This window comes from Apodemus sylvaticus, chromosome 13 (assembly GCF_947179515.1).
Source record: "Apodemus sylvaticus chromosome 13, mApoSyl1.1, whole genome shotgun sequence".
In the NCBI taxonomy this organism is placed as follows: Eukaryota; Metazoa; Chordata; class Mammalia; order Rodentia; family Muridae; genus Apodemus; species Apodemus sylvaticus.
In genome coordinates this window covers 45,379,707-45,451,795 of record NC_067484.1, presented here as the reverse complement: position 1 = coordinate 45,451,795, position 72,089 = coordinate 45,379,707, and the positions used below count along the sequence as shown (strand labels likewise).

Here is a 72,089-nt window from a genome sequence, read left to right as displayed (position 1 = left end):
AAAGCATGGATATCAAGAGAGATTTATAAGATTCAAATGGGAGTATATAATATCACTTGGATAAAAAGTAATCCTCCGTAGTGAATGAAATAATGAGCAACTGGAAAGTACAGCTTATTTTGATAATTTTGAACTTGTACTACTTTTTAAGAACAGAAATATCATAATTTTGAACAAATTACTATTATATAGCCCAGCAAATTATGGCATCAACAAACTGAAAGCAGCCATCATGAGTGTAAAATAGCTACAGAGTTGAGTCAAACCAAACTTACAATTGTCCTGATACCTTGGTGCATATGGAACAAGGACCCATACATCTCTAACTCCTGGTAGGCACTGATGACCGTATTTTGTTTCAATACATTTAGCTATGCCATCCTGAAAAACCACAATATAAAACTAGTGATGAATATACTCAACCCCTGTGAGATATGTTAAATAGTGATGGTTACATAGCTGTTTCTTTCAAAGGAAAACATTCTCTTATTTAAGAAGAAAAGAGGATCAGACATTCAGGAAGCTCATGAAATTTACAGGACTCAAGTGGCCTATATCCAGGATTATAAAAGCAGTAATCAATTGCTGGGGGAACGATATTAAATATGTGTTTGCTTATGTGCTTATTTGAATGTTTTATATATCTATCAGAATAGAAATAAATTTGAAATAGGACTTGTACAGTTCTTGCTATGAGAATGTGTGCAGCCATTTCAATCACTCTCCCGTGAGTGACCCCAATAAATTCGTTGTTTCACAAAGCTAGACTTGATGGAATTCTTTCTTTGTTCTGTTACCATCTGATATGTGTAGCTGTTTGGTCTCTTGTACAAGGAAAGTCACATATCATAACAATTGGAAACTTTTGTCCACAATGAAAAATTATTTCATGAATGGATATTTATATTTGGTATTACATTCATTCAACTTTTCTCAGCAGAGGCTGATAATGGGATGTGATACACCACTGCTATTAACCGCTACATTTAAAAATACTAGCTTTAAAAACCTTTCTCCTGTTAAGTACAATGTGGGAATTAAAAAATATACTGCCTGAAAGTTAGAAAATAATGTCACACTGGTTTCTATGGAAAGACCTGTAATTTCAGTTGCAAAAGCTATCAAGAGTCTTAACTACAGTCGGGCGGTGGTGGCAGCGCACTCCTGTAATCCTAGCACTCTGGGAGGCAGAGGCAGGCGGATTTCTGAGTTCGAGGACAGCCTGGTCTACAGAGTGAGTTCCAGGACAGCCAGGGCTGCACAGAGAAACCCTGTCTAGAAAACAAAACAAAACAAAACAAAAAAGAGTCTTAACTACAAGTCAGTATTAAAATACAAAATTTGAGCTCTGGCTTTCATCTTTTAACACAGAGTTATACGAGCAATTCATTACTCTGTTGGTTTCACGAGTCCATTTTTCTCATTTCTGTGAACAGAAATCTAAGCTGAAAGTACATAAAACCACTCAGTACAAAAATATTATTAGTTTATAATTAAAACTGGCATTTGTTAAAATACTTCTGTCAGTATATAGCATTCTCACATAAAATAATTTTTGAAATGATTTCACTGGGTCAGATAAATTTCTTCTCAGCTGCTCAACCTTGTATATCTTTCTATCTTTACTTCAGAAAGGATCCATTTCTTCTATTAATCATTTGGCCTCTACAGAATGTTGAAGAGTTTCTAGCCTAAGAACTCAGAGAAATCTGTCTGCCTCTGCCTCTGCCTTGGCCTCGTGGATGTTGGGAGTTAAAGGTGTGACACCACTACCTGACTTATTGCTTGGTTTTATAGTTCCTATGTATTCTCTAGATTACTCCTCTGGCAAGTTTTCTCTCATCCTTTAAGCTGCCTTTTCCCTCTATTACCTGTTTTCTTTGCTGTACTAAAGCCTTTCCCTTTCCTAATGCTCTATTTGTCTATCATTGACATGATTTCTCAGGCAACTCAAATCTTATTCAGAAAGGCTATACCTATGAGCATTTTGACACATTTTCTGTATTTCTTTTCTCTGATTAGTTTTAGATTGTCATTATCTTTGATCAATTTAGAGTTGATTTTGTGCCGGGTGAGAAATAGGGCTCTAGTTTCATTCTTCTATATCTGGACACTCAGTTTTACCAGAACCATTGTTGAAGAAATTGCCTTCTCTCCAGGTGCATATTTGTCAAAAGTCAGGAGGCTGAAGTTGTGTGGGTTTATATCTATAGATCTTCTATTCTATTCTATTCTGTTGATGTATATGTAAAAGGTATGGACTTTTGTATGCTAATCTTGTATACTGACATTTTGTTAAAATTTTTTTTCTTATTTCTGGTAGAGTCTTTGCAGTCTCTTATTTATAGGATCATATCATGTAAAAATAAAGATATGTCTTTTTCTCAATTTAAAATTTTAATCCACAGGTGTCTTAGTTTGGATTTCCATTGCTGTGAAGGGACACCATTACCAAGGCATCTCTTATAAAAAAAAAACAGCATTTAATTGGAACTGGCTTACAAAGTCAGGGGTTCAGTCCACTAGTATCAAGACAGGAAGTATAGCAGCATCTAGGCAGACATGGTGCTAAAGAAGGAGCTGAGAGTTCTGCATCTTAATCTGACTGGAGTCAGGAGAAACTGTCTTCCCTGAAGCTAGGGAGAAGGTCTCAAAGCCCACCCCACAGTGACACACTTTAACAAGGCCATAGCTCCTAGTGCCAGGCATGTTCAAACCATCACAGCATTAAATGAGTGGAACTGGAAACAATCATTCAGCATAATTCAAACCCAGAAAGATAAAATATCACATCTTTTCTCTCATCTGTGGATGTTAGCATTAAATCTTCACTTACATGTGTTTTGTTTTAAATACCCATAAAAGTCAGAAAATTAATGGCAGGCATTCAAGAAATGGAAGATAGAAGGAACAGGTACAATGGGGCCAAAGGAAAAATAGAACTGAAAGAGCTTAACTAGGATGATGGAGCAGGGCATAGAGTACAAGAGAATGTAGATAAAGGGATAAATATTACTAACAAACCTGGGGGGAAAACAGAAATCTACTTCTGGAGAAGCTTTCTCCTAAATAGGAAGGAAGCCAAGCTATCTGGATGGAGGCTATCCTATAAGAAGAGGTCTTTGGTCTGGGCAGCTACATATATATTTTAGCTCTCCCAGATGTTCTCTAGAAGAACAGGGTTCTCTAGAAGAACAGAGACAATTAAGTGAATATATGGGATGTATTGCAGTAGTTTATACACTGTGGTCAAACTAGTCAAATAATGGTTGTAGACCAATGGAAAGCCAATGAATCTAGTAGTCGTTCTGTCCATGAGGCTGGATGTCTTAGCTGGTCCTCAGTATACACTGTAATCCTATAATCCTGAAGGAATAGGCTCTAATGTAAGTAAAATAATAAACTTGCTAATGAGAACAAGGGCAAGCAGGCAAAGAGAAAATTCTGCTTTTTACATGTCCTTTATATAAGGTGCCAACAGAATTGTGACCCAGATTAAAGGTCAATCTTCCCAGCTAAAAGATCTAAATTAAAGGAGGGGCTTTCCATTTTAAATGATTTAGTTAAGAGAAATTTCTCCAATTAAAGTAGTCATTGGAGGCAGATAGAGGGAGGGAACTTGGTGGAAGAAGGAATGGAGAGATAAATGGGGTGGTAGGTAGATCAGGTGTGGGGAGATGCTGGAAGAGAAAGCCAGAAGAGTGACTGGCCCTAATTGAGACCCATCCCATGGGCAAGAACCAGTCCGACTATTAATGATACTCTGTTACGCTTGCCAACAGGAGCCTAGCATAGCTGTCCTCTGAGAGAATCCACCCAGCAGCTACTGAAATAAGAGCAGAGACCCACGGCCAAACATTGAACAGAGCTCTGGAGCCTTGTGGAAGACAGAGGGGAAGGATTGAGGGACCTAGAAGGGATAGGAACTCTACAGGAAGACCAACAAAGTTACCTCCTCTGGACTCTTGGGGGCTCCCAGAGACTGAACCACAAACCAAATACAATACAAGGGCTGGACTTAGCCCCTCCTCCAGCTCAAATATAGTAGATATACAGCTTGGTCTTCATGTGAGTCCTCCAACAACTGGAACCAAGGCTGTCTCTGACTCTATTGCCTGCCTGTGGATCCTGTTCCTCTAACTGTGCTGCTTAGTCTCGCTTCGGAGGAGAGGATGGACCCAGTCCTGCAGTGATTTGATGTACCAGGGTGGGTTGGTACCCAGGGGTGGCCTCCCCTTTTTGGAGGATAGGAGGAATGGAAGAGTAAAGGTAGGGAGAGTCACTTGCAAGAGAGTCTATGAGGACCAGGGATTGAGAAAGGGATGCAAGTGAATAAATAAAATAATTAATGGGGGGGGGGGGTTCCCTTGCAGGTGTATCCAGTCCCTTGCAGTTTAGATAAAATCAGATGTAGTCAAGTTGACAAGCAAGATAGCCATCATACCAGCTTTTCAAAAAAAATGTTTCCTTTAAATATCACATAAGAACAAATGATGAAGTAAACTCTCAATTCAGTCAACTATTCGAGAATCATCTTTCTAGGATATTGTAGACTGAAAATGTTCTATTTACAAGGTTAAAAATAAAACCAATAGAAAGCAGAAGTGGAGGAAGATTATGGTATCTGAGCAGTGTTTGGTGGCCCGGAAGAAAGTGTCATGGTGCTGGACCATCTCATTAATATTTCCTTAGACCAGATTTGGTCTTTTAAACAAAATAAGCAGAATTTGAAGATAGGGAATACTTTGATCTAAAAAAACCAATATTTCTTTTAAATAAAATGGAAATAGTAATAATGTGGAAACTACTACTTCTATAAGGAGAGAGGCTGTGTGACTGTTGTCTTTAGTCTGTAAAAGAGAAATCTGAAGTGTTTGGAAGTGGGGAGAGTCTGTTGGTTCTTTTATCTTGCAGAATTAAGACAGTATCTAGCTTTCATCTCCTATCCTCTTTTGACGGTTGACAATTCCAAGGTTCTAGATGGCAGAGTGCATTTCCTAAGCATTCAGAGTTAATAACTCTTAATATGTTTTTGCTAGATATAGAAGTATAATGACTCATAGTCTGAGGCTCTTAAATCTTGATGACAATTCTCTTGGCAGGATCTAACTGTTCATCAAATTTTAGCTTTCTCAATTTTGGAAAATTATCAGCACATAAATTTGGAATTCTTACTTTCAGATTTAGGTAGCATAAAAGTCAAAGGACCAAGTTATTTTATAATAACTAATTTCTGAGTTTTTGCTTAACTTGCCCTTATGATCACATTGATATGATTTTTATTCATCTTCTGACTCTTATAGTCATGAATATTAAAATCTGACTTTGTTATTCCTTATTTGTAATATTCTCAATTGCACAGATACTCAATCTCACTTTTCACCTATTATATAACTTTAGAAGCAAAACTCAAGAGGTATTCTGTTAATACCCTGAATATTCTGCAAGGTACTGACAATAAAATGGTAAAAATCAGCTGGGCGGTGGTGGCGTATGCCTGTAATCCCAGCACTCTGGGAGGCAGAGACAGGTGGATTTCTGAGTTCGAGGCCAGCCTGGTCTACAGAGTGAGTTCCAGGACAGCCAGGGCTATACAGAGAAACCCTGTCTCAAAAAAAATGGTAAAAATCAAACAGAAGTTCTGCTGACAATGAATTTAAGAATTTGGTGGAGATACAATTACTTAAAATGGTTATTAATGTGATAAAATTTTAAAACTTAAGAAAAATAACATTAGCTAATAAAGACTACAATAAAGACTTTTAACAAATATTTAAATTGTTGAGTATAGGTCATACATGGGGACTGATAAGACTGGAAAGCCATGATATGGTATTGCTAAAATACACTGAATGGTCAGGGGTCTTGAATGTCAAAATATTATGTCAGGTCTCATACAGTACAAAATAGAAATGGAGAGGTTAAACGGCATAAATTGGTTAAGCAACATTACCTCCTTTTGAGAGAATGGCTTCACAGCATTAAAAAAAAAAACAAAAAAAACTAGAATTACGAAGATCATCAGTTTTCTAGCAATTTCTTCCATGCAGGCAAGATATGATGAGTATCGATAATCACACACAGAGAGGTAATGGATTTGAAAGATATTTCACTTCTTTTTTAAAGCAATCAACGTAAGATATGTTGTCCTCTCACAGGTATTGGAAATGAACTGAATCAAGAGAGCTCAGTCACAAGCCATAACAGTTACCACTGAGCAGGTGCAGCTAAGTGTATAAGGGACAGCAGTCAACTGATTGTGACCATTTCTCTCAATTGACTTTCCTACAAAGTATGTTTATCAAAGACAAGAGCTGATATTTTCAAAGTGTATTACTAAAATTTAACAGAATAACTGAAGGAACTGTTTGGAATACGGACTGCAAAAGTGTCGTTTAGCTTTGCAAGCTATTGCACCTATAAACCTATATCAATTTTAAAAAATGAGAATGTTCTCAATGACTTGGTCAGAAGCTTATAACACATAGTAATAATAAAAACAGATTGCACTTAGTATTATTACTGATTTTTATATTTTCCACAGAAGCCTTTGCACTGCCTTGTTCCCACACCTGAAGTGTATTTATTTTAAGTGTATTGCATTTACACAATCTAGCCCTTGATTCTTTGTTAGACAATGCAGTTTGTTGAATCAGACATGATCATAGATGACTAGCTTTCAACCTCAGCACTATTGTGATTTGGGCCATCTAATTCTTTGTGGAATCAATAACAATCGTATGGTCAGGAACAGATGTGAAAAGTTTGCTATGAAAAATTACACTATTCGGCAGTGATTCTAAGTTAGACAGTAGCACTCCTGGGAGTCTGGTTCATCTCATGCTTTCAAATAACCTACTCTGGCAAATAAGTGGACAGCTCATCTTTTCCTAGACCACCGTATTAGACTTCAGTATCTAGGTCACTGCTGACCTTGATTAGGGAGTGTTAATATGGTATTAACATGGAAAGAAATTGATGTAATGAATTCAAAGAGATGAAGCAGAAATAGTACTTGACCTCACAAAATGAACAACATTCGGTTCTCGTCACGCATCCTCCTTCGTAGAGAAACAGCATTTAATTCCTCAAAAAGAGGTAAGCAACAAACTCACGAACAGCCAGCCATCATGAGTCTATCCACTTTTTTTCAGGATGTCTTTTTAGCTTATCTTATCTCTCTTAATAATAAAAGTATTGTAGTGACTCTGTATTAATTGTAGAACACAGTGAGCTGAACTATTGTGGTTTTGTGCCTATATACATTGATCGTACTCAGCACCCTACACATACCCGACTTTGTACCCACTGTGGTTGCTACCATTTCTCCTTCCCAGAAGTCTCTTTTTCTATTTCCTTTCTTTCCTGTACATGAGACAAATGTAATAGTTGTCTTTCTAAGTGTATCTTATCTCATAAAATTATCTCTGGATCCATCTGTTTTCCTAAAAGTAATATTCCTCAGCTTATGTTTATGGCTAAATAAAGCTCAGTCGTGTGTAAATGACCTCAGGTTCTTCAGCCATTCATTCACTGGCAGGTGTGTAGGTGGATTCCATTTTTGTCTGTTATGATTAATTCCATAATGAACATAAATGTGCACACATCACTATTGTATGCAAGCGTTGAGATTGGAGAGGGATATACAAGAAATGGTGGAGTGGGCTTATAGGTTAGCTGTATTATTTAAGGTCTGGTTCGGGGTGTATTTTTGTTTTATTTTTTTAACTTCCATACTGTCCGGACTAACAGATAACACCACCAAAATTGCTCAAGTTCTCCTTTCCCCAGACGGAATGTCTTCACCACATTTGTTGTTATTTACTTGATAGCAGACATTCTGATGTCAGTGTCTGTCCTGGTTTTGATGGACAGGAGATCCAGCATATCTGCAGCAAAATCCTGTTTTAAATGATACCAAAGTTAAAAGGTTTTCTCTGAACAGACTTTAACATCATTTAATTTAGTCTCTCCAAAATTTCTATCTTGATGATTAAATAAAATGCCACAAAAAAAAAAATCTACTCACAACTGGCTATTTGTTTACATATACATTTCACGGGTACTTTGAAACAAACTTCTACCAGTGTAATATGAGTCACAAATTGTTTTTCTCTCAGAAAACCTTGCTTTTGCTTTGAATTCAAACTTCCAATAAAGAGTACTTTCATTTTTAGTAGGAATGTAATAAATATATTTAAGACATTTTACTTTTTTAAATTCCTAGATCTGACAATGTTTGGGGCAACCTTTAAGAATTTATTTTAAAGATTCTTTATAAAATCTGTTCTACTGATGTGACCATGCATTATGACTTGCATTACTCAGCTAACTTCATCTGAATTTATTTAGCTTTCTTTAATAGAAATACTAAACCCTCGTTCAAATCTGAACTCAAATACAACTTACTCAGAAGCTCTGTATTCAAATTACTCTTGCTCCCCTACAGTGTTTTTTTGTGACTTCCTGGGGCAATGTAAAGAAATGTCTATTCAGTCCAGTAGAGCCTGCACAGACAGACCAGGGAAAGCGGTCCACCCAAGTCTAGCTTAGTTCCTTGGGCTGCTTACTGAAGCATGAGAAGGCATTGAGGGCAGCAGCTACCTCTCTAGAAAAGGCCCACTCCCCGCAGGACGGAATCACAGGCAGAGGCCCCACTGAAGACAGTCCATCCTTCAGTTGTTTACTTCCCACAGTGTCAGGAAGGAGAAGGGACTTGTGAGGCTATCATGCGCTTTCTGGGTCCAGTGAAACTCCCCTCTCCTTCCCTCCAAAAGAGAGAATATATATGGGACTGATTTCTATAAGGTCTCCTTTGGGTGACCATAACTGCTTTATTTCAACCCAGAAGAAACAGTTTCGCTATACTCCACTGTTACAAAATTATTCTACTCTTACACATGATAAAAGCTGCCTTCATGCCACAATTATTAAATATCGTTATCAGTAGGTTTTAATCTACTGAAAAGAGCAAATCTTTTCACAAATAAACGCTTAAAGTATTTAATAAATTAAATCAAAGCCCCTCTACTCAATTGAAATTGGATTGAAACTGGGCCTTAAAGGTTTTCTAAGCATTACTTTGAATTACTATAGGCTTTTGTTACAACAGTTTTGAGCTTATAGTAAGCTAATGTAAACTACATTATATGAAGGGATTTCCGATTATTAAATGCACTATGTCACTAATGGTTGATCAGTCAGTAATTAGATGGATGAGAAGGAACAGAATGACATTCACAGATTATTAAAATACTTTCTGTTTGGCTCATATGTCTGTTACAAACCTTCCACCAATGACTTCATGTCGGAGGCTTGAACTTCCCTGCTACCACGATGGCCTTTGGCATCTTTATCATTCATGAGACAGGAATCCTTCACATGTAATGTCAAGATCAGATGTCATGATGAAAATAACAGCCACTCAAACTCCTGAGAAGCAAACTTTCTTCAAGTGTGTGCTGTGTTTTAACTTGCTCGTCACAACCTGGAAATTATTATTTCCCATTTTTTTTCCGCAAGTAGACATCTCAGCATACATGATTTCTAAAGAGCGAAGATCTCAGTTGTTAAGAGGTGAAACTGAAGGTTGGTATTTTATAATCTCACTCCAGGGATAAATTACAAGTGGCTAAGTAAGTGCTGGCATCCTCGCTTCATATATTGTAAAAACTAAGTTTTGTAAAATATTAACTAGCTTTTTCAGAATCTATAGTTCCCACAATAGGACATTTTTAGATTAGCAGCAAGTATAAAGTCATAAACTTAATCAAATTATTCCATTACAATTCAAATGAAACTTAAACAAGAAAAATAAAATTCTGAAAGATGTTAAGTTTGAAACTTCAATATTTCCTATCCATTAGTGAATTCTTTACTTATTACTTGAGTGTTCAATAGGTCTAGCTGGTTTGTCGTAATTTTTGACCCATATAAAATAAAATTTAACACTTCTCTCTTTATGAAGTATAGACTCTAAAGACCCATCAAGATTCTTTTTAATTTGGGAAAGGGATTCACTCAGCCATCATTTACCTAGCTTTCTTCAGCTTTCCAACTTCAGGTTCAGTGGGCAATTTAGGAAACAATACTGCCACCCAGAGGATATGAGGTGAAATGCACAGTCAAAAGGAGGAGACAGATGTGTTACAATCTGTAACTTGGGAAATTATTAAGATAGTCCAACTACCAAAGGCTATAATTTGCATGTGTAAGAAAAATGGTACTGTTCAGGATATCTTCTGTTTTCAAGTCGTATAGAGTCAACCATCTTCTTGGCAATATAAGTCTGTCCGAATGGCTGCAGCAGGATACAGAAAGTAAATAGAAATCACCCTAAGTCGACAATGACAAGAACACTTAGAACATCTAGCAACCAGTTCTTGTCCCACCTGAAACAAAACAGAACAGGACAGGGACTGGAGTGAAGGCTCGGTGATTAAGAGCGCTGGCTGCTCCTGCCGAAGACATACGTTCAGTTCCCAGAACCCAAGTGATGCTCCACAGCTGTCTGTAACTCCAGTTATAGGAGGTAGATGCCCTCTTCCGGACTCTAGAACACAAATACATACATTTAGACAAAACAAACACTCAAACATATAAAATAAACAGATAAATTTCTAAAACATAAACTATCAATGTGTCTAATTCCCTAATTTTGTCAAATATCAATGATGTCATTTTATCTAGTTGTTGCCAATATAAACATAAATCATTCGTTTTTTATATATTTATCTTCTAATCATTATTATAAGTATTTTTTAGAGGGAAGGATTTTCTACATAAGCAAGCACCTTTCCTTTAAGACAGTCATTTATTTTTTCAGTCTTTATAGAATTTTAATCTTCTCCCACGGCAATGTTAAATAATAACAGTGCTAGTGTGCAAGCCTACCCTACTGTTGATTTTTTTATGTTTTTTTATTTGATATATTTTTTATTTACATTTCAAATGATTTCCCCTTTTCTAGCCCCTGATGACTAGTGAAGTTGAGCATTTTTTAATATATTTCTCCACCATCCGAAGTTCTTCAGATGAGAATTCTTTATTTAGCTCTGTACCCCATTTTTTAATAGGGTTATTTGGTTTCCTGGGGTCTAACTTCTTGAGTTCTTTGTATATATTGGATATTAGCCCTCTATCTGATGTAGGGTTGGTGAAGATCTTTTCCCAATTTGTTGGTTGCCAATTTGTCCTTTTGATGGTGTCCTTTGCTTTACAGAAACTTTGTAATTTTATGAGGTCCCATTTGTCAATTCTTGCTCTTAGAGCTTACGCTATTGGTGTTCTGTTCAGAAACTTTCTCCCTGCACCGATGTCCTCAAGGGTCTTCCCCAGTTTCTTTTTTATTAGCTTCAGAGTGTCTGGCTTTATGTGGAGGTCCTTGATCCATTTGGATTTGAGCTTAGTACAAGGAGACAAGGATGGATCAATTCGCATTCTTCTGCATGCTGATCTCCAGTTGAACCAGCACCATTTGTTGAAAAGGCTATCTTTTTTCCATTGGATGTTTTCAGCCTCTTTGTCGAGGATCAAGTGGCCATAGGTGTGTGGGTTCATTTCTGGATCTTCAATCCTGTTCCATTGATCCTCCTGACTGTCACTGTACCAATACCATGCAGTTTTTAACACTATTGCTCTGTAGTATTGCTTGAGGTCAGGGATAATGATTACCCCAGAATTTCTTTTGTTGCTGAGAATAGTTTTAGCTATCCTGGGTTTTTTGTTATTCCAGATGAATTTGATAATTGCTCTTTCTAACTCTGTGAATAATTGAGTTGGGATTTTGATGGGTATTGCATTGGATCTGTATATTGCTTTTGGCAAAATGGCCATTTTAACTATATTGATTCTACCGATCCATGAGCATGGGAGGTTTTCTCATTTTTTAAGGTCTTCTTCCATTTTCTTCTTCAGAGTCTTGAAGTTCTTGTCATACAGTTCTTTCACATGTTTGGAAAGAGTCACCCCAAGATACTTTATACTGTTTGTGGCTATTGTGAAGGGGGTCATTTCCCTAATTTCTTTCTCAGTCTGCTTATCCTTTGAGTATAGGAAGGCCACTGATTTGCTTGAGTTGATTTTATAACCTGCCACTTTGCTGAAGTTGTTTATCAGCTGTAGGAGTTCTCTAGTGGAGTTTTTTGGGTCACTTAGGTAGACTATCATGTCATCTGCAAATAATGATAGTTTGACTTCTTCCTTTCCAATTTGTATCCCTTTGACCTCCTTATGTTGTCGAATTGCCCAAGCTAGTACCTCAAGTACAATATTGAAAAGATAAGGAGAAAGGGGGCAGCCCTGTCTAGTCCCTGATTTTAGTGGGATTGCTTCAAGTTTCTCTCCATTTAGATTGATGCTGGCTACAGATTTTTACTATGTTTAGGTATGGGCCTTGAATTCCTGTTCTTTCCAAGACTTTAAGCATGAAAGGATGCTGAATTTTGTCAAATGCTTTTTCAGCATCCAATGAAATGACCATGTGGTTTTTTTCTTTGAGTTTGTTTATGTAGTGGATTGCATTGATGGATTTCCTTATATTGAACCAACCCTGCATTCCCAGGATAAAGCCTACTTGATCATGGTGGATGATCGTTTTGATGTGTTCTTGGATCATGTTGGCAAGAATTTTATTGAGTATTTTTGCATCGATGTCCATAAGGGAAATTGGTCTGAAGTTCTCTTTCTTTGTTGGATCTTTGTGTGGTTTTGTTATCAGCTTAATTGTGGCTTCGTAGAAGGAATTGGGTAGTGTTCCTTCTGTTTCTATTTTGTGGAATAGTTTGAAGAGTATTGGTGTTAACTCTTCTTTGAAGGTCTGATAGAATTCTGCACTGAAACCATCTGGTCCTGTGCTTTTTTTTTTTTTTTTTTTTTTTTTGGTTGGAAGACTTTCTATGACTCTTTCTATTTCTTTAGGTGTTATGGGACTGTTTAGATGATCTATTTGGTCCTGATTTAATTTTGGTATTTGGTATCTGTCAAGGAAATTGTCCATTTCCTCCAGATTCTCCAGTTGTGTTGAGTACAGTCTCTTGTAGTAGGATCTGATGATTTTTTGGATTTCCTCAGTTTCCATTGTTATATCTCCCTTTTCATTTCTAAGTTTGTTAATTTGGATACTTTCTCTGTGCCCTTTGGTCAGTCTGGCTAAGGGTTTATCTATCTTGTTGATTTTCTCAAAGAACCAGCTCCTGGTTTTGTTGATTCTTTGTATGGTTCTCTTTGTTTCTACTTGATTGATTTTGGCCCTGAGTTTGATGATTTCCTGCCTTCTACTCCTCCTGGGTGAAATAGCTTCTTTTTGTTCCAGGGCTTTCAGGTGTGTCATTAAGCTGGTAATGTATGCTCTCTCCATTTTCTTTTTGGAGGCACTCAGGGCTATTAGTTTTCCTCTTAGCACTGCTTTCATTGTGTCCCATAGATTTGGGTATGTTGTGTCTTCATTTTCATTGTGTTCTAAAAAGTCTTTAATTTCTTTCTTTATTTCTTCCTTGACCAAGGTATCATTGAGTAGAATATTGTTCCGTTTCCACGTGTATGTGGGTTTTCTGTTGTTTTTGTTACTATTGAAGACCACTTTTACTCCATAGTGATCTGATAGGAGGCATGGGATTAGTTCAATCTTCTTATATTTGTTGAGGTCTGTCTTGTGACCAATTATATGGTCGATTTTGGAGAAGGTACCATGAGGTGTTGAGAAAAAGGTATATTCTTTTGCTTTAGGATAGAATGTTCTATATATATATATATATCTGTTAAATATAATTGGTCCAAAGCTTCAATTAGTTTCATTGTGTCCCTGTTTACTTTCTGTTTTCCTGATCGGTCCATTGAGGAAAGTGTGGTGTTGAAGTCACCCACAATTATTGTGTTAGGTGCAATGTGTGCTTTGAGCTTTAATAAAGTTTCTTTTACGAAAGAGGGTGCCCTTGCATTTGGAGCATAGATGTTCAGGATTGAGAGTTCTTCTTGTATTTTTCCTTTGACCAGCAAGAAGTGTCCCTCAGGGTCTCTTTTGATGACTTTGGGTTGAAAGTCAATTTTATCTGATATTAAAATGGCTACTCCAGCTTGTTTCCTGAGACCATTTGCTTGTAAAATTGTCTTCCAGCCGTTTACTCTAAGGTAGTGTTTGTCTTTGACCCTTAGGTGTGTTTCCTGTAAGCAGCAAAATGTAGGGTCCTGTTTACGTATCCAGTCAGTTAGTCTATGTCTTTTATTGGGGCATTGAGTTCATTGATGTTAAGAGATATTAAGGAATAGTGATTGTTACTTCCTCTCGTTTTTGACATTATTTTTTGGGTTTGATGAAAGGTTACTATCTTGCTTTTTCCAGGGTGAAGTTTCCCTCCTTGTATTGGTGTTTTCCTCCTATTATCCTTTGTAGGGCTGGGTTTGTGGATAGATATTGGGTAAACTTGGTTTTGCCATGGAATATCTTAGTTTCTCCATCTACGGTGATTGAGAGTTTTGCTGGATATAGTAGTTTTGGCTGGCATTTGTGTTCTCTTAGAGTCTGCATGAGATCTGCCCATGATCTTCTAGTCTTCATAGTCTCAGGTGAAAAGTCTGCTGTGATTCTGATAGGTCTTCCTTTATATGTTACTTAGCCTTTTTCTCTTACTGCCTTTAATATTCTTTCTTTGTTTAGTACATTTGGTGTTTTGATTATTATGTGATGGGAAGTATTTCTGTTCTGGTCCAGTCTGTTTGGAGTTCTGTAGGCTTCTTGTATATTCATGGGCATCTCTCTCTTTAGGTGAGGGAAGTTTTCTTCCATAATTTTATTGAAGATATTTGCTGGCCCTTTAAGTTGTAAATCTTCACTCTCATCTATGCCTATAATCCTTAGGTTTGGTCTTCTCATTGTGTCCTGGATTTCCTGGATATTTTGGGTTACAAGCTTTTTGCATTTTGCATTTTCTTTAACTGTTGAGTCCATGGTTTCTATGGAATCTTCAGCATCTGAGATTCTTTCTTCTATTTCTTGTATTCTGTTGTTGATATTTGCATCTATGTCCCCTGATTTCTTCCCAAGGCTTTCTATCTCCAAAGTTGTCTCCCTTTGAGTTTTCTTAGTTGTTTCTACTTCTGATTTTAGATCCTGGATGGTTTTGTTTAGCTCCTTCACTTGCTTGTTTGTGCTTTCCTGTAATTCTTTAAGAGATTTTTGTGTTTCCTCTTTCATGACCTCAGCCTGTTGACCAAAGTTCTCCTGTATTTCTTTAAGTGTTTTTTTGCGTTTCCTCATTATTGGCTTTTGTATTCTCCTGGATTTCTTTCAAGGATTTTTGTGTTTCCCTTGCAAGGGCTTCTAACTTTTGATCCATTTTCTCCTGAATTTCTTTAAGTATGTCCTTCATGTGTTCCTGTACCAGCATCATGACCAGTGATTTTAAATCCAAATCTTGTTTTACTGGTGTGATGGGGTATCCAGGACATGCTGGTAAAGGAGAATTGGGTTCAGATGTTGCCATATTGTCTTGATTTCTGTTAGTGGCGTTCCTGCGTTTGCCTTTTGCCATCTAGTTCTCACTGGTGTTAGTTGGTCTTGTCAATGCTGGACTCACCAGTGCAAGCTGCCCCTTCCCAGGTGGCCTCTGGTGCACAGCTTACCTCCTGCACTGCCTGGAGACAGGGTGCTGTTGCCCAGGCTGTTCAGATCCAGAAGCAGACACCTAAAGGCTCCCGCTGGGGCCTGCTGGATTCACTGGAGCACACTGACTTCTCCCTGTTGGCCGCCCGGAAGCCCCTCTTGCCTCTTGCAGGACCTGGAGATGTGGTGTTGCTGCCCAGGCTGATCTGGATCCGGAAGCAGAGAGGTCTGAGGGCTCCCGCCAGAGGCCTCAGGACTGGAGCCTAAGCTCCATTCCACAGGAGCAAGCTGTGCTGTCCTATTGTTGATTTTAATGTGAATTAATTCAATAATAGAAATGAGAGAACATATTAAATTCCCATTGGAACAAAATTATAAAAATGTTTAAAAATCTATTTAAGAGATTAATACCCTTGGAAAAATTAAGCACACAAGGATATACTACACAAAGAATTTACACAGACCTCTACCCCTAATTTTCCTAATAAATGGATGTAGCAAGTACCCATATATACTTTCTATAAGCATTTGTCTGATAAAGTATGATCTGAATGACAAACCATAAGCCGGGTTTACATTCACACCGACATGATTGTAGAGACTAATACAATTGTCAAGGCATTATATTTGAGACTTGATTTTAATATTCCAGCAGAGGGCTCAAAGAATGGTATATCTCTATAACAATTGTGGAAGATGAACACCTGTGTGCGGGAGTATATATGCACATGTATGCGTGTAGACACCCAGAGTAAAAGTCAGATGGTTTCTTCCATCACGATCTTTCTTCGATTTTGAGACAGGATCTCTCCTTGAATCCAGAGCTTTCAGTCTCCACCTCCCATGCTCTAAGATTCCATGTGGGCTGGCAAGTTGTCTTATTTCTATTGTTCTGATAAAAAAAACACCATTACTAAGGAAACATAAATTCATTTAGGCCTTACAGTTACATAGGGTTGGAGTGTGTAACCTCCAAGCCACAAGATAGAAACCTCTGTAGCTGAAAGCTTACATCTTGATCCACAAGGATGAGACAGAGAATGCTACCTTGGAGTAGAGTGGAAATAGAAAATGAAGGACCATTTCCAAGTTATTTTCAGAAAGTCAATATCGCCTTAGTATTAAAAGACAAAGATCTAACAGCAAAAGAAAATTATTATGAACATGGATGAAAACCTCCGAGTAAAAGCCTTACAAGCTGGGGGAGGCTCGTTGCTGCTACTGTGATCTGATAGGGTAGTGATGTGTAATGAAGAGGACTTTGGAAATGTGGAACTGGAAGCCAGAGATTTAAACAGAAGAAAGTCCCAAGGGGGATAATGCATTCCTTAGCAGAAAAACAATGAAAGCATATCACATAAGTGATTATGAACTCAGTGGCTTGAAGAAGAAAGGGATTCACTCACTGTTGACCCAACAAAGCTTACCAGGACCCCTACTTACATCTTTCACTGCCATAATAACTTTATCTTGCATTTTCAGAAAAGTGTATGAACAGGTTTTTTTTTTAAAATCACCCCCTTACCCCATCACATTTCTCTGCCAGTTGCCAAAGTAGGTGCCAAGTATATCAGCAACTTGGTTGTCATCTTGAAAGGATTTCAGGTCAATGCCAAAGAACTTGCCAGCTTTTCTATCTTGTTTTTAACCCAAAGGTATGTCTACCCTGATGGTAAATCCATCTACCAAATCTCCACTACACATTGTGGAAAATCAGTGGGGGTTGCAAATTACTTAACTCAGCTCTGGAGGCTAGTTTTGACACTGGCAACAGAGCATCAGGAATCTGCAGTATTGGGTCTGCTGGTCAGCTTTCCTTAATATCTTCTCAAGACGTTTATTTCTGTTTCTGTTAGAATTGCCTTTTAACTAAAAGTTGATTATTAACATCTATAGAAGCACAATTCTGACAATAAAATATGCGCAAGAGGTTTTGGATGATAAAGTAATAGTGATAGTAAAACTGATAAAAGATGTTTTCTTGATTCGTGTGGGTCTGTGTTTCACCTCGCCGCTGGGGTATCAGGATGCTGAGGTCAGGACACCACTCAGGGAGACAAAACACAGAGGCACTAGGCTACAATTCTTTCCTTGCCTTTGGGACTCACATGACAGGCCACTGGGAGAGTCAAAACGTAGCCTAAGATTGACGCCCCAGCCTGTGTTTCTCTGGGTGAAAAATATAACAGGCTGTGGCCAAAGCTGAAGTTCTCAAGCTCCTGGGCACCCAGACCACAAAGAGTTAAGGAACTGGGTCTGAGGGCCTGAGAGGAGCCTGTTGGCCTGGGAAGGGATCTGGCTTAGCTCAGGGTGAATTCCAGGATTATGGAGAGGCCTTCTGTGTGAGACTTAGACATGACTGTGTGTGATGAAGGCTTCTCCCCACAGCAATCCTTAAGGAAGAGACAGTCCTTGCTTGTCTAAACTGTTTAGTCATTGTGGAAAAGATGCATATGAGTTACTCAGGGTGGACCAGACATTAAATGCCTTTTTCAGGAAGGGAAACTTATTGGATAAACCCTTGGGCCTGTCTAGATAACTCATTAGCATGGAGAACTCTGAGCTCTATGCTACTAACCAGTTGCTGTGGTCCTCTTAGTGGGGTGTCATGGTCACATGCTCCAGGACAGGAATCTGGTCAGGAGCAGATTCAAATGCCTACCATTCTCAATTATGAGAATATTGCCCAGGTTCCTTAATCTGTCTGACCTTACCAGTTCCTATTAGAATGTCTTTGTTAATCCTAAAATTCATGAGAGGAAAAAACAATTCCACTGCTTGGGGTCAAATTTAAAGCAAGTTTATTAAATATTAAATACGGACCAAGGGAAGTGAAGGGGGCTTAAAAAAGGGGAGTATAGGGGGTTAGGGGAGTGTGGCTCGGCGGCGTGGGGGAAGGTGTCCAGGCAGGCCCTTGCCTGGGCACCTCTGCCCCTGAGGGACCACACACACACACAGGCATAGTATAGAATAGAGTTTATTCAGAGTAAGGGATGGGAGTTAGTGGTAGAGAGAGGCAGAGAGAGAGAGAGGGAGAGAGAGAGGGGGGAGAGAGAGAGAGAGGGAGAGAGAGAGGAAGGGAGGGGAGGGGAGGGGAGGGGAGGGGAGGGGAGGGGAGGGGAGAGGAGAGGAGAGGAGAGGAGAGGAGAGGAGAGGAGAGGAGAGGAGAGGAGAGGAGAGGAGAGAGGTGAGGTGGCCGGCCATGACCTCGTGGAGAGGGAGCCGAGAGAGAGAGAGAGAGAGAGAGAGAGAGAGAGAGAGAGAGAGAGAGAGGGAGAGAGAGGAAGGGAGGGGAGGGGAGGGGAGGGGAGGGGGGGAGAGGAGAGGAGAGGAGAGGAGAGGAGAGGAGAGGAGAGGAGAGGAGAGGAGAGGAGAGGAGAGGAGAGGAGAGGAGAGGAGAGGAGAGGAGAGAGGTGAGGTGGCCGGCCATGACCTCGTGGAGAGGGAGCCCAAGGGGCAGAGAGGTGAGGGTATGGGGGAGAGCGGAGAGCAAAGAGGGAGAGGAGGAGCAAGTAGCCCCTCTTATAGTGGGCCAGATCTCTCGGGCAGGGCATACCTGGCTTTTGCCAGGTAGGTGTGGGTGGAGCTTAGACAGAACCCCAACAGGAAGGGCTTTGTTCAAGACCATTACTGGAATTTCTAAGTCTAAAATAACCCTGAGACATGTTTCGTTACAATTTATAAAGGCAAACCACTGCATTTTCCCATGAGATCTCATTTTCCAAGAACCACAACTCCCAGCATTCCAAGAAGTTACCTGGTCCTTGGGCAGGTGGAGCTTACAGGTTAATTTTGGCAATACATTCCCTCTGAGAACTGTGTTTCTAGTCTGATACTTGACTCTATGGTTTGTACTTGTTTTTTTTTTAATCTAATAACCAAAGGCATAATGGTACCCAGATAGGGATTACTTTTTAGGTAATACAATCAGTGTTGTAAAAGCCAACTGTAATTAACAGGAACAGGACAAGAGGCTCTATGATGGCTGACATAAGAATTACTATCTAGAAGGAGCCTGGATAGATAGATACTATCTAGAAGGAAATGGATACAGCACCAGTCATTTATTTCAGGTTCACATTTTGTAATGTTTCTTGAGTACAGGCAGATTATAATCCCAGTGGTTTGTGGAGAAATAATTTCTCTACATATTGTAGAACCATTTTAGCTAATAAATCTACCAGTTGACATATCTAGGCCCATATTTTTGGTCTGTGAGTTGGCTTACAGGTAGCTATTTTGTCCCCTACTCTGGGGAGTTTCCTTTTGAGTTAGGAACTTATGGAAGTTTCATAATAAATTTACCCTCCTCCACAGCAACTGCATCTAATTTTTTCTTTGTGTTAAACACTAATTTTAGCAACTCCTTGTGTGTGTGTGTGTCTGTGTGTGTGTGTGTGTGTGTGTGTGTGTGTCTGTGTCTGTGTGTGTGGTCTTTTCCAGAGCTTACCCAGGCAGACCTAGTCTGGCCACTGAATGAAATAGGCCTTCTAACTGGCACAATTCCTTCTATCTCAACATGTATACAATTAAACTACAGACAGTGAGCATGGATGGTATAGAAACCTGTCAATGGACCTCAGTCAGGTCAACTGAAAGTTGAATGTTTCTAGATGAAATGTGAAATTTTTAACTCCACTGAAATCTGAAAAATTTAGCAAGGGTGAAGTTTCTTTTTTTTCTTTTTCTTTTTTTTTAAGGGTGAAGTTTCTTAGGGAGTCTTGGTCATGAGGATGAATAAGCTGTTGGTTCATACCATGTTGATACCACATTCATTCCATGTTCATATCATGTTCATACCATGAGGTTCATACCATGAGGTTCATACCATGTTCATACCATGTTCATACCGTGTTAATGCCATGTTCATACCATGTTCATACCATGATGTTCATACCATGTGGTGGTGATCGTTCCTTTCATGGGTGTAAGCTACGTACCTTAAAGGATTTATCTCCATAAATCACTATATATCATTAGAAATTAGAGTTTACTAAAATACCATTGTTGTTCTAGCGTACAGTTTTTAAAGCATGCTGCCCTGGCTGGTTCCTCCATTTTAATTTTGACATGTTACTTTCAACTCAGATATTGATTTGGTTATGAAGTGAAAGCAGGTAGTTCTAAAAGTGACCTACTGAGTCATTTGTCCCTGAGTACTAATAGCCAAGAGTTTATACCACAAAAGTAGCAAAAGACACTGACTAGTGAAGCCATTTCGTAATTTGAAAAATTCTTCTCTCTGTGGGTGCTTTCCTTCTTCCCCGTATGGTGTGAATTTGAAAGCAAAAGCTATGACACTGAATTCATCAATATATTTCTGTGTAAATTGTTATGTTTCTGATATCTCAGCAATCATTGCATAACACAAGGTCATAAAGTGCTGGGATCATAAAAAGAAAGAAGAGGTTTAGAGAATGTGGTATTCGCTTGGGCGGTGGTGGCACACGCCTTTAATCCCAGCACTTGGGAGGCAGAGGCAGGCGGATTTCGGAGTTCAAGGCCAGCCTGGTCTACAGAGTGAGTTCTAGGACAGCCAGGACTGCACAGAGAAACCCTGTCTCTCGAAAAACCAGAGAGAGAGAGAGAGAGAGAGAGAGAGAGAGAGAGAGAGAGAGAGAGAGAGAGGTTTGGAGAACGTGGTATAGAGCTGTGTGGGGGAGGGGTGCCCCAGCAGGTCCATGCCAAGGCATCCCTTCCCCAGAGGGATCACACACACACACACACACACACACACACACACAAGTAGTACAGAATAGAGCTTATTTGGGGCAGCGAACTAAAGGGGAACTAAAGGAGTAGTGGAGGCAGAGAGGGGGAGAGGGGGGGAGAGAGCCAAGAGCCTCTGGTGAGGGGGGAGGGGAGGAGAGCCCAAGAGGGGCAAGAGAGAAGCTGAGAGAAGAAGAGATAAGAGAGAGAGGAGGGGTAACTGTGAGGAGGGGCATACCTGGCTGTTGCCAGGTAACTGTGGGGTGGAGCTTAGTGTATGTTATTTTCTGTAAGTTTATAAAGTTTTACCTTTTGGTGTATGCTGAGCATTTAGTTTTGGAATGGTGTAATATAAGCATTTCATACAAACATTCTCATTCTCTCCACCTAATTACCTTCACAATTTTGTAAAACAAACAAACAAAATGTCTCAAGCAGAAATCACAGACACTTTGGGGTGGCCATATAGTACTTCTGAAACCTTGCGGTTAAGAATCCTGAGGAGGGCGGGGCGGTGATGGCACACGCCTTTAATCCCAGCACTTGGGAGGCAGAGGCAGGTGGATTTCTGAGTTCAAGGCCAGCCTGGTCTACAGAGTGAGTTCCAGGACAGCCTGGGCTATACAGAAAAAACCCTGTCTCGATAAAACCAAAACCAAACAAACAAAAAAACAGAAACCCGAGGAGGTATCCCTGTAGTTCTGCATTTTTTGTTTTGTTTTGTTTTTATTACAAGTAGAGACACAATGCAGTAAACATTTTCCTGCCTTTTTTTTAGGGTGGGTTATCTTGCATATCTGTTTTGCACTGGACCCTATAATCTATGCAGTTCCTGAGCAGTTTATTTCACTGTCAGGTTTTGTTGTTGTTCTTTGTTTTTGTATTATGAAGATTGGATTTTAGGATTAGAACAAGTAAAGCATTTGGCTCAGGATTTCACTTACTGTAAGGGCCTCTACTAAAATTTGTAACTAACAGTTGGTCTAATTCAGACTTCTCGTTTACATTTCTTCGGCCTACAGTTCAGTTCTTCAACATAGTTCTTACAGGCAGTAGCAACTGCTCCTCTTTTTACTTCAAATATCCCGTTTACCAAAACTCAGTCTTTCCACATATTCACGGTCGGCCAGTAGGAAACAAAAAGCTTTGAGGCTCTTGTAATGATGTTCTTCTTGAAAGGGCAAAATTTTTCACAAGCACTAAATTTTAGAATCGAGAGAAATCAGCAACTGAAGTACTTGATCTGTTCAAAGTAAAAACGCTCGCCTATCTCCTCAGGGCCTTCCAACGCCAACGGAGCACAACGGAACAGTCGGGAAAAATTACTTTCTTCTGCTAACATAAACTAAAACAACGCCCACTGCGACGCGCACGAGCTTGGTTTCCAAGGAAACGCCCAATTCCGGCTGGTTGCCCACACGCCGGAAGTCGCCGGTGCCACTTCCGGCACTGCCGGAAAATCCCAACGTTTGGGCGGAAGAGGCCGCCGTCGGGGGGCGTGTTTGCGCAGCCGTGGTGTAGTCGCCGGACCTCACGTGCTGGAGATGGCGGCTGACTCTCTTCCTCCGTCCACAATGGCGCAGCCGGGGACTCTGAACCTCAATAACGAGGTGAGCGCACGGGCCGAGACCGTGGGGTGTGAGGCGCTCTCTCGGCGTCTGCCGCCGCCGGGCGGGCAGCCGTGGGGTGTGGGGCTCCGGAAAGGCGGAGTGCGGCCTCCGAGGTCTCGTCGCCGTGTGGAAACCGGATCCACGCGCAGTTGGGTCCCCGGACTCAGGCTCCGCACACTGGTGTCTGTGCCAGTCACTCTCGGTGTACAGCCACTTGTGTTGTTCTCTGTAAAATGAAGCTCAGGGTAGCATCTTCATAGGGTTGTAAGATTCAAATTTACTCAGATTTTTGTGTAGACGCTGGCCCTGTGTAAGCTCTTCATTTCTTAATTGTCAAAAATGAAGGGAAGAGAATTCAAACTGAGGCGTCACTTGTCCTAACAAGCTCCAGATTTTTAATGACCGCGTACGCACTCCCGACCTCATTTATTCTCCTGGTACTGCCGGTCTCATTTGTCCCCACTACAGTTTTTTGTACTCTCCATCTCCGATTTCTCTAGCCTGGTTTAGGGCTTTTACCTTCCCCACCTCCACTGTAGTGTGTTACTGTCACCAGGCCACCTTAAGCTTCAGATATATGCTTTTCCCAACTGTTACCTGGCATCCTAAAAAATAAGCTTTGGAAAGCAAGGATTGAAAAGAACATCTCACAACTACAGACATCGAAAGCATTGCTTACCCTGCATGCCGTTCATATGCAGGTCGCCGTTAAGGTGACAACAGCCGTGTATGATGTACTTTGTGCTTTTTTTTTTTTTTTCCTTTCCTTTTCCGGCAACCTATGATAGAAATTAAAGGAAAATGAAGGAAGATTCCCATCTCTGCAAAAGAAACAGTGCAGAAGTTTTTGAAGGAGTCCAAGTCAGATGTGAGATAGAGTCCTAAATCTTCTTTGAAGATATATGGGAATTGCAAGCAATAATTCCCTAAGGTGTTTAAAGGCCTTATAAGCAGAGAAAGGTTGGTAGCAGGATACTCTGAATAAAAAGGGCCTAGGAAAGTAATGAGAATTAACAAATATATCGCTACTACTTTCCAGATTGGGTCTTCATTCAGCAGGCAGTGGGGTATCAGTGAGGTCTTTAAAATTTATTGATTATTCACTCATTTAAACTTGTGTTTTGTGCAAGGTAACTGTTGGTGGGTGTCTGTCTTACTTAGGGTTTTACTTCTATTTAGAGACACTGTGGCCAAGGCAACAGGTTCTAAGAAATGTGGCATCTGGTAATTTTGTCTTTGCAAACACACAAACAGAAATGGCTACAACATCACTGTCCCTTGAATTATTATGGGACCACCATCCTGGGTACGTCCCTTCAAAGTTTATGAGGCACATGGCTGATCTACATCAGACAGGAGCATACCAAAAGAAGGAATAAGGTTGACTGCCTAGAAGAAACTCATCGAACGTACATTTTTTTTTCCCTAGAAACTTGTCAAAAGAACAACTTACCCATAAAGGAAGTGTATCTGGAGAGATTGCCATTCACTATTTCACATCTGTTCCTCTTTTGTCACTGCTGCTTTAGTGGTCCAGATCACGTCCCCATTTAAAGCTCTTCCGCCCTCCTCCCAGCTACCAAATTGGCACTTCTTGACCAGTTGGCACTTCATTTGGTGGTTTTAACTGCTTCGAAGCTCTTTCTTGAGCACAGATTTAACCAGGTCATTTCCTTGTTGTAACCCCACTGGCTTGCTTTTGGATAGAATTGAGCCTGTCCGTGTTCTGTTCTACCCTGCCGCGTCTGTGTGCACTGCAGCTGCTGGCTTCCCACTGGCCCCACCGTAGCTTCTTTGCACATGCTGTTCCTAGATCAGAAATTTCCTCTCGTTATTCCTACTTACAGCTTTCTTAAGCCCATTGCTAGCTTTTATTGTTTGTGTAAGTTCTGGAAGCACCACTTAATTCTTCTTGTCTGTATTTGTAATGGCATTTACTTGAGATTGTATGAGTGAAAGAGATTGTGTGTCCCTTCTACCTGACTGTAATGTTTTGTTTCTATTCTCATTGTATATTTTGTAAATATGTCCTTTTTAACATTTGTTTATTTTGTATAGGAGTGAGACTCTACCACAGTTCCCATGAGGAACTCGGAGGATAGGACCTGGGAGTCTGTTTCCTTCTATGGTGTGGGTCTTGGGGATGGAACTCAGTTTTCAGGCTTGGATCTTTAATATCTTAAAGTAAATAGCTCTTCTTAAATTGGTTCAGGGAATAGTTCTGATCTTCTATATTTGACTAAGGTTCCTCTGTGTAGTGGTGATAGTGACTGGAGTAAAGAGTAATTGCTTTAATATTAAACTTGCAAATATTTGTAAACCTCTGTGAATTTGTCTTTAAGATAATCACAGCTGTGATTGATTAGTAACCCTTGTTTTATAATTTTGATTTTTTTTTTTTTTAAGATATATGGCAGGCTGGGTATATAGTTCAATGATAGTGTGCTTACCAGGCATCCACAAGGCCCTGGATCTGCTCCCCAGTTGTCAAAATAAATACATTTTTTAGTATTGTATTAATATTTTAGTTTAAATGAGTTTTATAATGTATTAGACTTAAATAATGTCCTGTGAAAAGTGAAAACTATCTGTAGTAGTGCTCCTTAGGCAATAACTTCAGTGTGTCCTGGTTTGATAATATTCCTGCAATGGTAATTGTGAATAGGAACCAATTTATAAAACATATCTTAACTCTTCATTTGTAAAATAAATTTAAATTTTTTAGGTTTATTTATTTTGTTTGTATGAATGTTTTGTGTGCATGTATATATATACATATATATGTATATGTATTTGTACCACCTGTGTGCCTGGTGCCCAGAGGACAGAATAGGGTATTGGATCTCTTGAACTTAAGGTGGAAGGGGTTGTGAGCTAGCTAATGTAGGTGCTAGGAACCAAACCCAGGTCTTCTGCAAAAGTGAAAAGTGCTCTCTCAACTGCTGAGCCATCTTTCTCTTGAAATACATTTATTACTATAAAGTATATTAAATCTTACCTTTACTTAAAAAATAATAAGCCATTGCTTCTTTACTTTATCTTATCGTTGAGTGTTCTTTCCTTTATCTGTTTATAGGATTTTGGAGAGATTATTCTGTTGGCTTGCTATAACCACTTTCCTGACCTCTAACATAGGTCTTTGACTAGAAGTAGTGTGTGAGTCATATATGGAGATGAAAGTTCAGGCCTTCCAAAGTCATGTGAACTGGAGTTGAAATGAGAGGGAGAGGAAATGTCCTTCCATCTTGTTAGAGCTAGAGACGCAGGGATGCACAGTAGACAGTGTCTGTGGGCATTTAGTGAGTAAAGAATGTATAGAACTACCACTGGGTTCATCCTGTTCATCTCTGTCCTCTCAGGAGGTATGTATAAGATTGGGGTTGGAAGTATGGCAAGTCCGGTAGAACTTTCTATTTTTTTTTTAATAAAACAATGTAATTTTTGCAATTTGATAGAAAATTGTGAGTTCATTAGAACATTTCTTTTGAGCTAGTACTATAGTATGATCCAGCTATAGCTTTGGTTTTTATATTGATTACCTGAGATAACAGAAGCAGTTGGTAAGTTTTGAGTTGCCTGTTGTGAAACAGTGTGCTGTGTTGCCCACCTTGAAGGTCTCCTTACTCTGGTTAGCTGCATTCTACCACCATTCTACCACCATTGACTGATCCCTAAGCTCTCAGTCTTCAGGTGGGCTGTCAGGTGTCCCCGTGTAAGGAACACAAGGTTAATAACAGCCACGCACTAGACATTTTCATTATGGTGTGCCACTATTGATCTATTCTATTGCTTTTAAAATTTTGTGTCTACTTTATAAATAAAAATTAGAAATTTTCTTAGGCATATATAGGGGAGAGAACTCTTACTTCGAGGATTTTGGGCTACCCGTGGCTTCAGATATCAGCTTTGGCTATCAGAAAATGTACCCCTCAGAGGAGGTAACTTGTAGAACCTAAATTGCCTAAGGACAAATTTATTTTCTATTATGAGTGATAAGAATACCAAAAACCATGGTGGTATGTTTATATGAAGTTGTAAAATGGTTATATCGTGGTACTTGTGAAAGTTGCTGAAGTCGTAAATGTGCTCATCCCTAACCTGACAGCCAGCTGGCTTGCCTGTCACTGTTCTGATGAGCTTTGCTAGGTGGCAGCATAAGCTTGGCAGTGGCCAAGTTACACTCACTCATCAACTTTGATTTAGGTTGTTTTAGAAATTCTTGTTGAGATTCAAGAGTGTAACTCTAATAATAAGTTACATCCTAGAATTTTCTTGTAAAGGCATATTAATACCTATAACTATGGAATACTTGAAACACATGACAAGTGATAGAACATATAGTGTATGACCTTGTAGCCTACTTTTATTTGAATTCTCAGTATTTTGCAGTATCATACTTTTTTCTAGCTTAGAGATAATTATTAACTCTTTTGGTATACACTTTTCTTACCTAGATGTCTCATTTTGTAACATTTCTAGACCTCATGTGTAGTATTGGTATATATTTTTAAACTTAATATGTGAGATACTGTACTGTACTGCACAAATGCGTATGTCCTTCTGTGTGCCCTTTATACGTGTGTTTTATGAAGCATGTTCTAGTGGGTGGGGTGTAGAAAGCATTGTTGTGATCCTTTGTTGTTATAAGAATACCTTATAGATGGACTCTCAGAAGGAAGATTTTTATTAAAGATCTACAGATTTCTTCCATACGGACTACAGAAGTTGTCTTTTCTACCAACACTGTATGAACATGCCTGTTTTCCATTCTCCTCATCAGTGTTTTATGATTTTTGTATATGAAGAAGTGAATCAGTGGAAGTTGGAATGTATTCTGAAAATGCAGATATACTCAGCTTTTCTTAATAGGACAATAATAAAATTCCTCAATTTTGTTAAAGGTTAGTCTAGTGTGAGTACATGGCAAGGTAATCATTACTTGGGTGATAACTGATTGACAAACTCATAGTATCAAAAGATTTTCATTGTTAACACAAAATATAGCTCTTTTTCTCACAAGCAAATTGTCAGTAACCATTTTTACTTAAAGCTAGTAAACTAGCTTTAAGAGATAGTGTAGATGAGGAAAATGGCCTGTTACAGAATATTGTGGCAGCTAGCTAGAGAGGGCACTCACATTGTAAAACCCTGTTGCTTGTGTGCAGGTCACCACTAGCCATGGAACATTAGACTGCAGAAAGGGCTTGAGTCCATAGCTAGATAACCCTTTGAACAGAGTGTGTGCTTCCTTTCATGGGCAGCTTTTGCCTGTTTAGGGTTCCTTTTTTCATTTCTCATCTTTGAGTTGACTTTCTGTTCCATTTTCAGGGGAAGTGTTAGGCTTTGACTTTGTTATATTTTGTTATTTATCCAAGAAGGGATTGAAGTTACCTAGATTCCAGGTGGTACCTCATTGTCATCCCAAGTACACTCTGCAGTGTGATCTTTGAATCTCCTAATGGTTATCTTAAGTTCACACTGGCTGCTTGGGATCATCAGTCTGAGTAATGATGAGCTGGAGATTTACTTCCTTTTCTCTTTCCAGACTCTATATATGTCTTTTATTTTATTTCTACTATTACCTCTTTACCTGTTTTACCTATCTTCTCTCTCCCACCCAAACAACACTGTAGTATAGTTTGTTCATTCATGTTCTTTGTTTTGCTGTGTCTCTGTCTCTTTCCTTTTGAAGGGAGGATGCAGTGAACTTTATTGATGAGAGATGCTTAGTGTTGAGGAGCTAAGTTGGAAGATGGATACCCCAGCAGCCAAGGCCCTCTCTTCCTTTTGTGTCCTTGCCTGGGTGGCTGGGCCAGGGTTTCTTATTTCTTGGAAGCCGTGTAAACCTGTGAGGTCACCCACCCTGTTACTGTAGCTCTATTCATTGTCATACCGGGAAATGACCTTTATATTAGTCATTGAAAGCAATTCCAGCCTCAAAGGTGGAAGAGTAGGCATCAGTGTTGGCGTAGCCCAGGATGCTCTTTAGTGGGCACTCTGATATCTGCTTCACTGCCTTGCTGATGGCAGCTTTCTTTCTCTTGGCAGCATGTTAGGTGGGCACATGGGAGGCATGCCAGTGGGCTTTCCATTCTGCTCTGGGCATGTCCATGACTTTGGCAGCACCAGTGGATGCAGGGATGATGTTGTATACAGCCCCACGGCCATCATGCTACATCTTCCCAGGGAGGGGCATCTATAGTCTTCTGGATGACAGTGATGATATGGACTCTGTTCATGAGTCCTTCTACAATGCCAAGGTTGGTGTGGATACCCTTAGCCAGGGAGGCTAAACAGTTGCTGGTACAGAGGCTTTTTCTGACAATTTGTATGAATTGTTATACTCTTGGTTCACACCCATTGCAAGCATTGGAGCATCAGCAGAATGGGCAGAGATGATAACTCTTAAGCGGTCTCTGGCTTCTCCATGGTGGTGAAAACATTAGTAGACTCTGCAACATACTCTGCACCAGCATCACCCCATTTGATGTCAGTGAGATCTCACTCTAGGAGGATGATGAGCTTTCCATTGATGACAAGCTTCCCGTCCTCAACTTTGACTCTGCTGTTGAACTTGCCATGGGTAGAGTCATACTGGAACAAGTAGACCGTGTAGTTGGTCAATGAAGGAATCATTGATGACAACAATCTCCACTTTGCCAAACTTGAAGGAAGCCCTGGTAGCCAGGTGTCCAATACAGCCCAATCCATCCATTCTCTCCAACCTTAATTGATTTGTCTCAGGGGAGGCTGGTACTGCATGAGACGAATCCGCCGCACCCACCACTCCCAGCCTCAACCCGGGCATCTTTTTGTATAGTCCATTCTAGTCCCAAGAATCCACAGTCTCCAGCCTTAGCCTGTAAGTGCTGGGACCATAGGTGTACCCCGAGCCCAGAGAATCTGCCCAAGTATGGTACACTCAGTGTGTTGGCCTTCTGCCACTCACTGAAATATGTGCCAGCTTCTGGCTTTTTGCCAAATAGCTCTGTAATTCCTGGTTGACAATGGATTGATACATTTTAATGGCCTCACAAAAAGGCCACTAGTAATGTTTTTCAAAAATCCAGCTAAGTACTTAGAGTAAACCATTAGGAGGAAAATTAAAATTTCATTTTTTATATATAGTGAATGTCTTTACTATACATGAATTTCTCTGTTGCCTATACACAGGCATTGAGAAAGTTAAAAAGAAAACATGTTTGGTATTGGTGTGAGCATGAGCATAGGAAGCACTCTCCTGCTTTGAGAATTCCTTATCAAGTAATGTCGAGCATACCTCTTCTTGAATTGGAATTTTAAAGTTGGAGACTAGCTTTCCTGTGACTGGGAACCAGCTCTGTCTGCTGATTTATTAAGAGTTAAGATTTATTAATACTTAATAGTGAGTGGCATATTATCAATTTGCAAGCTTGCAAGGTGAAGCCTTGAGGAATATTAATGTTTGAATATATAAATTGTCACTTGGCAGTACTTTGTTTGCAGTTTGTTTTGTTTTACAACAATCTCATTATGTAGCCCGGGCTTGCTACCAGCTCAGCGTGCTGGACGAGCTATCCTCAGATGTGCCTGTCTCCATTCCCTCACCCAAGCCTTGGGTCACAGATGGGAGCCACAGTACCTGCCTTCCGCTCAGCAGCTCAGGCAATTCAAGACTTGGTGTTTAGGGACAGTATTTTTTTTTCCCCTCAATTCCAAAGATGTTGCTACATTCTAATGGGAAAGAAAGTAGTTGCTTTCTTTTAATTCATCTGACACAGTGCATCTGAAGCATGAAAGAACAGACAGTGGTCTGTGTTTGTAGTTGTTCAGCAAGTATCTGTTGAACTGATCTATCTGCCATGTACAGTTTTACATGTTTAGAACCAATTTGAGTAAAATAAGATTGTTGACTTCCAAGGAATTTGTCTGGAGAGAACACAAATTAATTATTATTTTAACCAAACATAATTAGATTCAAAGTAAGACACTTTTACTTTTGTGGTAAATTGTAGAGGTACCCTTTAATTGTAACATTCAGAAATGATGCTGAGCCATCAGGAAGAACAGATGTTAACAAGCCCATGGGAAGGCCTTTTCCTGTCTCAGGGAAAGACTCCAGTAAAAGCTATATGATGGTGAATACGAGCATGCTAAGGCAAAGAGGACAAGACAGCCCTGTGGCATCCCAGCAGTGCCTGGAACTGTTGAGGTGTGACTTCAGAAATAGTAAATATGAGTCCCAGATCTCCAAAGACAAAGGAATTTCTCATAGAAAAAAATCATAATTTAGTGTGTTCTGATCCCAACAGAATATAACAGTAAAACACTAATTCCTGGGAAAGGTCTGGCTTCAAAATCAGAACCCTGACTTGGTTCTTCTTCCATCCCCAGCCTATGTGTGTTCAGACTTGTCATATCCCCACAGTTACAGAAGAAGCTTGAATTGACCAGCTGGAGCGTGATTGAGTAGAAGTTTGGTTGAACTATAGGCCTAAGTGTGTGATTACATTCAGAATGTCTTTATTGCCATTAAGAATCTGATTATATTGTCTTCTTTTTCTCTAAGGTTGTAAAGATGAGAAAAGAAGTGAAGCGAATTCGAGTTCTGGTCATCCGAAAACTTGTCAGAAGTGTTGGCAGACTGAAGTCCAAAAAGTTAGTCGTGGGAAGTCAAAATGCTGTAACTAACAAAATGTTAAGATGTGCTTAATACTTGTAAAATGAGAGAGCTAAGTCTGCGCTCAGCACTTGCGTTTCTGTAGTGGTGATCGGGCTGGGAGGGATGGGTTTCTGTAGTGGTGATCAGGCTGGGAGGGATGGGTTTCTGTAGTGGTGATCAGGCTGGGAGGGATGGGTTTCTGTAGTGGTGATTGGGCTGGGAGGGATGGGTTTCTGTAGTGGTGATCGGGCTGGGAGGGATGGGTTTCTGTAGTGGTGATCGGGCTGGGAGGGATGGGTTTCTGTAGTGGTGATCGGGCTGGGAGGGATGGGTTTCTGTAGTGGTGATCGGGCTGGGAGGGATGGGTTTCTGTAGTGGTGATCGGGCTGGGAGGGATGGGTTTCTGTAGTGGTGATCGGGCTGGGAGGGATGGGTTTCTGTAGTGGTGATCAGGCTGGGAGGGATGGGTTTCTGTAGTGGTGATCGGGCTGGGAGGGATGGGTTTCTGTAGTGGTGATCGGGCTGGGAGGGATGGGTTTCTGTGTAGCAGTGATCAGGCTGGGAGGGATGGGTTTCTGTAGTGGTGATCGGGCTGGGAGGGATGGGTTTCTGTAGTGGTGATCGGGCTGGGAGGGATGGGTTTCTGTAGTGGTGATCAGGCTGGGAGGGATGGGTTTCTGTAGTGGTGATCGGGCTGGGAGGGATGGGTTTCTGTAGTGGTGATCGGGCTGGGAGGGATGGGTTTCTGTAGTGGTCATCAGGCTGGGAGGGATGGGTTTCTGTGTAGCAGTGATCAGGCTGGGAGGGATGGGTTTCTGTAGTGGTGATCAGGCTGGGAGGGATGGGTTTCTGTAGTGGTGATCGGGCTGGGAGGGATGGGTTTCTGTAGTGGTGATCAGGCTGGGAGGGATGGGTTTCTGTAGTGGTCATCGGGCTGGGAGGGATGGGTTTCTGTAGTGGTGATCGGGCTGGGAGGGATGGGTTTCTGTAGTGGTGATCGGGCTGGGAGGGATGGGTTTCTGTAGTGGTGATCAGGCTGGGAGGGATGGGTTTCTGTAGTGGTCATCAGGCTGGGAGGGATGGGTTTCTGTAGTGGTCATCAGGCTGGGAGGGATGGGTTTCTGTAGTGGTCATCAGGCTGGGAGGGATGGGTTTCTGTAGTGGTCATCAGGCTGGGAGGGATGGGTTTCTGTAGTGGTCATCAGGCTGGGAGGGATGGGTTTCTGTAGTGGTGATCAGGCTGGGAGGGATGGGCCATGCCAGAATGCCCTGCACTGCTTTGAACCATTGCAGCTTAAGAGACAGACTGTTTTCTTCCATTTTTAAAAAGTCCTCCCCTTTCCTCTTTCTAAAATGAAATTGCCTTCAGTGTTCTTTATGTGTTTTATTTAACTAGAAGTTATTTCAAGGTGTTAATAAGTCTAGGATGGCTACCTTGAATCAATTATGGTTTTATTTCATCGGCCTTTGGCTTAGTATTTTGAAATTTTCAGTATCTGTAGAAGGATTTGTCAGTTCTTTACATATTATGTGATATTTTTGAGTAAAAGTATATTTCTCATCCACTATCAGTAGCATTAATGGAAACCCATTTACAATTCCTAGCATATAAACACGAGGATTTAGAAAGTCTTCAAATGTGCAGTTTCTGGTTTTCTGTCCCTTCAAAAATGTTCTAGAAGATAACCATCCTTTCTGACTAAGCAGATATTGAATATCTTTAATTTTTTCTTTAATTCCAGAAAACAATTTTTCAATTAATAAAAGCATCTCCACACTTTAACAGTATCTTAGGAGGCTTATATTACAATAAATAGAGTTTTTTGACCTTGCCATTAAAGAACTAGAGAAAAGCTAGCAGTGAAACGACTCCAGGACCCTGTGTGTCTTGTCCAGCTTCCAGTGCGGTGGCGTCAGTGTGTGTGGCTGTGGCCTGAGACAGCAGTGCAGCGCACAGCACTTTTCACAGGGGCTTTTCTCAGAAACTCAGAATGCTGCTCATCGTGACACGGCTCTGACACTAACGCTCCTCTCGTAATCTCTTGTAGGGGCACTGAAGATGCACTGTTGAAAAACCAAAGGCGAGCCCAGAGGTTGCTTGAAGAAATCCATGCCATGAAGGTAAAGACATGTGCATTGTGTGTGCACACATCACGTTGTGTGTCTCCTGGCAGCTCCTGTCAGGGATGCCCCGCCCAGGTCTCCTGAGTTGCTGCGGGCTGGCTCACCTTTGTAGTGAGCTTGGTGAGGAGAGGCACCTTTGCAAGACTGTACTCTGTGTGAGCTTGCGTGTCTCCCTGGTTTGAAGTGCTAGACTAATTTGAGTCAAAACTGCCAAACTAAACTCATTTGTATTTTACAGTGCCTCATGCCTAAGGCCTTTATTTCACTGTTTCTTGGGCATGCATCCTAAAGAAAAGCCAACAGTTAAGTGCCCGTGTTATTTGGGAATGTGGGTGGTGATGCTGGTGGCTGACATCATGCTTCTCTTGTTGCCAACTCAATACATTTTTATGGAGTGGTGTCAGCGTTTTACTGGGTTCTGTAGAACTTAAAATAAGTGTACTGTTGGACCAGCATGGTCCCACCATAGTGTTGTCTTTCCAGCCAGACTTTTCACTGGTGTCATTTTTAGGTCCTCCCTGTGCCCTTTCTTGGTGGAAACTTTCATTTACCAAATGACATACCATTAAATGTCTGGAAGCCTTTTTATTGCAGAACTTAAAAACAACATTTGGTACCAGCAGTTATCTTAATTGCAGGGTAATTTTGTATATGTTTGACTTTTATAATTTGGTATAACATCTAAGTTCAAGTTAGATAAAAGAGCAAGAAAATTCTTTAACAATATTTTAATTGAGTTAAATTATCAGTACTTTTCACTATTCCTTTTTAAGAGAAGGAAATGTATTGAACAGGATACGGTTATTCCAGTTAACCTAGAGAGAGGTACAGGAAATGGTCGTTTAGTATGAAGTATATGTATTCGTTACTCCTATAGGAGTGTCAGATATATAAAATCCATTTGATAGGTCTTTTTGTGTGATTTCTTCTAAATATTAATATTTGTCATTTTAGTTATGCACTGGCTTTGAAATACTAGGTAATTGTTGGGTTTTTTGTAAGAAGAGTTCAGTACCTACAAGGGACATATGTGTATTCTGTAAGGAATGTGATGACAAATACATTTTTATAATACATCCAGTCTTGTTTGTTAGTTGGTGAGCTGTCTTATCTGATCTATATGTGAAGCTTGTTCTCTGTTCTTTAGTTTTATCAGCAGCATATAAGTCCCAGTGCTAAAAAAGTTTACAAGGTGACTGTGTCTGTCTTCCCTGTAATTAAGACTACTTATTGGTACCCCAGAAAGCCACAGTTTACTGGCTGTGTAGTGAATTCATAGACTTTAAAAATGTATTTGAATTCTTGGTAGGGATTAAGGTATTCTGTTTTTATCTTGTTGCTTCCTTTAGTTTTTTTCCTCTTTTGACAGAATTCAAACATAGAATTACATTGAAATACAAAAACTCAAAATAAGAATACTAAGTCACCTCTACATTTACTTAGCTAAAGTGTTGAATTTTATTTCTAGCTCATGGTACTTTTACATAATCAGCCTTTTCTGAAATAAATATATGTACCACTTTTCCAATTGAAAGGTCTTTGATAGTTTTGTAAGGAAGTGTTTCTCAAACATTTGGGAGTATCAAAGAAATAGACATAATACAGTAGACAGGCACAGTTAACGTTTGTAGAGCCTCTACTTTCTATTTTGCCAGCAGGCTTTTTCCTTTGGCTCATACACCACTAGATTTTGATAGTTGTACTCAGGCCATTCTGTCTTATAGTCTCTTAGTATGATAACAGGGTATTTGATTGCAAGATGCCATCCTCATGAAGAAAATCGTGTATTTTTAGAAATGGGAGTAAGTTTCTTTTGGGTCATGGCTGAGTGGGGCAGGGACAAGACCAGATCTTTAAGATTCTGTAGAATGATAGGTTCTAATTTTATACACTCTAAGTATGAGCCCCATCTTTGATGCTGTTGCTAATAATATTCATACTTCTAAAGTGTTAATGTTCTAAAGTTAATACTGACTTCTGAAACAGGTTCTTTCTCTTTGAAAGGTAGCTTATGAACCTAAAGACCCTTAAGTTATTATCTTGAGACAAAAAAAGAAAAAAAGAAAAAAAAACCATAAAAGTTAAAGCTTGTTCTGTGAATGCTGGGGATTGACTCCACATCCAGCTCTTCGCACTTAATATGGCACCATTACCTACACAATCCTCATCTCCCAGTGCCTGACACCTTACTCTTCACAGTTCTAGTTCTAAGAAACTTTTCATAGCACTACCATTCTGATTCCAAAGCTGTCTAGCCTCTCAGTACAGCCATGGTGTGTCTGCTGTCTGTTTTCATGGCATTCCTACTAATAACTGAGGGGCATGTCTTAAGATAATGAGTCAGCTTTCTCAGTTATTTTTCCTGGCATATAGTGATGGTTTTGTCACATGGCTGGCTAAGTGAGTTTTAATACAGCATATTTTTTTTTACTTATGTTGCTGTATTTATAGTATTGGGATTATTCTGAATCCGTAGACATACATAAAATGTTGCTCGAATGTTACTGAAGGAATTATGAATCAAGTTTTGTTTTATTAATGTTAAGTCTCAGAAACAAAAAGTTAAAAAAAGAACTAGTTCTTCATTGTTTAAAGTCACCTTAGTCAGTGCCCTAAGGCCACTATATATTTATATAAGATCTATGTGTGTGTGTGTGTGTGTGTGTGTGTGTGTGTGTGTGTGTGTGTGTGTTTGCTTTTTATAGTGTTATATATTGATGTGTCTTTGCATCTGTGAGCACATGCAGTTGTGTGGAGATCAGAGGACGTTGTGTAGTCGTTGAATCTCATCTTTCTTCATAACATAGGTCTCGGGAATCAAACTGAAGTCTCCGGGCTTGGTGCTGTCTTTCATGTATTAAAAGGCAGAACTCCTCTTGCTTCTTAAAATGGTACAAGGGTCCGTAGGTCTTGTGACCTTTGAAATGGTCCCCAGGAAGCATTGGTGGAATGTTCATAGGTCGGCATGTCCTGCCTTCCTCACACGCAGGAACACCATTTGAAAACTAGAATCTTTACACTGAAATCCCACATTGCTTTCTGGAGTGTAATTTCGTCAGTTAAACATCAGAGCTTCGAATAGGCCATCTTCCTGACCCCTTAATATTGTTTCATTGTAGGTCCTGTAATATAGACATATGTCAGCATATGATGGCCTTACCTTACTCTTCTAAATACAAGCAGATCTTTCAAATGTAAGTGACGTCTGTCCTCTGAAACTTCCTACTTGTGGGGAAGCAGGTCAGGCAGCAGGACGTTTGGGTAAATACGGAATGAAGAGCTGTTACTGCATAGGTTAAAGTGCATACCGGGGTTGAGCAAAGAACTGATCTGGAATTGATGCCCCCAGATAAGCCTCCTGCAAAGGCACCTGAGTAGGACAGAAGACATTGGAGTGGAGAGTGCTTGTGCAGGCTGGGGACACATGGGGTTTTTATTTGGTTTTTCAGGTTTTGTAATTTTGGAAACGTGAACTTTTTACCCTGTCAGGATGTTTCCTAATAACTATTAAAGTATCCAAAGCACTTTCAACCATTGATGTAAAAAACTTGGATGAGCAGTACTACCATAACTTCAGTAAGATGTAACGGGTACTTGAAAAAAATGAAAATATTACCAATATATTTTGTAGGAAATAACAATGGGATACAAAGATCTTTTTATAAAATGGGTATGAATGGGTTTAAAATGGAAACAAATCAGCCTGGGTTTAAAATGGAAACAAATTTTTTAATTGTTTCTATATACTTTAAGCTGATTTTTTTTTTAATTTATTTACTTTTATTTTTCTGTATATGGGTGTTTGGCCTACATGTTGTATGGTACTCACAGAGGCTACAAGAGGACATCAGATCCACAGGAACTTGAGCTGTCAATTGTCATGTATGTGCTGGGAACAAAACTTAAGTCCTACAAGAGCAAGAAGTACTTCTGACCAAGGAGCCCTCTCTCCATCCCCTAAACTGACCTGTTAAAGTCATAGGTTATGACAGAAGACCTTTGTCACGCTTGTTTGTGCTTGCTGTCCCAAGTCTCATGACGTCCCTCTTTCCTCCTCTTCTCTCCTTCCATTGGTCTCTTCTGCTTCTGCTCTCAAATCATGAGGATATATCTGATTTTATGTGTCCATTATTTGTAGGAGTCACAGCTGAGAAAAAACATGCAATATTGAGATAAATTAATTTCAAATAAACCTGAACATATCTTACATTGTTGAATTATAGTGAAAATTACGTACTTTTGTTTTTTCTGTATGTTAAGAAGCATTAACAATTTGCTCATGAAATTAATACTTTGTGGCAGCCAGAGAAGCTCAGTGTATATTTTCCTAGAATGTGAAACTTTATATGGTCTGAGGAGATAGCTTAATGGTTAAAGACACTGACTGTTCTTTTCAAGGACCCAAGTTCTACTCCCAGCACCCACACGGCAGCTGTAACATACAGCCATCTGTAACTCCAGTTCTAGGGGCATGGCACACTCCCTGGCCTTAGTCAGCACAGCATGCTCGTGATTTCAAGTTTCCTAATTCTGGAAACAAGAACTTTTACCCTGTCAGCATGTTTCCTGATGACCATGCAAGTACCTGGAGCACTTTCAACCATTAATAATAATAATAAAAAAAGAAATGCGTGCAGACAAAACACTCATGTATATAGAAATAAATCTTTAAAAGAATAAAAAGCTATTCCAAGGGGAGGTAATTTTAATTCTTGGTAATTTCTAGTAAAGCCATAGATGACATCTTCACATTCTCCCCATTTTCCTTTCTATAGGTGGCCAAATCTAGAATCTGTTGTTTATATGTGGGGATGAATTCCAGAGAGAAAATTTTTTATTCTTAAATCCTTATAAAAGGATTTCAAATGCTGTTGAAAAGCATTATGATAAAAGTTGTAGGTTTGGGGAGAATTTGTTCTGCTGGTCAGTCTGTTTTTTTAATAGTATTAAAATCTAGTTTTTAATCAAATTATTAAAATCTAACTTTAATACTCATGGCTGGTAAGTCATAAAATTGATAACTTTAAATTAAAATGAAAGAAGTTGGTGTCTCTAGAAAAGTTCTTAAAATTCCGTATTATATATGCAGGTTTTGTACATTTTAGTTTAAAATTTAGTGTGTAGAATAGTTTGTTAAATTTGCTTTCAGGGTGTATTGTTCTATTGGAAACAAGCCTAGGCAACTAATTGATTAGGTTAGTGTCTAGTATGACTTAAGGAAGACTCCACAGAGTAGAAACTCATGAAATACTTAGAAGTCAGTATTCTGCAATGCACCACAGAGCACAGAGATCTGCAAGTCTGCACCAGGTGTGGGCTTTTCAGCACTCTACAGTTCTGTGGCACTGCACTCTGTGATCAGTTTTATTACCTCTTGTCTCCATCTCCTTTAGAAGGGATGTTGTCCTATCGCAATAGTTTCCATTTCAGTTCACTGATTGTACCATAGCACAGGTGGTTAATTAATAAACTGTCACTGATGGATTATGGAGTGAGTAAAGTGTACAGGTCTAGTGACTACAGTTGTAAGGGGTATTCCATTTTACAACCTTTTTTTTTTAAATATAGGCACAGCAAAGGTCTTTGAGCAATTAGGTTTTCTAAAATGGTGAAACTGAAAGCAGAGTAGAGGACTGACTAGCTAGAAAGAGTAGATTGGAGAAATAGTGAGTACAGGAGACAGTGGCTTATAGATCTGACTTACACATGGAAAACAGATATTTATTAAGCCTTTGTTTTTACATTGTGTTCATGGTGGCTTCGGGTATCTACTGTCTTAGTTGGGGTTTCAGTTGCTGTGATAAAACACCATGACCAAAGCAACTTGGGAAAAGGGGGGCTTGTTTCACTTGAAGTCTGTCACCAGAGGAAGTCAGGGCAGGAACCTGGGAATAGGCACTGATAAAGAGGCCGTGAGGACCCCTGCTTACTGGCCTGTTCCTTACGGATTACTCAGCCTCCCTCACGGCACCCAAGCACCACACCAGCCCAAGTGTGGGACAGCCCACAGTAAGATGAACCTTCCCAGATCAAGTAAGAACATGCAAATCGAGCATGACCAGAGACTAATCTGGTGGGGGCATTTTCTCAATTAAGGTTCCTTCCAAAATAATACTAGCTTCTGTCAAGTTAACCTAAAAGTCCCATAGATTCCATCTCTAAAAGTTTAGTCTTTTTAACTGTGGAACCCTGTAAAAATCAACAATAAGTTAAGTATTCTCTTGTTTCAAAAGGGAGGAACCCAAGGCACAGATTTTGCTCTGAAGAAAGCAAAATCAAATTCCCAACAGTGTAAATAATTTGGTGTCTAATGTCAGGGAGTCACAATCTTTTGGCTCCTTCAAAGGGCTTAGGTCATTTCTCCAACTCTGCCCTCTCTGCATACCCATCTTGCTCCCAGGCTCAGGCCAGCTCTACTCCACAGCTTCTGCTGTTGCTGGTACTGTTCTTGGTGATTGTCCCATGGTACTGGTGTTTCTAAACTGCTAGGGTCTTCTGACCTATTGACCACGCCTTTCTTGGTCTCTGTTCAGGGGCTCTGATCCTGACTAATGGTTTGTTTTAATCATGGTGATGCTCTGTGCATGTGAGTGTAGTTTCCTGAAGAGGCCAGAGGTATCAGGCACGCCTAAGGCTGGAGGTCCAGGCAGTTGTGAGCCACAACTGGAGTGACAGACGGTTGTGAGCTGCCATGAGAATGTGGGAATAGAAATGAGGTCCTCAGGGATATTATGTTGTATTGTCTGTCCATTTTAAATGGTATCCTTTGGGCTTCTGTCTACATATCTGATGCATAAAATAATAATCTCCACATCTTCCTCTGTTCGTCTACTTCTTTTCTAGTTGTAATCAAAATAATGAGGTTTATCTACTATGCTTTTCTTCTGTATCACAGAAGTTATTCCTAACCTGAAAATTCATACTTGACCTCAAATATTGTTACTAAAGTTACTTTTCCCAGGCTGGTTTGTCCTTTAGAGTACCCTTCTACCGAGGCTCGTGTGCAGTGTTCCTTTATGTTCAAAGCTGTATTTATTCATTTATTAAATATTTATTTATTTTTGAAGACTTGATATTTGAAGGCTTTCTGACTGCTTATGAATCTTTGAATTATAGATTATAGTCCTTGAAATTGTACTGAACCTGATGTTGTGAGCTGCTATAAGTGGAATCAACACTTAAAGACATTTGTTGTTAGTTTTTCTAGTATCATGGTAATATCTGTGGCAAGTATTATTTCTTTTCTAGACTTGACTTTTTATTAAGTTTTCTAAAGCAAGACACAAAAAGAATTTAACTCACGATGCTCATAGATTAACTAGAATTGGTTTTCCCCCCACAGGAATTGAAACCTGATGTCGTAACTAAATCTGCTCTTAGTGATGATATCAACTTTGAAAAAACTTGCAAAAAGGTATGTGGGTGCTAGAGATGAGGGCAAGGTGGCTGGGCTGTGGAGCACTGTCCCGAGCCTCTCTGTTCTGAGAGTGTCTCCTGGCACCCCCTCTCGCTCCTAACTCCATTACCACATTTCAGTAGCTAAATACATAATGCGGTGGCAGGTATTAGAGGAGACTCCTTAGTCTAAAATTCATTCAAATATATTAAAATTCATTTCAAATATATGATGTATGGATCAATTTCTTTTTGTTATTCCATTTTTTAATGATTATATATTTTAATGTTTGTTCTTAATATGTTGACCAGAGACATAAAGACATTCTGTCTTCTACTTTCAAAGATTTAAATGGTCTAAGAAAAGGAAGTAAGACTCAATTATTATATCAATGCTAAGTTATGATGACGGTTACATTTGAAGTCTCATTTAACAGAGACTTAGAATAATATAATGTTCTCTCCTTATATTTTGAATGCCTTTTATCCCTGATATATGCTCAGAACCCAACACAGTACCCAGTTTGTTACTAACATTTTACAAATATTTGATAATATAAATAGAAGCAAAAGGAGAATTTATTTTGGCTCAAAAATTCAGGAGTTATTGTACACTGAGATGGCTTGCTGGGGTGTAGAGTTAACTAATAGTATTAGTAATACCGTGGACAGTCAACTAGGCAGATGTACAACAGTATGATGGCATCTGAGGAGAGTGCACACAGCATGGCAGTGTCTCCTAAGAGAAATCAGAGCCCATGCAGAAATGGGAAAGTCTCTTAGATTTTCTGACAATGCTGGTTTCACAACACAAGTCTAGAACCAGTTGCCCACGTGATTCCCAAGCCAGAGTCTGAGGCGGGTGTGGGGAGCTGGAGACTGGTTACTGATACCTCCATTGTGAAATTTCCCCAGAAAGAGATGCTGTCACCTGGGAGTCTGTGAGCCAGGGACTCAGACACTGCCTCAGTAGCATTTAAGTGTCTAGAAGGGAAAGGCTGCTGGAGAAAGGACTGGATAGCTTCTCAGGCCTATGGAAAAATTCTTTTCTTGTCTCTGCTGTACCCACCAACATGTTCCAAACTTGTCTTGACTTGTGGTCTTCTTTGTTCTGTAAAACTGTAAAACTTTTTCAAACTGCTTCCGTACTGGAATATGGGATTTGGGGAACCTAAATCTGTTTTCTTGGGATCAGTCAAAGAAGCTCCAAAACACACACTCTTATTCTTAAGACGAGAGCTATACATCAACAATTGTGATGTGCTGATTGTTTCTTTAAATAGAACGAGGAGTTGGACTTAAGCCCAATTTATTATTACAAGTGTTAATATTCATGTTCTTGCTCTACCAGTGGATTTACAGTTTGTTTAGGTCACGTCTCAAAGAAGTAGCACTACACATAAGTAATCTTTCTTTTTTAGACACTTAATTCATCCAGAATGTATTTGAAGAACTGTTTTCAAAATTGAATAACAAATGCCTTTGTGTTGACAATAAATACCCAATACCAAAGTAAAAAATTTCCATTAAAAGATGAGGGTGTTTTCTATTTTTTTGTTTAATTTATTTGAAATGGAAGAAACTGGAGGTGTGTGAAAAACCACAGTTTCCTGAGAATTTTCCATGGCAAACGTCAGTTTTAAATGAGGAATGCTGTGGTTTCCGTCATCCAGTCTAACCTCTGAGGGCTTTGATGCAGGTGTCAACACTCTTGAGAGACTGCAAAGCCCAAGTAGCTGCATGGAGTTGCGCCACTGTCTGTGCCTTCTATGTGTCTCTGGAGCTGTCTCTCAGATGATGTTTATCACTTTCTGCCTTGGAGAGTCATTTGTGGAGATACTGTAGCACAGCACTTAGTCAGTGAGTACAGAGGGAGTACAGACAGGAGGGTGCATGTGCAGGGATCCTTGATCCTTTGAGATCCTGCACTAAACACATGATGTGCACCAGGCAGAGCAGCCAAGACATGACAAGCCAAGCCTTGGTTTCGGTTTGCATTTTCACCAATGTTTCATCTTTTTGCAGAAACACTTAATGTGGATGTTAAACAATTTAGTGCAGAAATAATTCTCAGTTAAATCACAAATAATGTGGACGTGAAACAGTTTAGTGCAGAAATAATTCTCAGTTAAGTCACAAATGATTTGTGAATTAGAGGAAAATTTATGGAGAAGTATTAGATTAAATTTACAAATCTGAATTTGAGTTCCAGTTTGTTCCTTAATAGCTAACCTAGTGATCTTGAAATCAAATCTAGATTGTTGCTTTGTATATAGAAAAAAACTTTTGGCCTATATTCTTTTCTTATTAACATTAGAATTTTAAAATTAAAGTGAGGCATTGTCTTAAGAAGAAACAGCTTAATGATTTAGAAGTTTGGTATGTTAAATTTGCTTTCTTAGGAATAAGATAAAAGCAATACATAAAATGTTAAATTTTACCTTCTTAGGGATAGTCTGTAGTGGGAAATGGTTAAAATATAGTACCGCCCTGCCAGGCCTCTGCTCCAAGTTCCGGCGGGTCTCTCCTGCCCAGCACCCATTCCTTCCAAGTATCCGTCAGAGCATGACTCTTAAACTTGAGTGGTTAGCCAAATATATTTATGTATAAGAAACTTCCAATTACATAATGCCAATTTACAATGATAAAGTTATATCCCAATATTTCTAACCTCTCAGCACACCAGAAACACATCTGACTCCATCTGGATCTGCACTTCTCCTCTGCTCCCTCGTGCAGCTCCCAGGCTCCCTCTCTCTCCACCCCTCCTCTTAGCTCCTCCTCCTCCTCTCTCCCCTCCAAGCACTGGCCTCTCCCTGCCTCAGTGTGAATGGATAGGAAATATCTTGGAACATCTGTCATGGCACTGTTTTTATTTAAGGAGTCAAGTGGTAGGTGAAAGAAGGCAAACTGGTAGCAGAACCTTTACCTGAGCACCTAAAGGGGAACCATGCAGAAACGTGGAAATGGCTGTAGGGGAAATGGGCTTGAGAGGAACTTTTAGACATGCCAAGGGAGATCTGTCTAAGCCTTGGGTGGAGCTAGAAGCTGGAAATATCTTCCTATCAGATTATCAAATATTTGTAAAATGTTAGTAACAAACTGGGTACTGTGTTGGGTTCTGAGCATATATCAGGGATAAAAGGCATTCAAAATATAAGGAGAGAACATTATATTATTCTAAGTCTCTGTTAAATGAGACTTCAAATGTAACTGTCATCATAACTTAGCATTGATATAATAATTGAGTCTTACTTCCTTTTCTTAGACCATTTAAATCTTTCAAAGTAGAAGATACTCTTTCAAATTTTTAACCAATGATATGTAGCACAATTCTAAGTTTTTATAGACTGTTAAATGGTAACATTTTAATTATTCAAGACTGGCTATGTTTTTTCAGTGTGATCTTTGTCATTAGAGTAGATTACATAGGTAACTTATCTAGAGAGAATATTTGCAAATTCTGTATTCTAATTAACACATACAAAAGATTAGTAAATTGCAACGTAATCATTTCCAGATTAATTTTGATGCTATATATTTACTGCTTTCAATTTGCAGCCAGATTCTACTGCAACTGAGAGAGCAATTGCCAGATTAGCAGCTCACCCTCTTCTAAAGAAAAAAGTCGATGTGCTAAAAGGTAGGAATCAAATGACAGTACACTTGATGCATTTAGTCGTGACTCTAGATAGATGATTTCATTTATTATAAATATTCATCTTTAATATGTAGAACTGTAGACATGTGCCTATAAGCTTGAATGTTTTATGTCATAACAAGATATTAAATTTGTATTTCTTCAAATTTTTAATATATGTAAAATATGTACATAATCATGTTTAGCAGTTGATGTTTTAAATACTGATGCAGTTCATACTGTCACATAATTTTTATGTATCTTTTATAAAATATATTTATGAAATTAAGTACTTTGTCAAAGATTAATTACCACTTATTTTGATGTCTGGAAACTTACTTGGCACATTAACACACAAATTAGTGTTGCCATTTTATTGTTTTCAGTAATATTTTTACTGTTTTTCATGATTAAAGAGACATGAAGAAAGTAATTTTCATTTTGCAGTCTCTCAGTATGCCTTACAAACATGGTGTTTTAAGTGTTGAAAAGATTTGTGACTTTTTTTGAAAGATTATTTTATAATTATATTTATGTACAGAAAACTTAGTGTACATTTAACCCAATACCAAAGTTCTCAGGCCTTTTCTCAAAGGATTGACCACCTTTTTGGCCTCCTGTTTCTTGATGACGGTTGGGTCCAGGCCCACCTTCTTCCCCTTGGCCTTCTTTCCTTTGGCATCTTGCTAGCTGGTGGAGAGAGAAAGAAACTTCTTTGTATACGTACTGTTGATTCCAGTTGTCCTCGTAAATGTTTCCACACAGCTGAAGCGGTATTGTGTAGGGACAGTGACATTTTGTATGTACCTGTGCTGAAACAAGCCTTGCACTATCTTGTTTGCAGCTGCTGTCCAGGCCTTCAAAGATGCAAGGCAGAATGCTCCGAGGGCTGCAGCATCTAAGAAAACTTCAGTAGAAGGCCAACATAAGGACATTCCCAGGTCTAAGGAGGATGCAAGTGAGTCAGAGCATCCTGGGAGAACCGTCGTCCCTGAGCAGAAGGGAAAGGACACCAGCATAGCAGCAAAGAAGGCGGGAAGTGCTTCAAAAGAACAACTGGCCAAGGCAGAGCAGGGACCCAAAGCAGTGGCCACTGCAAGGTCTCCAGGGAAGCCTTCAGGAAAGGGTGCTGGGCTTAGCTCTGGACACCAGGGGGCCCCAAGCTCAGGGGACAACACCCAGGGGAACGCCTCAACCAGAGCCACAGGGAAGGACAGTGTATGTGAACCCACTGGTAACAGTGGCAGTGAGGAAGAGGAGAGCGAGGAGGAAAAGGAGTATTTTGATGACAGCACTGAAGAACGGTTCTACAAACAATCTTCTGCATCTGAGGACAGCGACAGTGGTGATGACTTCTTCATTGGGAAAGTCAGACGGACACGAAAGAAGGAATGTGGTGTCCATTCCTCAGCTAAGGACCAGAAGCCCCTCCCAAAAGTGTCATGCAAAACAAATACACTTGAAACCCATTGGGATTTAAGAAACGATAAACACAAGCTGATTCCAGAAGCCAGGAAGTTAGAATCCGTGTTTTTCCACTCTTTATCTGGACCTAAAAGCTCTAGAAGGTAAGGGCATATTTGTGTTCTGAAATGGTTCAGTTTATTGGTTGGCTGTGTAAAGTGGATGCATAGCCTCACACTATGGGAGAACCTCCCTGGAGACCTGCTTTGTCTCAGCCATGTGGGGGTTTGGCCCAGTGCTCTCGTAACCTTTGTGCTTTGAGTAGTGTTTATATGGACAGTGGTGGCATACTGCCTAGCTTCACATGGAAGGCTTCGTGACAGCCAATAATTTTCCTAAAGCTGGAGCATAGAGTATTGGGAGTAATTAAAATGTTTACCTATCTGACCCAGTTATACCCAATAAGTGTCTAGGTTTTTCTTGTTTAAGACTAATTTTCATTATATGTAAATCATTCTCCCCTTGAGAAAATGTTTGAAGTTCTTTATATAGACAGTCTGCAAGGACAAGATAGCCAAAATGGATTACTTTTAATTGACCAGAGGTCTCTGTTGGGAGGAGGGGTGGAGTTGATTAGCTGAGCCCTAGATTATTTAATTGTATACTAGAGTGAGCAGGTGGATACATTCTGTGGTGAGTTCTAGCACCCATTCCATCGTCAGAATTTGTTTTGTCACGTAGGTGCTAATGTTGTTCTGTTTTCTTTTAGGGATCCCAGAGAACAGGCCCCAAAGAATAAACGCCCAGGTGTGTAAAGATTGCTCAGCCCACAAGAAAACATTGCTTTGTCAGTGAGAGGATGAAAATTGTCATTTCCTGAAGAGTGCACCCACACAAATAGAAACGGGGTGTCATAGCATTATCAAGATCTGTTTTTGTTGGTTCCCTTTGGCTTGTTTTGTCTCCCCATGTTGGTGTGACCCTTCATGCAATAATTAGCAAATTAACTCCTTGTGTAAGTTAATTTGAAGCTGTCTTCTGTCGGGATTCAGCTTTCATTTTGAGATACTGTGTCTAAGTAAAATGAGATTTTCTTTAATAAGTGGTGTGAAGAAATGAAATCTGTCCTGTTCTGGTACAGTTACTTGTCATTTTGCTTTGTCTTCCCAGATTTTGCAGAAAATGATCCTCCAGTCAAGAATCAGTTTACAAAGAGTGCACACAGAGGCTTCGAGAGCCTGAAGCAGCCGACACGCCCACCTCTGCATCCTTCCTGGGAGGCGAGCAGGAGGCGGAAGGAACAGCAGTCCAAAATCGCTGTGTTTCAGGGGAAAAAAATTACATTTGAGGATTGATTTGATGCTTGCTGTCTCTTTCCAAGCTTTCTGTCACAATTTTTGGTTTTAATTTTAACTAGCCTGTTATTTAAACTTGTGTTTAAATAAGTCTCTTTGAAAGTTATAAAACATACTGCTTGTTTTTCTTTTTTTATGAGTTCGGGAATATTTACATAATCTTTTTACAGATCTCTAAATTTGATTCATAAGACTGCTTGCCCCAAATTATTTCTTACATAAGATAATTTAGATATTACAGAATTTTAGATTTTCTCATTCATGATTACAAAATATATTTCGCCAGTTAAGCTTTCCCTTTCGCCTTGAAAGGCAAATGGGGCTCAGGAGATGGCTCACTTCCTAAGGCCTATGACTCTGAGATTCCCATGGTAAAAGTGCAGAAGCAACTCACAAAAGCTGTTCTCTGATTGCACATGCATATGCTCACACAATAAATGTCATATAAAAAGTGTTAGGACATAGTTAAAATAATAGTGGGAAAATAAAGAAATCATTACTAAAAAAGTTATTTTTATAAACAAAACAGAAATGGCAATTTTCATAGTAGATATAGAAATAATATATAAATGAATATTAATTTGTCACAGTTGCAGTTAGTTGTGATTTATCTTTGCAGTGTTTAAGCAACTTGCTTATGTGTAGCAACACAACCAAAAGTTAAGTTCTAAGTACCCCTGCAATAAGTATTTCCATCAGTGAAGAATGGATACATAGAGCCCTAGTTTTTCTGTCCATGAGCCAAGTCCAGGATTCAGTGTTCATGGTACAGAAGAGTTATGCACGGTGTCCTCACTTAGCCATGTATGCGGGACAGCACTAGGAACTGAACCTAGGGCCTCGTGTGTCCTAGTTCTTGTATGTGTTTCACCACTGAGGATCTTACTGTGTGGCTCAGGTGGGGCTGGGTTTTTAGTCTCCCAGTACTGGGGGTGCAGGTATTTTATCTTGTATTGAAATGTAGAAAAGGGAGGGATTGAGGTGGCTGACTAGAGCTTCATACAGTACAGTAACTCTGAAATAAAAGAGGCTGTTAAAAGATCTTCTACTATTTACCTTTTTACTACTGTGAAAGACAGATCATTAGTTAATTAAACTAGATCATTAGTTAATTAGAACAAGGTAAAGCCTTCCACTCAGCCTGCAAGCAACTAGTTAGCAAGACTTTCTGTTTTACAAGCTTTGAAATGTCAGTAACTAGAACAGTGGGTTCTGTTTATAGTGGAGATGTAGAGTTTTCTTGAATCTTCATTCCAACCGACCCCTCCAAAAAAGTAAGAAAAATGTGTGTGTGTACCTCAGCAAGTTGGGGTGCTTTCTACAGATTTGCAAGTATGCCTAAGAAAGTTCCTTGGACCAGGAGTCAAGGGCCACCTAAAGGTTAGAGGCAGACTTAGATTTACTGCTGCAGTTTATTCCACAGAGACTTTACAGCGGCAGGAAACTTAGAGTCAGACTTGTACCTGTGTGGCTGCTGTGACTCCAGATGGAACAGCTAGCTGCTAGTGTAGAGTAGGGAAGCTTGGTTTCTGGTGACTTTGCCCTTAATGTCAGGAGAGGTTCAGGTTATTTCATGAAAGGTACCACAGCAGTAGTCTAGAATACTGCTGAATTCTCTAGCAATAAAATTTCTGTTTTTGTTTTTGTTTTTGTTTTTTTTTCAGACTAAAATGCAAAGGTTGAACAGCCCTGGGTTTGTGACTTTGGGCTATCTTACTGTAACATTGTCCTAGCAAGTCTTCCTGTTATATGAGATCACAAACTGCCTGGGCCTGTGAGTGCCTGCATTGTCCTGCCTGCTTCCTGGTGATTTTTGTCTCAGCCTTGATATATTTTTCCTCCACATCACATAGATTGACTTTGCAGCAGATCCTTAAGAGAACTCTGCAAGTCTTTATAAATCCTTCCTCTTTGATACTCAATATCACACGTTCTATTGACATTATCTTACCTCAGACTTTAGTGGAAGACATACCTGTATTCTGGGTTATCTGCCTGAATGCTCTCAGCTACTCTAGATGCATGGTAGCCTTGAAAGCTTACAGCCTATTGTCACAATGAAGACCAGCCTAGCAATTACTGGAAATAAGTTTGCACCATCTGCAGGAAGCATTAATTGGACTGTGTGGTTATTCTCTGAAGTCACACAGTTGGCAAAGCTGTCTTTATCTGGTGTGAGTAAGAGCTTGCTTAGCTTGATAACGTTTTCCCCTAAGCTGCCTTTTCAGAAGCACAGGCTGGTGGACAGTAAGGCTGCCATAAGCAGCAGAAAGCTGTTGAGGTGAAAAGTCCATTAACCCGAAAGCTTAGAGGGAAGGCTGAAGACGTTAATGTCTGCTCATTGAGACTTTAGAAATTTCTGACATTTTCTAGAAATCAGATAATACCCAAGCACAGGCTGTGGGTACCTGCTCAGAACCTAGCAGAAGTAACCTGAACACTGACTTACACACCAGGATGTGATCTCCTCACAGGGGGAGACCACATCCTGGTGTGTACGTGATGAAAGCATGTCTAAGGGAATCTATCAAATTAGGGCAGTGTTAAACTATATCAAACAGACTGCAGATGGCATCAAATTGATGCCATTGACAATCAATACACATCAAAAGAACTGAACTTCACAAAAGTCATTCAGAAACTATCACCAGCCTTAGGCAGGCATAGGGTACTGATTTTACAAATACTTTATTATTTAATGTATCTAATTTTCAACAAATAAATTATACACAAAGTGTGGCTCAGTGTACAAGGAGGCAGGGGCCAGCAGTAAATAGAAACTGAGAAAGAGCAAATGAACTTATTTCAAGAAAAACTCTGAGTAAGCTAAATTAAATATATTCCAACCTATATACAGGTACTGTTTAATAAAAGAGACAAAAAGGTATACTGTCTGACCAAAAGGGGGAAAGGGGAATTAGAAATTATAAAGGTATGGTGCATATGCTTGTATTATAGTATAAAACTTAAGTAGAATTGAAAATGAGGTTAACCTAAGTGAAGAAACAAAATTATAAAGAACCAAAATCTGAAGTTAGGAAGTGTAATTACCAACTTAAAAAGTTGAGAAGGGATTTTAATTTCAATTGAGATGCTGCTGCTTGAAGAACAGAAAATAACGAGAAGCTTTGCTCACAGGTCAAGAGCACTTGCTGTGTGATCCAAGGACCAGAGTTCAGGTAACAGCACTAAGACAGGATGGGCATCCTGCGAGGCCTGTAACTAGCTCCAAGGGATTTGACACCGTCCTCTGCTCTGCGTGCACACACAGCCACTTGCACACATTCGTATATACTATATACACATTAAAAACATTTAAAAACAATGTACTTGGAGACCTATGGACCACCATCTAATGTACCAATTTAGGAATAATGGGATTTTTATGTAAGCAGTTTACTCCCAGCTAACCGTATTTCCCATACTGGGAAAACGTTCTCAATAAAATTTAAGCATGAATGTTCATAGTGCAAGTAATAGCTGCACACTTGGAATACCCAAACAAAATGTGATCTATACTAGAAAAGAGGTATTGCTGCTACACACGGGTAAAGCGAGAATATACTAAATGAATCCCCTCGGTTCAGTTATTTGTCGCATTCTGAGCTTTGGTGTAGTAGCTTATAGCCATCAAACAGCTCTTGGCCATTTGGAAATTATGGCAGCCAGTCTGCCCAACATTCGATACCAGTTTTGCTATGCAATTTCACTCAACCTCTTTGATTTTCAACTTGTTCCAGTTAACCACAATTGCATTTTCCATTTTGGCCTGCATAACCAAAACACCAGCCTATAAGACAAAGTGCAAGAACGTGAAAGGAGTTTGTCATGATATGTCAGGCTTTTCATCTAAATGAAGTTCTGTGTGTAATTTGGGTAAACATTACCAAGTCAATCTTACCACGCATATCAAAACAATTTCCTGTCAACCAATATGATGCTTTAATTGTAGCGTAAGTCTCCATGAACAAAGACTTCAACTGAACTTCAACCCGGAGCCTGCTTCAGCTCCTGCGTCTGTTCTCATGCGTGCCCAGTGCAGGCTCGTCTCCACTCGTCCAGAAGAGGGTGTGAGCCCTGTATTCTGATGGACCTTAGACTATATGCTCTAAATTAGTCCACATTCAGCTGTAGTAATCCATCCAAACGTTTAGCTGAATCCCCCCAGAGCACCAGGTCTCACCCTTCCTACTGCTGCGACCCTTTAGTGCAGGTCCTCATGTTGTGATGCCTCCCAATCATAAAATGATTTTTGTTGCTACGTCATAACTAATGTTGCTACAGTTAGGAATCATAATGTAAATATTTTTGGAGGTAGAGGTTTGGCACATGGGTCATGACCTACAGGTTGAGAACCACTGCGGTAGAGCAACCGCATCACCTGTGCTATTACAAGGAAGCCAGATCGTGCACTTCCAGAAAATGGCTGGAATTCTCTACGGTTTTTGTTCGTTCGCTTGTTCTCACTACCTACCTCATCTCTCTGATGGAGTCCAGAAAAGTGCAGTTTTCAATTTATCCAGTTCATACCTTTCCGGGATCGTCTCGTTTCCTGTGTTCTATGCCCTACCTATTTCCATTGTGGCAATAACATTTATGCTATAGATAAACTTTTTATATGATCAAGTTCATAACACATTACAAGCTTACGCTCTGCTTTATGCCTTCCTTAAGAAAGCCTACACAGGTTGGGGAGAGAATCTGTCAAAAGCTTTGAGCCATCTTGTCCTGCCATCTTGTCCAGCATACCACGACCTGCTATTAGCTTTTCGCCATGTTCATTTCTCACACTTTTTCTGCTGACCAATCACAAGGCATGGATAATACCTCCCTAGCACAAAATGTTCCCGTTCCTTAGTAACAATCCACTGCATGTACAAGAGTCTACAATGGCTCATTGTGTTTCCTCGGCAGGATTTTGGACAATATAGGCTTATAGGAAAGGTCAACCATTAGGCTTGGGTTACTCAAACTGCACATTCCGAAGATTTGCCTATCTTCTGGACTGGACCTTTTGGGAAACAAGCTCCGAACTGACATTCCTGACTGGAAAGAATTGTTTGTATATGTATGAGTGGGCCATAGGATACTTTTTTGGTTGGATACTGTGTTTAGCAAATTTATAAATATCCATGTGCCCTGGAGGATATGTACCAAACATCAATCACGACTCTCTCTCTCTCTCTCTCTCTCTCTCTCTCTCCTTGTGTGTGTGTGTGTGTGTGTGTGTGTGTGTAAAACTGATCCGATAAAAACCCAATACACCAAGGTTCCAGTGAGCATGCCTGTTTGGAAACATGTCTTGTGGACTGTAATATATCATTGCAAGGAGAATGAGCACACCCTGAGAAAATCCTATTTAGGACCTGTCTCTCTGGTTCCTAGCAGAATAACTTATACTACAAGTTGATAATGTGATCAATGAGGCATTGCTAGAATATGGTTTGTGTTTAACCCTTCTTTGTTCTAGGATATGTAGACAGGAGTTGCTGAGGTCAGGTTGGCAGTTTGCACCTATGTGACAGATTCTCCATAAGGAAGGAAGGAAGGAAGGAAGGAGGGAGGGAGGGAGAGAGGGAGGGAGGGAGGGAGGGAGGGAGGGAGGGAGGGAGGGAGGGAGGGAGGAAGGAGGGAGGGAGGGAAGAAGGGAGGGAAGGACAGAAGGAGGGAAAGAGGGAGGGAGGGAGAAAAAAGAGGAAAAAAGGAAGGAAGGAAGCAAGCTAGCTAGCTCTGGTCACTGAAATTCAAAAGGACTTCTCACACTTCTGGCATTATCATCTGTTGTGATGTCATATGTAGAATATGTATCCATGACTCCACTGAATATACCTACAAGCTGCACCTGTTGTCTCTTGAAAGTCAAGCCATGCCTCTTCTCCCTGTGCTAATTTTAATCTGTCCTATTTTAATAATAATAATAATAATAATTAGTACAATGGTGATGATGATGATGTAAATAAATCACAAACCATTCAACAAGTATAACAAATTTTTGTGAGTCCTTTGAGTTTAGTGAAACACTGGTTTAGGGTAGTCTTCAGGGTCACAATCTCCTGGGGAGCTGGCATGGCGTATCCGTGCTGTGTGTCTTGTTTTTACTGTGAGTAATAAAATTACTTGGTTCTGGTCCAGCATCTCATTCCTCCACTCAGCCATGAAAATTCTCATGCCCTGTAAAGTTTATGATATCCCCAAATAACCCTGCTATTCCTCCAGTATTTTAATAGCTTCATGTTGAAATGTGTATTCTTAATCCATCTGGCGTGTATCCCTCTGCATTCTGGAAGATTAGCAAGCTACTTAAACCAATTATTATAGTATTCAAATAATCTATATTTCTTAGTTTTTTCTCTTACTCTGTGTGTTTGTGTGTGTGTGTGTGTGTGTGTGTGTGAAAGAGAGAGAGAGAGAAGAGAGAGAGAGAGAGCATGTGTTTTTATTTGTTTCTTTGTTGGTGTTTTGTTTTGTTTTTTAAGACCTTATCTCCCTTTCAAACTGTTCTCAAAATCACACTTGCCTCCGCTTCCCTATGGCTAACTAACCTCTCTTGAATTACGTTTAAAAGAACGTAAGAATTACATAAGTCATAAACTGAATGAGGAAGAAAATTAATCACTTCAGTCCCAGAAAAAGCTGGGAGACTTTTCTCTCTGTAAGTCCCAGAGACTTGAGTATTCACTAAAGTGAGTGTTAAGTTAAAGAGAAGCTGGGTTGAAAGACAGTCAATGTAGCATATTCTACTGCAGAATTTGGTGTTGGAAGAGGACATTCATGTGAGGAAAATAAGGAGACTGCAAAATACCGAGCACAGTCAGTCAGATGAGGTTTGCTCTGCTGTCTGAAGAACAGGAGCGTTTTTGTGTTGTATGGCAATTATTAAAGAGGTCATTCACAATTACTTGCACATTGGCCTACTGACCCCTTGCCTCAGAGTGAAGGTAGAAACTTAGAATGTTTAGTGAATGTTGTTTTTTTGTTTTCATCAAAGAAATGGAGTTTGAAGGAGGCAGATGAGCTGTGTTAACAATTTGCTTGTTTGCAGATATAACAGGAGCAAAAAGGAAAGAAAAAAATGTTTTAAGTTCCAAACACTAAGTTAAATTGAGACTTAGGGCCCCATCACAGATAATAGGAAAGGTACAGGATTATCTCCTAAACATGTTGGCCTTGAAATAGACAAAGGGTGAAACCAATCAGCAGACTTGAAAGCTGCAATTAAAAAAAAAACCCTGGGAGGATACTATTTGCAAAAATAATCAACCCACGTATCTTTGTACCAAATGATTTGTAATGGCAAAAACATTGCAAGAGTTAACTTTAGCAGCTAATGAGTTGCCTGTTAGGAAAAGTATGCCCAGGCCACTGTAGTTATTTAAAGAAGAAGTATGTGACAAAAGACTGTGTAGTCCCCAAAGAAGGGTAGAATCCCCACCATAGCCCTTCAAGGGTGACCTGTGATGGTGATGAGCTAAGAAGACCTTCCAAGAGGAGGAAGGCAGTAGTGGAACGTCGTCCACGAGGTCCACAATGAGCAACAAAGAACTACTTTTTTCCTAAAGCAAATTGAAGTCAACGAAATGCCCTCGCTTCAGAGCAGAGGTCTTCAAAATGCCTACCTCCTAGGTGAGCCTTCTCTGTTTCCTTTATTGTCTTTATTAGATGACAGTTATTGTCAAAAAAAAAAAAAAACAGAAAGAAAGACAACAACAATAAACCAAATCCCTCTGTGGTCACTCGTGTATGTTGGGCTAGTGGCTATACCCACTGTGTGTTTGGGCAAGGATTCGTCAAAGAGCCATCTCCAGAGCTGATAGACTCACTCATGACTCATAGACCCCCCATTTAGTTGGTGCTGTGTAACAGGATAGGATTTTGGACCGGCTCCCATGAAAAAGGAAGGAATCATTATATTCTGAGTGTGGTAGGATGTTTAATAACAAAACATCCTACAGTAGTCTATGAATGACCATTGGCTAAATTTTCATTGACTATTTCTATCCCATCTTGGCACCAAGTTGAATTGTGTTCCCCAGCTTCCTTGAATGTAGACAAACGTTAACCAATGGAATATGGATAAAAATGGTTATGTAGCTCTTAACCTGTCTCTCAGAACATCAGAGGAACTCTTTCCTGTTTCCGTTAGATATTGCTGTCCTGCGTCTAGCCATCTTGAAAGACGAGAGTTTAAAGGTGCTGAGGTTCTGTTTGCCGGGGTCTCTCAACCATATCCAGCTGCCCACTGAACTCCACTGAACTTCATTGATATAAGCAAAAAGTAAGTGGTTGATTTAGTCACTGGGAAAATCTGTTACTATAGCTATTTGTACCACGTGTTCAATGTGTAGTTAGGACTTTTTTCAAATGTGAATCTTGTTTTAAGGCTGCAGTTGGGTAAGTGGGTCATTCACTATTAATTTGAAGTATCATCAATATAATCATGGTAATATTTCTGGTTGGCTTCTGACTGGCATTCTGTCTCCCTCTCCCCCTGTGTGTTTCTTTGTCTCTATGACTCTGTGTTTCTGTGTGTCTGTATCTCTGTCTCTCTACCTCTTTGTCTCTCTCTGTCTCTCTGTCTCTTCCTCTGGTGTGTGTGTGTATGTGTGTGTGTAATCACAGCTGTATGTATGGGTAATCACAGCTCTATATTTCATTTAGAAAGGCAGGATCCTGGCTTACCCATTAGATTAGTTACTCGTTGATGTGATGGAGTGTCGGATAGAAGCACCTTTAAGCAGGGAGGATTTGGCACGTGGTTTGAATGTACAATCCACCATGGCGGGAAAGCCACGGAAGCAGTGTGAGGGGGCTGATGGCTGCTGTCTGCGGTCAGAGATAGTAGTTCACCTGTAGGCTTTTCTCTTTTTACTTCCTCTACAGTACCAGTCGCAGGCACAGCTGCCCGCATTCAGCTGCCTCCTCATTTAAATCTCTCTGGAAATTCCCTCCTAGCCACACTCATAAGTGACTTCTCATAGTGATTCTCAATCCTCTCAAGTTTGTGATGAAAATTAAACTACCATGCCCATAAATCGTTTTTACATATATACTTCCTTAAGTACACAAATGCCTTTTTATAAGCAAATTTTAAAATCCACTTGCCAAGTTTTATTTTTTAAATCATGCTGGTATGTAACTCTTAGTTATTCTTAGAGATTATTAATAACCTGGGGGAGTCACTGCATTTCAAACATGTTCTGTAATTACTTGCATAAAAAATGAGCCTTCTGTGAAAAATTATAGAACGGAGGAACAAATAATATGTGTGAAGACACGTTCAGTAGCTGAAGGGTGATGTCACCCTGCAGAAATCAAGTAGCCTTAAGCTGGACACTGGAATGTTGTTTGTCCTTGGAACATGTGTTTCTCTTCATGAGTAAACTTGTTTTGAAAGAAAGTCGTTCTCCATGTTGTTTTCAGGATAAAATTAAAAGGATGTTTTTCAGTGAGGAGAGCCAAAGCTTAGAGGGTCAATGAAGGGATGTGGGTTATTTGTATTTATTTTTAAACTAAACATGATATGAATATTCCACAGCGAGTTTTGCTCCCTCTGTTGTGGACAGAAGTTCACAGCCTCATGCATGCTAGCAAGCAACCAACTGAGGTCATCTCAGAAGTAAGTGTGAGGTAAAGATCTTTTTTTATTTTATTTTATCATAGGTATCACCCATGATAAAGGACAGGTACTCAGTCCTGTCTTAGTCAGAGTTTCTGTTGCTGTGATAAAACACCTTGACCATATCTATAAGTTGGGGTTGTGTTAGTCTACTTCATCTTCCAACTTGCAGTCCATCATCCAGAGAAGTCAGGGAAGGAACTCAAGGCAGGAACCTGGAGGCAGGAACTGAAACAAAAGCCATGGTGGAATGGCGCTTTCTGACTTGTACCCCCATGGCCTTCTCATGGTTCCCTGGACCATCTGTTCAGGGGTGACACTGCCCTCAGTGAGCTGGGTCCTCTCTCATCAATACATCAGTCAAGAAAAATATATATAAAGAACTCAAGAAGTTAGACTCCAGAAAACCAAACAACCCTATTAAAAATGGGGTACAGAGTTAAACAAAGAATTCTCACCTGAAGAATTTCGGATGGTGGAGAAACATCTTAAAAAATGCTCAACTTCATTAGTCATTAGGGAAATGCAAATCAAAACAACCCTGAGATTTCACCTTACACCAGTCAGAATGGCTAAGATTAAAAATTCAGGAGACAGCAGATGTTGGCGAGGGTGTGGAGAAAGAGGAACACTCCTCCACTGCTGGTGGGGTTGCAAATTGGTACAACCACTCTGGAAATCAGTCTGGCGGTTCCTCCGAAAACTGGGCACCTCACTTCCAGAAGATCCTGCTATACCACTCCTGGGCATATACCCAAAAGATTCCCCAGCATGTAATAAGGACACATGTTCTACTATGTTCATAGCAGCCCTATTTATAATTGCCAGAAGTTGGAAAGAGCCCAGATATCCCTCAACAGAAGAGTGGATGCAAAAAAATGTGGTATATATACACAATGGAGTACTATTCAGTCATTAGAAACAATGAATTCATGAAATTCTTAGGCAAATGGATGGAGCTGGAGAACATCATACTAAGTGAGGTAACCCAGACTCAAAAGATGAATCATGGTATGCACTCTCTAATAAGTGGATATTAACCTAGAAAACTGGAATACCCAAAACATAATCCACACATCAACTGAGGTACAAGAAGAATGGAGGAGTGGCCCCTTGTTCTGGAAAGACTCAGTGTAGCAATATAGGGCAAAACCAGAACAGGGAAGTGGGAAGGGTTGGGTGGGAAAACAGGGGGAGGGAAGGGGACTGATGGGACTTTCGGGGAGTGGGGGTCCAGAAAAGGGGAAATCATTTGAAATGTAAATAAATATAACAATAAATTTAAAAAAATTAATGCAAAAAAGAGTTCTTTACACTGCTTGATCCAATTTTTATTACATATGTAATTATCTAAGAATATATATATAATCGCTAAAGATTTTGTAGAAAATCTGAAGAAAATCTAATTTTCTTTAGTACATTTGGACAACTCTATATTTTTCTTTATTCTGTTTAGATTACTATATAAAATCTATTTCTGTTTTTCTTAAAATACAACCACTTCATTAATTATGCATATTTTATTTATCCAAATGAAAGCAGTGAACATTTTAATTATCTATGCGATTTCTTAATTTGTTTCTTATTTGTTTTCAAATAAACTTTTTTTTATTTGTTGGCTTTAATTTTTTTCACATGATATATTTTATCATAATCTTTCTTATTCTCCAGCTCTCCCAGGCTTCACTGATCTCCCTTATCAACTCGACTTCATATTCTTTCTCTCTCAAAAAATAAAAATTAAAAAAGTAGACAAATAAAATCAAGTAAGTAAACAATCAAAACACCCAAACAGAACAAAAAGCTCACAAGATATGTGGAGACCATTTTATGTTGGCCAACTACTCGTGGGCATGGGGCCTGACTTGGAATGTGGCTGATGAACCCAGTGACACCCCATGGGGGAAAACTGACTTCCCTTTCCTAGCAAATATCATTTGCAAATATCTTCTTGCAATTAGGGCACTTTGTATCCACTCCTCTAGTACATCTGTGAACCTTTGTAGGTCGAATGCATGCTGTCCTCAGTCTCTGTGTCTGCATACGTGCATTAGCACTGTTGGGTCTGGAAGCTGCTGTCAACTTGGAGTTATCCGTCATCTGTGTCTCTTACAACTTTTCAGTCTCCCCCTTTGAGTAGATCTCTGAGCTTTGAAGGGAGAACTTTTAGGGCTGAGTTCCACTGGACCCTGGTCAGTGGTGAGTCTGTTTTGCTGTAAGAAACAACTTCACTGATGAGGGCTGAATATTGCTAGGCTTTATGGGTACAGAAACATGTCATTAGGAGTCATTTCATTGCTGTGTTCCTTTAACAGAATAAAGATAGTAGGTTTTCCTCTATGCCTGTGGCTCATGTTGTCTCTGGTCCTTGGCCACTTTGGCAGTGCACTTTATTCTTATTTTTCTCATCTTTATCCTTTACATGTTTTCTAGATTAATTATTCCACCGTTTTCTTAGGTCAGGTATTAGTTTTTTTGTCAGTCCTTTGAGCAATAACCCGCAAGTTCATTAAGGTTTCTAAGCTAGTAATTCTTCATTTTATTCTCTTTATAATTCATTTTTAAATGTCTTTATGTTTCTACATCATGAGTGTATTTGGAAATCAGTTTTTGTGTTTCTTAAACTATGTATTATCATAAAATCTAATCTAAATTCAATTCTACATATTTGCCTCAGAAATATCTCACCACATTTTCTCCTGAGGGCATTTGCGTCAAATAATTTTTAAATTTTATCTGCTAATCAGACTTTACCTTTACTGCTTTATGAAGTCAGTATTAATATAGATGCACATAACTGCTAAATTTCTATCAAGTTTTCTTAGTCTCTAGCCTTCATTCTGTAGTTTTCTTATGGCTTTGGCTTTGAATATAGTGACAATCTGTTTTGAATAGAGTGACAATCTTTTACTTTGATCTTTCAGAGCACCACCATATTTTAATGCCACTCAACACAATTCTCTTATCCATCACTGTGAGTATTCCTTTTTTCTTATTTTCTTTCTTTCCATTGAGAAATAGTCCACTGATCACATTGCCTTTTCTTTTTTTTTTTTTTTTTCTACTAGGACCGTATGCATCTACGGAGATCCTCTCATAAATTTCAGTAATCCTGCCACTTAATAGAGACTATATTTATAGTTGTGACTTTATATACTACACTGATACTCAGTTGCTTTAGAATAAAGATCATCAGACTTTCTGGGAGGGATGAGATTGTACGTATCCTAGGTATTTCAAGACAGAGGATCTTGGCAGCTCCCCGAGGTTGCTATTAGAGTAAGAAAGTGACAAGACACAGTATGTAGATGTGTGAGTGCAAAGAGCATCTGTAAACTTGACCAAAGCAGGAGAAGGCCTGAATGTGTCTTTAGTTCCTGTCTATCAAGGTCTTCACTAGATAGTATCTTCTTTGTATCTTTGAGACATAATGATTAAATTAATATACTTTTTCTTTCTCTGCAGTTACTTTCCTCCACAACAAATGGGATTTGGTACTATTCTTCTTCGATATTTGAGTTCGCAGGACAGCAAGGGCCACACAGAGAAACCTTGTTTTGAAAAACTGCATGCTTGCAAGAGAAAGACAGAGACAGAGACAGACAAAGACAGACAGACAGAGACAGAGACACAATAGGGTGAGACTCCTCTAAGGGGCAGGTGCTTCACTCCTGAGGGTCAGTCAGAGGGAAGCAGTCGGCTGTAGTCAGTTGTGTAGTTGTGTTGTACTTGAGTGAAAACCCAGGGAAGCTGGTGTGTGTGGCAGATGAAAGAAGACCTTGAGAGCTATTCCGGATGCTTGAAAATCAGTTCACAAGAAACTGAGAAACCAAGTTTAAAATAAAAGATTTCATACTAAGTGAGGTAACCCAGACTCAAAAGGTGAATCATGGTATGCACTCACTAATAAGTGGATATTAACCTAGAAAACTGGAATACCCAAAACATAATCCACACATCAAATGAGGTACAAGAAGAAAGGAGGAGTGGCCCCTGGTTCTGGAAAGACTCAGTGAAACAGTATTCAGCAAAACCAGAACGGGGAAGTGGGAAGGGGTGGGTGGGAGGACAGGGGAAGAGAAGGGGGCGTACGGGACTTTCGGGGAGTGGGGGGGGGCTAGAAGAGGGGAAATCATTTGAAATGTAAATAAATTATATCGAATAAAAAAAAATTGTAAAAAAAAAAAAAATAAAAAAATAAAAGATTTGAGAGAAGAGAATGCTATGTAAAGAATGCAACACAGCCACCTTGCCAAGAGTCCTCAGCTTTCCTGGCTTTCCAGTAACCAACCTTTCTTAAAATGTTCTAGGTCAAAATTTTCCCATGATATTTCAAATCAACAGATAATTTGTGGAAGATTAAAGTTACACTTGACCGTCATGAGGGAAAAATACACATACACAGGGCAAAAACAACTCCAAAACTAATGTTTGATTTTCTTAGGAAAGAACCTTTGATGTCTTTCATGAGCTTCCAAAATGCTCTCAAATTACTAAAAGGAAAAAAATAGTTTATTATCAGGTTTATATTTTAAACACTATTTAATTTAATGAATTACATTAATGAAAGAAATAAATGGTTCAATTCACATAAAAAAGCAAATATGATATTATGCAATACTCTTAGTTCTTTATAAACAACACTAATTATGGTAATGGATAGAAGAGTGCTCATTAATAACTAACAAGATAAGTAGGTAAAAATCCGATGTAGAATTGTATAATGGATGGGACAAACTTACATCTATCAATGAACCCACTAGTCTTAACATCACAGAAAGACAGCCATATATGTATGTATGTATGAATGTATGTATGTATGTATGTATGTATACACACACACACAGTGCTTCCTTGTACAATATAGCTGCCTTCCTAAGGCTCTCATCTGTCTAAGCCTCTGGATATGCACTTTCATAGTTCTATGGAGAACTAAAGACTTTGTTCAAGAGCACCACAGGGTGTAATTAGCAAGACACATAGCAGAGAATACTTTAAGAAAAAACATGTATTTTCCCAGACACTATCAGCAAGAAAAACAGAGAATATATATAAAAGTATTTGATAGTCTTGGGGAAGTGTTCTTTTTTTATTTTTTTATTATTTTTTTCTTTAGGCAAGACAATAATATGGTGTTTTTGAAGCTTCCTAACCATAAAAAAGCCATGCACTGAAGACTTGGATAAAGCCACGCAGTGTCATAGATTTATTTTGTGCTAATGGAGTGGGCAAGAGCTTTGGGATGTAAGGAATAATAGAAGCCCCTGTCATCCTGTTTTGATCATGGCTAATGGTGCCACTCATGCTGATGGAGACATGTCACACTGTCCCTTCTAGTCTCTTTTACATTTGAAATACTCTGATAGAAAGTAGTGCAGATCACAACTGGAGGCACCTAGGATAGGAAAAAAAGCTTTTCCAAGATATCATAGTAAAGCTCTGTTGGTCTATTTTTGCATTATAATTCTGTCTTATTCACAGAAAGTTCATTCAGCAGTCCCATGGTACAAATCTTTAGGGTGTAGCTATATTCAGATTGCAAAAGTCATTTTATCATCAGGCCAAACTTAAAGTAGAATCCATAGAGGACACACCATAATTCTTGTTATAGTAACATAAGAATGTAACACTTATTTACATTGATTCTGTCTAAGGGTTATGCTTCTCTGGTAATGATTCCTAAGTCATTACTTTTAAGTTTGATTATTATATGTGATCCTAAAGTGGAGGAGATATGTAGGTTTTTGTGCTTCAAGATAATCACCTGGGGAACTGAGAATGCTAAACACTCAGGATTGACTCCTCAAAGAGAATGTGCATAACCCGTGTTTTACTCAGAAGGCTGACAACGTAAGAATAACCTGGTAAGCTTGACACTATAGTCAAGCCACACTGGCCCTCTCAGACCCTTATCATGAACTTGTCTATCTTGAGCCTGTTTCTAAAGATAATCTATAGAATCTATTATTATGAAAGATGTCACTTGTACTTAACACGAGTTTTCTGTGTAGTCACATCTGAAACTTCATTGTGCACACAGGAGAGAGTCAATAATCACCAGAATTTTTTCCCCAATTGTGGTGTACTTACCTATGCCTAACGTAAGCCGGCTACTGTCAGGCTCCTGAAGTTTGAACCAGCACTGGCTAGTGAACTGTGCTGAACAGAACTGTCTTCTTATTTCTGCTGTCCTGGGTGGTCACAGAGACCCCTCCCCCATTCTAGTGTAATTCATGCACAACAGCATTTACATTTCTTGAAATGTATTTTCATGTCCTTCTCACTTCATGGGTTACATTGCAAGGCAATGTTATTTAAATAATTATATTTAGTACTCAGTCTTCATGTAAATTAACTCGTATGCTTCTTTATACAGATAATTTGAGCTTTCTTCATATAAGCCTGGTTCCAAAATTACTCCCAGGTATGTTACAAATGTGATCCTCTGCAAAAACTAGTTATGGTTCCTGACTGGAGCTTATGAGCATGGCAAAGGATTTTGAATCTTGTATGTGGTTAGCACATTAGATCTATGCTAATTCTCATGTATTTATCCTGTGTATTTGGAACCTAAGCAGAGAACCTTTCGGTAACCAAGAAAATCAAGAAAAGTAATAATTTCCTCTGTATTGTTATAAGAAGACAATAATTCAATGAATGATTCTACGTATAGAGTGTGGTACGGACATTCCCAGATATTTAATATTTACTATACCTTTGATCTTTGTCATGAAAGGTACCACACTTCTCTTTAGCTACCACACTTCCCTTTAGCTAGCTCTTCATAATATTGGCCTTTGCTTCCTAGGCGAGACTTCATTTGATAAAAGCAGGTTTCTTATACTAAAAGAGCACTTGGATCAGAATTTTTGGAATTACCTAAAATCAGTGGTATATCGTTCAGAGAAGGCTCTTAGACACATGGTTAGTCCAATGAAGTAAGAGTTATTTGTTGATGACAGCCATCTAATGTGATCTCAATAGAGCCAAGATGAAAGGAACGATTTTGAGTGATGAGCCAGAATATTCTCATGGGATGAATCTAAGTTTCGGGTTTTTAAATTCATTTTATTTTATTTTATTTTTTTAAAGCAAATTAAAATGACAGGAGTACTTAAGGATAAAGCACTCCTACTGGACAGTAGCTGCCAGGACATTGAGAAAGAAAGTCCCACAGGAGTTTTGGTAGCCACATTGTGCAACTCCGTATGTGAGTAGAGAGAAAGGGAGAATGTGTACTTTTTCCATGCCTCCTTTAGAAGTATTCCTCTGAGGAAACTGCAGGGGTGTTGGAGGGAATAAGGGCATCTGGGTCTAGCTTCTGGTAATCCTTCTCAAAATCCAAAATAGTAACAGAGTAACTCCCTGTTGACTAAAAGGCATCTCTGGCCAGCTTGGACCTTTGATGTACCTTACCTAGTTTGTCATCCTTTGAAGATCAAGTAGCCTAAGTTGTTTAGAAAGGCAAACCATGTGTGCTTTGCATTTAATCCTGCGGACAGCGTCGCCTTTGGGCTGCAGACTGCAGGTGTGTTTAAAGCAGATACTAATTCTCTTGGATTTGGTTTCAGAAACATTCAGGATAAACCTTGAGTACCGCCTGCCTCATCTGAGAGCCAGCCATGAGTAAGCTTTCTTGCATCCAGAGTTTAAAGAGATGGAAAGGATACGACAGAGAGCAATGGGGGAGGGGAGCAATGGATGTAGCTGGCTATCAACTGCTCCCACTCGAGCTTTCTGTTACCCTACAGTGTCATCAAAACTCAGCTATCTTGCTTTTGTTGTCTCCAAGTATTGCTTTCCTTCCAGTTGGACTACAGCCACTCCACAGGGTCTGCGAATAGGCTGAATACACTGTAATAACTAGAAGGAAAGAGTAAGACGAAGACTAATGCACCCCTTCAGATAAACATTAGGAAAGGCATAGGAGTCAGTGGGGACAGTGTGCAATTAGAAGAGCAAAAGGTTAAAGAATCTCCCCTTCTTCCGACTTCTCTCTCTTCTCTTTTGATTGACCCTTGTTTTTAGAACTCCAGTGGGAGTGGTTGAATGAAAAGGGACTGAGGTCTGCTCTCAGGTAGAAGGATGGACTTCCTTCCTTCCAGAGATGCTCTAGCAAGCTTCAGTGAAACAGGGAAGGTGAGATGTAGTAATCAAACTATGTAGACCTGTCAGCAAGAGAAGCACATAGTGGAAAAGAAGTAAAGATGGTGGATAGAGGATACACTCACTATCTTAGATCTGAGACATTTTCTCTTACCAAAATCCATCTGATTGAGCAGATTAGAGAAAAGGGTTTTGAGTTGGGTTATAAAATTAGGATTTTATTGATCTTTTCCCTAAATACAAAGGGACTTTCTGGCATCCAAGAATCTTATTTACCCACTGCTGAGTGACAATTGTCCTTTCTCCCACTTTCCTTTACAACCATGCGACTTGGGCAGAAAGTCTCTCACTGCACCTCACCTCCTTTGCTTTGGTGATTCCAAAAGCTAGATCATGACTCCATCTAGGTCAGTCATAGAATCCATACATATTGTGTCAATGGTTTTCATGAAACCGACAAAATCTACTAAGAGCCTTTTGTCTTAGTTAGGGTTTTACTGCAGTGAACAGACACCATGACCAAGGCAACTCTTATAAGGACACCATTTTGTTGTTCCTCCTATGGTGCTGCAAAATCATAAACCAAAGAGTACACATGGAATTACCCACGGCTCCAGATGCATAGGCAGCAGAGGGTGGCCTTGTTAGACACCAAAGGGAGGAGAGGCCCTTGGTCCTGGAAAGGCATGATAACACAGTGTAGAGGAATACCAAGACAGGGAAGCAGGAGAAGGTTGACTATGGAACAGGGAGATGGCTTATGGGATTTTGGGGGGCTGGGGGACCAGGAAAGGGGACAACATTTGAAATGTAAATAAAGAATTATCTAATAAAAAATAAAAGCAATTCTCACTCAAAAAAGAAATCTATATATTATGTATAGATTTTAAAATACTATATATTAAAAGAAATAAGGACACCATTTAATTGGGGCTTGGTTACAGGTTCAGAGGTTCAGTTAATTATCATCAAAGTGGGAACATTGCTGCATCCAGGCAGGCATGGTACAAGAGGAGCTGAGAGTTCTACATCTTCATCTGAAGGCTACAAGCAGAATACTGGCTTCCAGGCAGCTAGGATGAGGGTCTTATAGCCCACATCCACAGTGACACACCTACTCCACAAGGCTACACCTACTCCAACAGGGCCACACCTTCTAATAGTGCCACTCCCTGGACTGAGCATATCCAAACCATCGCATTCCACTCCCTGACCCTCATAGGCTTGTTTAAACAATTGAGTCGGGGGGGGGGGGGGCATACCTAAACATAGGATAATGCAAAATACATTTAGTTCAACTTCAAAGGTCCCCCTAGTCTATAGCAGTCTCAACAATGTTAAAAGTCAAAAGTTCAAAGTCTCTTCTGAAATTCCTCCAATCACTTAACTGTAATTCCCAAAGCAGGACACAAAATCAACTGGGCAAACTCCAAACTCTTCATCTCTATGGCTGATGTCAAAACAATCTTCCAATTTCTAATTCCTTCTTCATCTTTGTTGACTGCAACAAACTTCTTTCCCTTGGGCTGATTCCACTCTCTGTTAGAAGCATTTCTCAGCAGATAGCCCACCGCTCTGGCATCCCAAACATCTTTGGGTCTCACGGCAACTTCAGTGTTACAGCATCATGATTCAATGTCTGGGATCTACACATGATCTTCTGGGCTCCTCCAAAGGACTGGTATCACATCTCAAACTTTGCCCTCTGCAGCACTCTAAGCTCATGTTGTTCCACTCCACTGCTGCTACTGTTTTTGGTGATATTGGTACTGGCATCTCCAATGCACTAGGGTCTTCCACTGCAACTAGACTTCACCAATAGCTTCTTATAGGCTGTCTTCATGGTGCCAAGCCTCAAATCCTTTGCATAACCCCTGCAGTTCTGGGCCATCAACTGCAACTGAGACTGCACCTTCACCAATGGCCTTCCATGGCTTCTCATAGTGATAAGCCTCATCTGTTCTTCATGACCTCTTCATGCATTCAAAACCAGTACCACCTTGGTGACTCTTACACATTACCCAGTACAGGTGCTACAGGAGATACAACCTTGACTATCTTTGGATACAGCTTCTTTGTGCTCTTAGAAAACACTTCCCAGAAGATTTAACCTCAGTGATACTGGTGTCTTCTTCATCACAACTAATGTCTTAGCTCCAGCTAACCAGAATCACTTGTCCCTATAGTGCCTTCTCTTCTGGACTCTAAAGCTAGAGCCACATGTCCAACGCTGCTGAGTTCTGCTACTTGCTGGGCCTGGAACATGGAACCCTTGTTCATTATCATCATTATTATCATTATCACTATTATCATAATCGCCAGCTTTCTGTTTTTCAACTCCTTCACTGCCTAAGCTTGGCTGTCCTGAAACCTGTTTTGTAGACTGACTTTGAACTCAGAGATCTGCATGTCTGTCTCCTAAACACTGTGGATTAAATGTATGGTCCACCAAGCATGGATTTAAGTTTTTCTTCACCTAGAATTTGCTGTGTTCTAGGCTGGCCTTGAACTCATAGATCTATGTGATTAAAGGCTTGTACTACTATGCCTGGACCTAAACTTAGCTGGGTAGAATCTTGCCTCAAGGTCACTACTCCCTTAACTCAATTTAATATTCTTGAAGACAAGATTGAGCTCCATTTTACCTCCTGGTATCCCTTAAATACTCAAACTATATATTTTGTATGCTTCCTTTCTCAGCTTGCTACATTTGTTCAAAATGCTCTTCATCAGACTTAACCAGAGAACAAAGTCTCTGTTGGGCTTTTTTGAGACTTCCTTTGTCAATGCAATTAATATAAATCTCTTTATCTTAGCCTCAGACATTGTCTTTAGACAATGGTAAAAAGAAGCCCCATTCTTCACTGAAACATCACAAAAACAGTCTCTCAGCCACATTTTAAAGTTCTTCTCCACTGAAACCTCTTGGGCTAGCAGGCCTGCAGAGTTCAAATGACTCTCAGCACCGCTGTTTTCCATATGCCAACTAGGCTGGCCCATCAAGCCCCACTTAAAGCATTCCATGGCTTTCCGAATCCAAAATCCCCAAATCCACATTCTTCCAAACAAAAGCATGGTCAGGCCTATCACAGCAATACTCCAGTCCCTAGTACCAACTTCTGTGTTATTTAGGGTTTTATTGATAAGTAAGACAGATACCATGACCAAGGCAACTCTTATAAGGACACCATTTAATTGGGGCTGGGTTACTGGTTCAAAGATTCAGTCCATTATCATCCAGGCAGGCATGGTGCAGGAGGACTAGAGAGTTCTACATCTTCATCTGAAGGTTACTAGAATAATACTGACTTCCAGGCAGCTAGAATGAGAGTCTTAAAGCCCACACCCACAGTGGCACACCTACTCCAACAGGGCCACACCTTCTAATAGTGCTACTCCCTGGGTTGAGCATATACAAACAATCACACTTTCCCTGGACATTTTTAGCTGAAGCCACAAATTAATGGTATTTTCTTTCTTGTTAACAAGCTAGGTGATAGACCAAGACCTTCAAGCACCAATTAAATTGTTTTACATTTATATAGAGATAAATATATGTATGACATGCAAATACAATTTGTTTAGTACATTTAATGTTACTTGTCTGTACATGATTTCATGGGTGACTAACTGGTATTGGATAAGCAGTTAGGGGATTCACTCGCAAGGAAGACTCTTAGTTCTATTCTCAGCATCCTTTGATTGCCTATGGTTCTTTGATTAGAGTTGGAATCCCATGCGATTTCCCCTTCCATGTTAGGATGTTGACTGGTGTTATATTTGTCTAGGTCATATTTAGGTAGCCATATTGTTGAAGTATCATGGATGAGGCTTCCAGCTGGGACTGAATACTACATGATCATTTATTCTCTTCATCTTGATCAGTTGCAGTTTTCTGTAATGGTCTCTTACTGTTGCAAAGAAAACTTTCTTTGACGAAAGGTGAGAACTACACTCATCTATGAGTATAAAGAGAAGTAATTAGAATACAGTTAGAGATTATGCTGGTTTGGTAAAATGACAATTGTAGGTTCTCCTTTAAGATCTATGTATAGTAGGCTGTTTCTAGACCCTCCTGTTGAGTGGGCCTTAAGTTCCATTAGCTAGCAGTTGGGTACCAGGAAGATATTTGTGCCACTATTATGCATTTAGGGATATCTTACCATGCTAGTCATTGTTGTGAATTATAGGCTCAGAGCTGGGTAGGACTATTGTTTGCTTTTCTCCATGGGAAACTTGCATAGCACTTTCCAGTGTTAAAATAAGGATTACTTGAACATAAATACTGTAACCAACACTGGCAATCAACACTCTTTTCAAGTGATTAAGGAACAAAAAGAATATACAGTGTAAGTGTGCTGGAGGAATGCGTGTTCCGTGTCTTGGGAAGGAAGAAACAGGAATGCATGACATTTCACTATGCTACTTTGAATGTGCATAATTTAAAACATATGAATTGTCTATCTACGGAATTTTGCATTTAATATTTTTGGACCATGAGTGACCACAAGTAACTAAAACCAAAAAAATAAATAAATAAATAAATAAATAAAACTATGGATGTAAATGCACACACCCTTCTTTCTGAGTCATTCACTCTAATCTCTCTTTTCTCTGCCTGTAATGACTACTAAATTTTGCTTGAAATTCACTTAAATTGTATTATTAGGTACAGTGTAAAATAGTGAAAGCACAAAATAAAAGAACCATGAAGAATGTAATTGGTCCACTGTGTGCTATCCACAGCTAGTGTTTGAAGAGGAAGACATTTTAATAAGGAGTACCAAAGCAGTCAAATCATCTAATAAGTAGGATGATTTATATTTCTTAAAAAGAAAGATATTTTAGACACTGTAGTCCTTCCCACTGGAGAGGTCCTACTCATCTATACAATTTTAGGATACAAGACCAGTTACAAATTGATAAGGTTCAGAATCCTACACCCACAGTTCAAATGCTCACATCATTGTGTGCTTGTTTCAAGTAATTTACAAATGATTGCGTATGTGTAATTAACATTGTTTAACATGGAGACTCCAACACTCTTCTAAACAAAAATAGTGTAGTGGGATAAGTGTTATAAAATAAAAATAAAATGTGAGAAATGATCGCAGAAATAAGTTGTGTCTTTACTGCAGGGTTTTGAAGAATTTTCCATATAGTAGTATATACTAAAACCTCCACTAGAGAAAGAACATGTGCCAGATGTGGTTTGTTAAGAAATTCCTTTTGAGTTCAGCATCTTGTGAAACTGAAATTTCCATACTTCTGTGCTCTGCATGCCCACACTCAAGAGAATTCCAATGGAAAATAAATGAGTCTGTATTGAATTTGTACAGCATAATCTTCTTGTCATGATTCCCTAAATACTGTATCACAACTACTATTTATACAGCATTGGCATTGTTGTATGTGCTAGTAGCATGCCTGAGAGGAGGTGTGCTTTGGTTCCAGACTACTACAATAGAGCAAGTACTACAATCAGGTGAGTTGTGTGTCTTGGTTTCTCAATGCATAGAAAAACTATTTCTTATAAGCTATGGTCTGTGAAATATGCATTATGTCTATATATTACACCAGTACATTTTAAAATACATGATGCAGAAAAAATTTCTAACAATTTTAGTTTTGAATGGGTTGGAAATATATTTCATAGTCAAAGGTCCACGTTGATAATTGCTGACTGATCATAGAGGAGACTACTGAAGATGAAGCTGGTTGTAGAGGTTTCTTAAAATAAGGCATCAGTGACATATTGCCTGACACAGGTTTATGAGTGATTTCTCTGTAACAAGCAGTGCTATTTCATAACATCTCACCCATTATATGACCATTCACACACACTGGAATTATATCTAATGCCGTTTTTTTCAACTGAGTTTATTCTTTGTTGCCATTTCAACAGTGTTGCCAGCAGCTTCACTAGCAGTAAACATTACTCCAAAATGGCTACCAGCTTCCATCCTCCATCCATTCTCCTCATCTGTTAATGTCTCATTAAAATCACTCCAATGTGGTCACATCTCCAGGCATCTCTTCCAGTTCTGCTTCTCACTATTCCTACATCTGCAGTTGTCATTTTAATGACGCCTTGAGATGCTGGGAACCACCCAAGACGATTGCAATCAACTTCATCCAAAATCCTACTGAGGTTATTTTGACCTCTCATGTCCTTAGGTCGGGGTTATTTTGACCTCCTCCTCACAAATGTCCTTAACTGTATCTAGGATGGTGAAACTTTCTTTCTCACAAGCTTTTCATTTTGTACAGGACTGTCAGATGTCTCAATGTCTATAGCAATGCGAGCTTCAGAAATGTTGCTTAAATGGTGATACTTAAGCATTAGAATTCTTCCTGAACCATGAATTGCAGGATGAATGATATGCTCGCAAGCACAAAGACAATCTTCGTGCATCTCACTATATACTATCATCACAGCACTTGGTGTGTTGACAGTGGGGAGTGGCGTTTCCATGGGAATTTTCATTTCTGAGAACTAGCTCTACAAGCTGAATTTAAGATGTTAGGTAAGTCATATTTCAAACAAATGTGCTGTTACCTAGGGTTCATTGGTCCATTTATGGAGTATAAGGCTCCAGGATTTTTCAGAATGGTAGGGGTGTATAGGTAAATGTTTCAATTTTAAGTCAACAGCTGCATTGCCCTCATAACAAGAGTATCATCTGTGCTTTGGAGTTTTTAAGATACTAGGTATCTTAACATAACTTAAGATAACATAAGATATTTAAGATAACTAGGTACTTAGTTCCCTTACCTCTACCTCATAAAATGTTAAATGGCATCTTCCCATATAAGTTTTGTTTTGTTTTGTCTAGATGGAAAATCTGTTGCTACTGTAATGCCTTACATCAGTTAGCTTCAGAGGTCTTT

At 39.5% G+C, this 72,089-nt stretch overlaps 1 protein-coding gene across 1 annotated transcript; it reads left to right on the top strand.

Annotated features, from left to right (window-relative positions):
• Positions 1-22,804: 22,804 nt before the first annotated feature.
• Positions 22,805-47,589, top strand: Srfbp1 (serum response factor binding protein 1). Its single transcript, XM_052155705.1, has 8 exons — positions 22,805-22,917; positions 31,466-31,554; positions 33,607-33,679; positions 41,025-41,096; positions 44,639-44,720; positions 45,562-46,285; positions 46,891-46,928; positions 47,292-47,589. Exons 1-8 carry the CDS (start codon positions 22,852-22,854, stop codon positions 47,474-47,476), a joined length of 1,329 nt encoding a protein of 442 aa, XP_052011665.1. The 5' UTR covers positions 22,805-22,851; the 3' UTR covers positions 47,477-47,589.
• The last annotated feature ends 24,500 nt before the right edge of the window (positions 47,590-72,089 follow it).

Coding starts and splice junctions, on each gene's coding strand:
- Srfbp1 (XM_052155705.1), top strand. CDS start 22,852: ATGGCGGCTGACTCTCTTCCTCCGTCCACAATGGCGCAGCCGGGGACT. Junction 33,680..41,024: donor AAGAAATCCATGCCATGAAG/GTAAAGACATGT, acceptor TTCCCCCCACAG/GAATTGAAACCTGATGTCGT. Junction 44,721..45,561: donor AAAAGTCGATGTGCTAAAAG/GTAGGAATCAAA, acceptor TCTTGTTTGCAG/CTGCTGTCCAGGCCTTCAAA.